A 72,089-nucleotide genomic window follows, 5' to 3' on the forward strand; every position below is an offset into this window, starting at 1 on the left:
GCACTTCTGACAATGCAGTCTTCTTTCCACCCCATCAAGATTTGTAAAAAAAATGCAGTTTCTGGGTACTTCTGAAGGGCAGCTGATATGCTACATGGACCCACCTGGTTTGGGGGGTTTACCCCTGCATCCCTAGTTATTTGCCATAGCTAAAAGGCTCATCAGATCTGTTATGGCTTTTAAATCTCTCCCATTAAAAGGTTTGGTCTTCCCAGGACTCCCACTAGGGGAGAACCTAGGAGGGTTTCCCACCCCCAAAATCCACTATCCCACTGGCCTTCCCAATGGTGCAGAATATAATTTTGTATTCTGCATTTTCAATCCCTTATTAAAGTGCTTTTATAGTTCTCATTTGGTCTTGAACATAACCATGAGTGATCATTAACATTAAGGAACAGTAGCAGTGAACTGTCTCTGACAGGTGCTGGTTCATGCAGGCACTACTTAGAACCAGCTGGATCCCCACTAGCACCAAGGATGGGGGCCAAACTGGGTGGCCTAAGTCCCCTAGCAACAACCCACATGCAGGGCTCTTACTGGCTTTGACAGTCTCCTCCTCCTCCTCCTCCTCCTCCTCCTCCTCCTCCTCCTCTTCCTCCATGCTCTCTGAACCAATGGTGATGTAAAACCCTTAGCTTTTCTTGGCTTTCAGGGCTGGAGCCTTCTCTGACTTCAGCTTCTGGCTGAGCTCTGTGGTTCTGTAGGACAAGAAGAAATGCCTATACCAACTGGATGGCATGACATTTCTGGAAGATGAGAGTTAAATCAGTGATGAGAACACTGTGTAGATGAAATTTTGTATTCAGCATTCTCACTGCTTTTGTAAAGTGCTTTTACAGTTCTCGGTTGGTCTTTAACAAGCTTGTGAGACATTTTTATTCTTCAATGATTGAACCCCTTAATGCCCCCCCCCCCCACTGCCAGACACCCACACATGTGATGTGACATGGCTTCCTGGAGGAAACAAGTCTCCAGTGAGCTGTTTCACACCAGACTAGTGATCTAGTTTATTCCATGAAGATTGCTCTGAGGTATCCCTATTAAAACCCTTCAGCCTAACCAGACTTACTGTTCCCAGTGCTCATAGATGTCCTAAACCGTGAAAGGCTGAGGAAGGATTTGTTTCTGCAAAGAAGAAACACAAAGAACCACAATTGTCACCTGACACTGTAAGGACTCTTCTTGGGGCAAACTATCCTCTCCTTGGCCTTAGAGCTGGCATAGATAGGTGGTTCAGAGAAGACTCCTTTGCTCTAGTACAAATGTCTGCTTGGTCTTGCCAATCTTCTAGAGATGGGAAGTGCAAGCAATTCTACTGGCAAACCCTTTTAACACAATGTGTCAGTTAGAGGCATCTTTGTGAGGCTGGAGCTAAAATATTCCCAGCTAGCATTTATCCAGCCTCCCTGGCACTAGCCAATCTTAGAGCTCACAAGGCATTTTTTCCACCCCTGATCTTTTAGAAGGACTTCGAAGGACTAAAGAGTCAATTCTCAAAGCACAAAGTGGAGCCCAGATACTCACTCATCCAGAGGCATGAATGGTGCCCACTGGTCTGTGGGGAAGAGGCTGAGCCCATGTGGTACTGGGCTCTGGTAGAAGGCAGGGAACCAGGTGGAAACAAAACCCTTGGAAGAGATGCCACATGTTGTCTGCTCTCTCGCCCCAGGGAGGCAATTCCCCTTCTGCCCTGGTGAGCCCCAAGAAGTGAGAGCACCTGCCTCTGGAGTGTCTGGCGTCCATGCAGAACAAAGGCACGTGGGCATAGACAAGGGCCACGGGCAGTGGTGGAGGCAGCTGGGAATGGGGGCAGATGAGGTACCGCGGCCCTACTGAACCCAGGCAGCAGACCAAGGCATGTTCGAGGTGCTCTGCAGCCCACCAGAGAGCCCTCCATCCTTACCAAGAACCTGCCCTGCCTCCAGGGTTTTCCTGTCCCAGGAATTGACTCCCTCTCTACAGGGAGTCATAAGGTTGTTAATTAAGATTTTGGCTCCACCCCACAGCCCTGTAGGCTTTGAATTAGAATGAATTCTCATTTTTGTTTTTCAATTTGTTTACAACAGCAACAATGGCTCAGATCCCAGTGATATTATCATCTGGCTAAGGATAACATAAGATACTGGAAACTACCACTGATGTATAAAACAATGTTAGCTGAAATGAACAGAATCTTTAAAAAATTAATATTAGGAGCTGAAGTATAGCTCATTGATACTTTACCTAGCATGCATACAGCCATGGGTCCAATCCCAAGCACAAAAATATGTAAAATGATAAATCATGCAATGTGAATGCGACCAGCATGACATTTGTTATAAAACTTAGCAAAGTCAGTAATAGGGTCTTTAAAACTAAAGACTGGTTTCAACATAAATTTCTGTAGCTTAACTATTTCAGATCCACTTTTCCCTTCTTGCTTTATTTCTAATATTAATAGATTTCTTAAGCAAGCAAATTCATTTCAAACATCAAAGATACACTTATATCTAAATTAATAAATTTTTAGATTAGATACTAATTTCACTGGTAAATGATACATCTTGCACAAGTTAAAAAAAAAGTGTATTCAACAAGTCTTTTTTAAAAAAGAACAGAAGAGTAGAAGGGGCATAGAACTAGTCAGCACTTCCAGACACAAAAGAGATGCAAAGTGCTGGAAGAGCTCAACTTGTTACAAGTTTGCAGGTTGCAAATGGTGTTTGTCTCATTTGGCCAGGACAAACCTCCCTGCTGTGATTGGTCGGGTCTCTCTGTTAATTACAATATAATTCTCTTAGCAAGGCTTTCAGTCATCTAAATAATAAATAAATTGCAAATGGAGGTTAATTTCACAATACCATGGGTGTACAAGAGCCAGAGAAGAATAATGTGTCCGCGGAAGACATGGAGCCACACTAAAAACCACTAAACCTCCTAGACGATTTCCACAGGGAATTATAAACAGCAATCCAGGACCTTTTTTGGCTGAATGTGATCTACCCCCAATTAAATGCCAGTCTTGGGAGTTGACAAAATGCCCACGAGATATATCAAAGTGCATAAATGCATTCTATTGTCATGTATGGCTAATTAAAACAAAAAGAAATTTAAATGTCCATGGGTATGCAGAAGACCAGCCTCCATGAAAAGATGCAACTGACTTCATCAAGCCTCAGCTGCAGCCAAACCCACAGTCACACAGTGTTTACCTTCTACCAGGCACTCCATGGAAAGTGCGGCTATCCAGCCTGGGTCCACCTCGAGCTGCCGCTAGCCTCCCCACCTCCCTGGCTCTGGCTCCAGAAGCTTCCTTGCTGCCCCTTCCACAGGGCGCCCTGCCACCGGCCAGAGCCTGACCAGGTCCTAAGGTCTCTCTCCACGTGTCTGCTGGTGGGTGGATCCAACAGCGCAGGCCTCAGCGGCAGCACTGCTTCCTGCAGCCAGGCTTCTGCCCGCCCAGAGACACCGCCCCCCAGGCCCCGCCCTTGAGCTCCTGCTCACCTCGCCCCTTCCGCCCCTTCCGCCCCTGCCCTCACTTGGCCCTGCCTTCCAGCTCCAGACCGGCAGGCTGCACCAGGGGTGGCAGCGCACGGGGAGGGTAGAGGATTTGGAGAGTGGCCGCCCCTGGCCCCGTTCCTTTTCCACCTGGAAACCAGCAGTGGGCAGGGTCCTGGGAGACTCACCTGGCTCAGGGGCACTGGAGGACCTGAGTCCTGCGATCCAAAGTCTCTTCGCAGACTCCTGCCGGCTGGAAAGATGCACAGGCCCTTCCCAAACCCAGCCAAGAATTAGCAGTGAGAAGAGCGTGGCACAAGACTGTGCCCCTCTCCGGAAAAGAAAAGCCATATTCAGTGTTTTAATTATTGAATACCAACATTTTCCCTGTCTTCCACATACTTTCTAAACGAATGCAGTCATGAACCTTAATCAGACGTCTCTACTTTTAATGTATTTCTTCTTTGGTCAAGAAAATTTTCAGGTTTAGAATACTTATAGATATTTACATAAATCCTAACAATATAAAAACTAAAAGTTCTCTTCAACATGCCTTTTTCAGAGTAATAAAAAATTAGGGAGAGAAGGGGAATTCTAGATGACTGACAACAAGCAAATTTTCCTTATAGTTTAAATCATTATTCATTATAACCTATATTAAGGGATAATCCTTGCTCTTTAAAAATTAACAACTTTTCACAGCTTGTGGCTAATCACTTAAAGCAATTATAGTTCTTAGCAGTTTCAAATAAAGTTCAGAATAAATTATAGAAATCATGTATTTCTTTGGAACTGGAAGACAGTGTAGAGAAAAGAGCAGGTAGTTCAGTAAAGGATCACTATGTTCCTTAAAAATGTCGATGTTTTATTCTGATTTACAAATCATCTGAGGATGGAAAAACCCAACATTCCTTTTTCACTTTTAACTTACAAAATTAAAAAAATAAAAGATTCAATTGTAGTATGTAATATAGATATGACACAATCATCCAAAATCATATTTTCAAGGTCATATAGATCTCTGACCTAGTGTTCATGATAGCAAATGAAAACTTTTAAAAGCTGTAATACCAAACAGGCATGATGGTGCATGTCTATAATGCCACCTCTGCAGGAAGCTGAGGCAAGAAGATAACAAGTTTGAGGCCATTCTAGGCAACTTAGCAAGGCCATCTCAAAATGTGTAGAAAAAAAAAAAGACTGGGGACTTAGCCCAGTAATATAGTACTCACCTAGCATATTCATGGCCCTAGTAACACACACACACACACACACACACACACACACACACACAAATATAATACTCAATTGTTATCAAAATAACCACAATGATAACATCATCACCATCACTATCATTTCTTGGTAGCCTGGCAGGAATTCTCTCAATTTTTACCCCTAATCATACGATGAGGACGTCAGTACTATCATCCCACTGTACAGAGGAAGAAACACCTGGCTAATTTTGAATAGAAAAAAAATTATACATCCATAATATACAGAAAATTCTTGAGAGAAAATATATTAACACAATGTTGAAAGGATTGCATGTTTAAAATATTGAGCCAAGGAAAATATAATACTAAAATCATCAACATTTGTTTGATTTTACATTTTTTAACTTTATATTAATGTTGAGCAATATTTATTTAGGAAATTCAATAAATATTTTAAAAGTAAATAAGGTTTATCATAGAAAATCACTTAGTATTTAGATAATAAATGCTCTCCTGAATATTTTTGAAGCTTTGGAACTAGGAGAGTCCACTTATATGAAAACAGCATTTTACATTTTGGGGGGGTACAAGGGTTTGAACTCAAGGGCACTCAACCACTGAGCTACATCCCTAGTCTTATTTTATAGTTTCTTTACAGACAGGATCTCACTGAGTTGCTTAGCACCTCACTTTTGCTAAAATTTCAAACTGTTAATTTAAAAATACCTATGAAAAATATGGCTAATTTGAAATGTTTGAATATATTGTTATTGATTTTTTAAATCAAAGTGTTAGGAAGAATTTTATAATACATGATGTGTATGAAAAGAAACTTGAGGAAAGGACACAGTATTTGGCACCAAATATGAGCAAAGTGCTTTGGAAAATCATGTGTGGGATGCAAAAATGAAAAATACATAGTTTATGTTACTCTGAAGTGTTTAAGTTCTTGTATCACACATGAAGCTTTACCCGAGAGAGACGGAAGCATGTGCATGTCAAATAATTTGTACATAATCTCAGTCATCAGTCATATGTGTTAGATATGATAATCTTTTATATTGTTCCCTTATAAAAGATGTCTATAAAATTGACAATCTTGAATCCATCTTCAATGGAGACAGTGAAAAACTCACCCTATCTTCAAATTATGTCCAATATACGGTAACGAACTAGATTTACCTTGTCGCTTAAAATGAGAGTGTGGAGAGATAGAGGAAACAATAATTTTCAAGTCAATGGGTAGCAGGAAACAAAAGATCAATTCCTGAGACATAGTACAGCAAAGAAGTAAGCCTTATGCTGCTGAGAGCCACAGCCGAGTCTGTATGGCTCCTGGGCATTTTGCCAACAGTATTGATTGACAGGTGAGGCATTAATATCTGCCTCTGCCGCTACTTTTGCGTTCTCGCGCTATTTTGGACTTCTTGCTATTTTGAGTTCTCACGGGGATTCCCCGGGAGTTCCCATTGGTTGGCGAAGTGCAGGAGGAGGGATTTTCCCGGGGGAGCTATTTCCAGCTGGGGGTTCCTGCAGGAGCCTGGCAGGATTCCCCAGGAGCGTGTGTGAGGTTTTTTCTTGCAGTAAAAAAATAAAGTTTGTTCCTGCTTCAGTGGCTCGTGATTTGTGCCCAGCCAGACTGCGGCATTATGCTCTACTCAACTTAGTTCATTCCGAGTTCCCAGGCCATCAATTTGGACAATGAACATTGAGGGACCAGGCTGACTCCTGGATTGAGGATCTGGGGCTTAGATGGCAGGGCAAGAAAATGACTAGAATTTGTAGCACATAGGTGAAGAAGTGTGGGGACTTATGCATAGAGACATGCTGGAACCATATTGGGGATCTCCCTCAATTTTGTATTTGATCAGTAGATATGTATAAATAATTTGGGAAAAGAAAAACATCAGAATGATGAGAGATCACAGTGTCCAGCACTCACACAGGTCTAGTCATTGTACCCTGATTCACGTATTACGGAGGAGAATGTCATGATTTATTGTAACTTAAATAGAGTGCACAAAGTTCTTTCACTCAGTGGTGAGAAATAAATCTCATTAATGTCAGCATTACCCCATTCTCAACTAAGAACACTGAAAAGGATAAATACCTTTCTGAGTAACTCATTTTCATCCTGGAATAAAGATCTCCACAGCTAATGATGGTGCTCAGTGCTCAGGAAGGACTTGCAGCCAGACTCTACCCCAAAGTAGATGGGGAGCCTGGGCTAAGGCCAGTGAGCAGAACCACCGGGACTGGGCCCTAGGGGGCTCACAGCAAGGATGAGCATTCCCTTGCCGTCTCCGGGGTGCAGGCTGGTGATCCTGTGTGTGTGTGTGTGTGTGTGTGTGTGTGTGTGTGTGTGTGTGTGTGGAGGGGGGGCACAGGTCCTGAGAAGAACTGAAGACCTCAGTGCAGCTGCCGGGGAAGGACAAGGCGTCTCAGCTCCATGCTCTGACCTCCAGCTGGCCTGAGCTCTACTCCATCCCAGACGAAGATCCGATCTGGGTCACAACTGTCCCTTTCACAGACCAGGTTACCCAGCCTCAGGAGGTATTTCATCCAACAGCAGCTGTGGTTCCTGTCCAGCCTTCCTGACCCTCAGGTAAGCCACAGCCCCACCATGCCACCCCCCCACCAACCCTCCAAACATGCCTGCTCACATGGCCCCGGGTGACTGGGAGAAAGGCTGGCTGGGGATGCTGTCACACAAATCCAGGTCAGCTGAATTTGCTAGAACAGGAGCAGGAAATCAGTGACCAGTAACAGCAACAGCACACAAAGGCAGACACACAGCAAGTTCATGGGGCCTTCATGGGCACTCCAGCCTCACATGGGGAAAATACAGCACAGCCTCACATTGTTCTTTGGGTTCCCAAATATGTTTTTTTCTTAATTTATTCACAAAAAGTTAAGTTTCAGAGTTTATAGGGGCTGTACATGGGCAGAAGTCTGGGAAGCTCTGTACACAGGGCTGGGTGAAAAGGGAGCCTCCAGATGGAAAGGTACATTTTAGTAAAAAAAAATAAAAATAAAAATGGGAACCACATCCACTCCACCCTGCTCCCCAAATAAAAATACAGAAAAAGAGATAGCTCAGGTCAATGGGGACCCTGGGACTTCAGGGTGTTTTAAGGGTTTCACAGATGGCAGGGCTTATGGGGGCTGTCCCAACACTGGGGTGGCCCCTACATTAGCTGGTAGAACAGCACATAGCCTTCACTGGATGCCACTTGACTTTCACTTATAGGGGAGACACAAGAGTCATCATAGACATGCCAACCAGTCTGGCTTCGGCACAGGGCTGTGTAGTGGCCAGAGTGGACACTGCCTGAGTGGTTGCACAGGGCATAAAGCTCGTAAACAGGGCTCACAGTTCTGTCACTGCTAAAGTCCTCGAGGCTCATCTGCTGCAGGGGGAAGTCGACATCCACTGAAATCTTCTTGATGGTGCCCTGGGAGGTGGAGAATCGGTTCAGATGGAGAACGAGGATGGAGGGGAATCTTTGTACTGTCAACTTTTTGGTAATCTGTGTTTTCTGGCCACATCGGTCACACACTGGGGTATTCTCCAACTCTATCTCTTCTTCCTTGGTGAAAAGGTGGAAACAATCCCACAGAGAGACCTTCTCCCCAGAAAACCCGTCCTGGGGGATGGGCAGGGACAGATCAAAAAAAACCTCAAAGGTCATGGAGCAAGACCCACAGGCCTGGCACATGCGACAACTTTTCAACTGGCCTGCAAACAGGTCCACCATCTGGCTACCCTCTCGTTCCAGGTAATGCTTCCACATGAGGTCGGCTCGATCCTCATCACTTAACTCCGGTCCTTTGAGCAGAGTCTCTCCTCTGAGAGACGGAGAGGGAGCTGGATCATTGGCCAAGATTGGTGGAGCCCGGCAACCTGGTCTGTGGAGTTCCAGGTGTAGTCGCTCCATGAGGAGTCTCAGGAACTCGTGGGCATCCTGCTGGTTGTTTCCAGAGAAAGAGGGAACGTATTTCTGGAAAACAGCTTGGAATTCAGTAGGATCCACAGCTTCACAGGAGTTAGGGTGCCAGAGGGCACCCATCACATCTGCAAAGGCTTCAGTAAGTTCCTGGTCCTGGCCCCTTCCAGGCACCTCTGGACGGAAGTTTCTTTGTAGACAGAAGTCTCGAAGAGGCCGAGTGCTGCTCAAGCACTGGAGCACAGCATTCAGGAAGCAGGTATTTCCTAGGTTTTGGAGGCCAACATGACCAGAGCCCAGAAGTAGTGTATGATGAGCAGATGTGGAATGGGCTAAGTTGGTCCAGAAGGGGATGGGCAGAATCACAGTTGGGGGTGGTGAGCCAGGCAGGGGAACCCCATGATCTGCCTGGAGGGGATGAGGCCCCCAGGTCTGTCCCCATCCAAGTTCCAGTTGCTTGAGCCATTCATCAGTGGGACCTGGCAGGGGAGGAAAATGTCATAACATAGAGTTTGGCCCAGGGGCTGGGTTCCAGTGCTCCTTGCTGCAGGCCCAGGGTGCAAATTGTAGCTGAGACCCTACGTGGGATTGGACATTGACAGGGGGTTTCAGGTCCTGCTCAGGCAGTGCTGAGAATCCAGGGGCCTTGTGGAAACCACAGGCTGGACCTGTCCCACCATGAGGTGGTGTGAAGGCCAAACAGGGCCAGGCTCTAGCTCAGGGTCACTCCCCCCTTACTTCACACAACCCCCTGCCAGCCAGACAGCAGCTATGGCTAGAGATGTTGCCCAGATAACTCCTTCTGCAAGGACCACTGCCATCTTTGTTGGTCTCAACCACTTCATTGTCTCTCACCAAATATGTTTTTCTTACTTTCTATGGTACCCACATGTCCAGGATCCAAAATAAAACACATGGTTTAACCACAGGTTTTCTCTTCCCAGGCTTATGATTTTATAAAATGAATCAAGAGACTGCATCTGAAGTGGAGCTGGTCACTGGTTCCACTCCCCACCCTCCTGGGCAGGCTGGCTAACCAACTCTGGAGGAAGGTGGCTCCACAGGCCCTGCAGCTGGGGCTCCACACACTGGGACTGAGTGGCTGCTGGCCAGACTCACGGCTCTTTCTGCTGGTGCTCTTGCTCCTGTCCCTCCCCTGGACCCATGTCAGTGGCCCTCGGCCTACAGAACCAGGAACTGCAGACCTGGGGCTTGGAGCCCTTCCTCCTGGCTCATGCAGTGGCCATATCTGACTGCAGTGCCCCAGTTCCTGTACTGGGGTTCTTCCACAAACCTAGGGGCAGGCATGTTCCCTATTTCACAGATAAGAAACACGACTGAGGTTCAGTGATTTACCCAATGTCCCAACCCCACGTCCAGGATCCATAGGGTACCTAATAAAGCCATAGATCCTGGGTATTGTCCAGATATGGGACAGGAAAGAGTGGATTTACCGTGCCAGCCCAGCTGGAGGCTCTACTCAACATAGGGTGGTGGGATCTCACTAGATCTTACAAGACCTTTGTGTGACGGAAGGGCTTCATGTGAGCAGCTACGAGAGCCAAACTGAGGCTCCCTGGGTTCCTGGGCTCATGGACGTTCTGGGAACCCACCTGTTCTCTGCATGGCCTGCAGTGTGAAGGGACCTGTGCTCCTGGGCAGGGAGTCATCTTCAGATGCAGCAGGATTCCGATGGCCCACATCCACTCCTGCTGGCTGAAGAGAAGACAGACCAGAAGAAACAAGGAGGAGGTGAAAATCTGTGTTCAAGTCAAGATAGCCACCACTGGGTTGGCCACACTGCACTGTGGAGCCTGCGGAGACCAGGCAGGAAGACAAGTGGGAATGGGAATAGGGGAATTGTCTAAGTCTCTTCCAGCTTCCTGGATCCAGCATCTGGGGAAAGTCTCCTGTAAAATGCTCCTAGTGGCTGGGTCCACCCAGCCCTGAGGCCCACTGGGCATGGACAGCTCTGGCTGCAGACTGCATGGGCTGTATGTGCCTCCAGCCTCACCAGGCCCTGCCAGCCTCCCAGAGCTGATCAGGGGAAGTATCCTGTGGGCACTCCTGTCCCTGAAAGGTGGACTTGGGGCCATGGTGCATGCCCAGAAGCCTTCAGCACAGGTCACAAACTGCAGTGGAGGTGAACAGCTCAGCTGCCGTCTCAGCCTGGGCCATACCAGCAGGCATGTCACAGTCCTCAGGCACCAATCTGCTTGTTGTCACCTTGGTACACATCTGGGCCTTCCACTGACTCATCCTCTGCTGCACCATTCCTATTCTTGTTGAGACTCTGTGAATGAGGCTGTTTCAGGGGGTAGCACCACCCAGGCTTTCCTGCTCTGACCACCAGATGAGTCAAGGTGCCCGTGCCTCAGTCCTTCCAGACTAGGGACTGTGCACTGACCAGGGCCCTGAGCTGAGGTATGAGCCCAGGCCGCATCCTCTGAGGGAGTTCCCAGCAGTGGGGAGTACTGACAGCTCTTGGGGTGTGGACTTACACCTGTCCAAACAGTCTACAGAGACATTCAAAGCCCACTCACCTGGTGAATGCTGGCTCCAAGGCTCCTGGACTCAGCAGAGGGTCCTGCTCTCTCCATGCCCCGTGGGGAGTGTTTGTGGGCCTCAGGGAAGGTAGCTGTGACAGAGGGAGTCAGACCCACGTGGCCCCAGCTGGTTCTGCATGGACCTGCCCCATGCCCTTCAGTCACTCTGGGTCTTACTAGTCCTCCAGAGGACACAGGCCCTGATCCTCCAGCACATGGTTCACCTCTGACACATCCTGCTGCAGAACAGAGAGTTTGGAAGTCCCTCCTAAACACAGGGATTGCCCCAGTTGCAATCTACAGAGACCCCTTGATTTCTGCCTTCTCTCATTCACTTCCCCTCTTACCCTACCATCCTGCTTAACCAGCTCGACCAGCACAGTGGGCAACAACAGGTTGAGGCCCGTGCATCCCCCACAAGCCACACTGAAACATGGGCACAGGTTTATATATGTGTGTTTTACCTTCCCTGCTGGAGGTGAATTCTGGGGGGGCAGGAGCTTGTTTTCAAAAACCTCTGCCTCAGTTCCAGGCCAGGGGCATGAGCACAGAGCTCCAAACCAGATGGCAGGACCCTGGGGTTGAGTCATCTCTGCCCCTGAGGATGCTGAGTATGTGTCCTAACCTCAGGCCTCATATGAAGGGGAGATGAAGCTCTGTCCTGCCCAACTCCCCTAAGCAGCAGGTTGGAAGAAAGAAGGCTGTGCAGGTTCACAGGTTCTCAGGCGGAGTGCCAATGGGGGGACCCGATACTGTTCCTGCCTCAAGAAGATGAGGAGCGCACAGACCTGGAAAACCCGTGGCCGGGGAAGGAAGGACCTCAAAGAGAAGTTCAGACTTCACCCTAGAGAGGTAAGTGTCTCAGAAATCACCCTGAGTTTCTCATGTTGTTGTATGAGTACTTCCAGGTTTGGCTGCAATCTGTGCTGAGGTAGATTTCCTTTTAAGTCTTTGGTTTGGTTTGTAAATGAATGAAATGCTATGATTTGAGCCACAAGGAAGCCTGTGACACACTGCACTGTGGTTAACCAGTCGGGCCAGGAACTTCTCCCAGAAACAGCTGGGGTGGCATGGAAGGCCTGCATCCCAAATATCAGTCACCCAAATGTCTTCCTAGGGCCTGGGTGCTGAGGGCCAGCAAACGGAGAGTACCCTGTCCTTCCTCCCACTCCCCTGACCCAGCTGGGGTTGACACTGACCTTGTGGAAGGAGGCTGCTGTCCACTGCAGGGAAGTCTCTGTGTCTGGGTCTGGTGGCAGCCAAAGACAAGGATCGATCCTTCTTCCTGACCCCAGGGTCCTGCGATGGACAGCTCTGCTGAGGTCTTTCTGCCTGGCTTGTGTTGTGGGATTGGCCTGGCGTAGCCATGACACGTTTGCCTGGAGCAGCTGCTGCCATGGTGCTGTGGCGTCCCTCCATCATGGATTTCTTCAGGATCTGGAAGGCTGAGAGTGGTGTGATTCTGAGTGCTGTGTGGCAGGACGAATCCTCCCTGTGCCTCTCAGGACCTGTGGGAATGCCTGTGGTGTGGCTGTTGGAGGTCAGGTGCTGGGAGAAACTGCCACTGAGACATCTGAAGTCCAGGCTTGGCCTCCGAGGCTTGGACTGGACACAGAGGTCTTGGCCATGACCACAGATCCTGCTAACACAGGGCCCACTGCCCTGGGCAAGCTTCTGGCTGGCCATGTCACTCCTCATCTGGAATGAAGTCCTCGAGTTTTGAGAGAAGCTGTCACTCCTGAAAGAGGAAGAAGGGAAGGGCAGAACTGACTCCAGAAAGGAATCAGGGGGTGTCAAAGCCCCACGCACCCCTTTGGACTGGAGGAAGCTGGCTGAGGCCTGGCAGCTCTGACGTCTACCTGGGACATGTATTGCTCATCTGTGACTCTCTCCACCTAGGATACCAGGGCAACCCGTGATTCAAAACATGTGGGATGTTCTCCTGAACTGCACCCCAGTGCCTCCACTGTGTGGACACTCAGCCAGTGTTTGCCTCACCACCCCATGAACCTTTGCTAAGCTGGGTCACCCTACTCTGCATCCCAGCAGGTGTTTCCATGCCCCTCACACTGCCTGTTTGCTGACGGAGGGTCACTCTTCACTGAACCCCAAAAGGATGTCCACATTCATCTCACACTGCCTATTTGCTCACTGTGGCTCTCTTCCCTGCAAACCAACAAGTCTAGACACACCCTTCACTCTGCTGGATTGCTCATTGTGGCTGTCTTCCCTGAATCCCAGCAGTTTTAGACACCCCCCCACACTGCTTGCTTGGCAACTGTGGCTCAGTGTTCCCTGCACCCCAGCAGGTCTAGATACAAACCTCACAATGACTGCTTGGTCACTGTGGCTGTCTTCCCTGCACCCCATGAGTTCTAGACCCACCCCTCACACTGCCTGCTTGCTCACTAACAGTCAGTCTTCTCTGCACCCCAGCAGGTCTATAAAGGCTCCTCACACTGCCTGCTTGCTCACTGTGGCTGTCTTCCCTGCACCTCAGCAAGTTTAGACATGACCCTCACACTGCCTACTTGGTCACTGAGGGTCAGTCTTCCCTGCACCTCAGCAGGTTTAGTTCAATGTGGCTGCCTTCCATGCACTACAACAGGTCTCGACACCCCAATCGCACTGCCTGCTTGGTCATGGTGGCTCAGTGTTCCCAGCACCACAGCAGGTCTAGACACACCCATCACACTGCCTACTTGCTCACTGTCACTGTCTTCCCTGCACCCCAGCAGGTTTAGACACATCCCTCACACTGCCTGCTTGCTCACTAAGGGTCAGTCTTCCTTGCAGCCCAGCAGGTCTAGGCACACCCTACACACTGCCTGCTTGCTCACAAAGGGACAGTCTTAGCTGCACCTCAGCAAGTCTAGACACATCCCACACACTGCCTGCTTGCTCACTGTGGCTCAGTGTTCCCTGCACCCCAGCAGGTCTAGACATATCCAGCACATTTCCTGCTTTGTCACTGTGGCTGTCTTCCCTGTACCCCAACAGGTTTAGAAACCCCTCACACTGCCTGTTTGCTCACTAAGTATCAGTCTTCCTGCACCCCATCAGGTCTAGACACACCTGGTTGCTCACTATGGCTGAATTCCCAGCACCCCAGCAGGTCTATATACACCCCTCACACTGCCATCCTGGCACCCCAGAAGGGTGTCCACACACCACTCACACTGCCAGATTGCTCACTGTGGATCAGTCTTTCCTGCACCATAGCAGGTTTCCCCTAGCCACTCACACTACCTGGATGCTCTGTTAGACCACATGGAGGAGACACACTGGAAGGCAAATATTGAGAGGTTGAAAGCAACCTGATACGGTGTCAGAGAGCATCCAGCAAGCACTGCCACCTCTAAGTGTTCACAGGATCCAGCTCACAGGCTAGAGTTCAGTACACTAGGAGATGTCTGAACCAAGCCCCGGATCTGGTTTCTATCATGAGTCACAGTCTATGAAGAGGCATTCGGAGGGGTAAATATCTCTCCATAAAATGTAAAAATCTATAGCAAAGTTTCCCATTTGGGAACTGTCTTCAGGTTAGAAAAGGTGTGGATCACTATTTTTTAAACTCAAGTGGTAAGGAAGAACACAGACGCAAGACTCTGTCAGGCTCCACATTCTCCAGTCCTTTTCCTGGGCAGCACCCTCTGGGAACCTCCCGGTTCCCCTACATAACATCTTCTGCTTCACAAAAGTTTCGTTTCAATATGGGTTTGGGGAACTGGACCATAACTTTCTGAGTTTCAGGTCTCTTTTTTCATCCTTTATGTTAGGATTCTTAATAGGATTTTGTTTGTGTGAAAGAAAGTCAATATTCACAATAGCACCTCTCAGCTATTGGAGGCCTCAAGGGTCTCGATGCACCTGAGATCTCAGAAACACACCAAGGTGCAGCTGTTTCTAGAGGGCCAGGGCCTCTCAGGCCTACCCACAGAACATCTGCCTAGTGGAAGTCCTCAGCTCTCAGGTCACATAGAGAAGTAGCCACCAGCTGTAAGAAGACAGGCAGGTGTGCAGGCCCGAGCTGTCTCCTGTCAACATGAGCCCTGATGGTTGGAAGCGCCACTTCTGTTCCCAGGCTTCCTGGCCTCCCTAGGCCTCTACCTTCCTTATGTCCCAGGCACAGACCAACATCTGTGGGGGCTTACGATGGTCAACCTTATGTTGTGTTTTTCACAGTTTATTTTTTAATATTGTTTTTAGTTGTAGGTGGACACATTACCATTATTTTTATTTACTTATTTTTGTGTGGTGCTGGGGATCAAATCCAGTCCCTCACCCATGCTAGGTGAGCATTCGACCACTTAGCCACAACTGCAGCCTTTCAAAGGTTATTTTTATAAAGAAGTTAAAGTTATTCATAAGGAGAAAGAATTAAGAACAAAATAATGTTGATTGCCCATCAGAATCAACGGGGGCCAGGAGGCTGTACCATGGAACTCTTTTCATGCCAAAAGAAAATCAGTTTTGAAATTTGGAGCCAATAGAGTCTCTCATAAAATGAAGATCCCAAAGCTGAAGCATGGCGGTCTTACTTGTAAACCCAGAGACTCAGGTGGCTTAGGCATGAGGATTGCAACCTCAATGCAGCCTCAGAAATATAGTGAGACTGTCTCAAAATTTATACAGAAGAGGTGTCCTATATGCATACATGATTATATGATCAATGTGATTATACATCATATACAGCCAGAAGAACGAGGTTCTTCTCCATATATATATTTCAAAATACATTCTACTCTAATGTATAAGAAGAACAAATCAAAAATGATAAAAGAGGGGCTGGGTGAACTCACTGGTAAGCACCTTTAGGTTCAATCGCCAGAACTGAAGAAATGAACATGACACGAAGTTACATGAGACAAATGGGCAACGTGTCACGGGGGCCTCATGTGGCTGCAGAAGGTGAGGGAGCCAAGAAAGGAAACCAGAGGAGGCCTCACTCAATGATTCATAAATTTTGCTTTTCATACATGTTTTCATCCATTAAGTCCCCTGGATTGTCAGTCTTGTGAATATTTCAATGAAATGAACACAGGTGCATTACAATCAGCCTCTAGCGGTATCTACCTTTTATATGTATTTTCCAAATACGTGGAATATATAAACGCTGCCACCATTATCCTCTTACTTTTACCAATAGAAGAGAACTCTAAGGATACAGCATTTATTTCAAAGTGACCATCAATGATGCATATTTTCTCACTTTTCATAGGTGTCCTGTGTGGAAAACAATGGCTTAAATGAATTGCAGGACCTAGAGGAGGTGGGCTCTCTCTGTCTTGTGACAGGAACACTCCTGGGGCCACCTTTCCTTCTGTCCCCTGCTTCTGCCTGAAGAGTACCCTGGTCATGCCCTTAAGGCAGATCTCCTGGAATCTCTCTCAGCTCTCTTTCTCCTGAGAACGTCTTTGTTTTTACATACCTGAAGGGTCCTCTCACAGGACAGACTTTGGAGGGTCTCTCCATCTTTCCATTAATCTCAGGAGTGTTTCCTTTCTCATGTGGAGTGCTGTTAAACAGGGCTTTAGGGTCAGCATCTGACAACTCCCATGTCTGGGCTGGAGTCTGGTTGGCCTCTGCCCCTTCCTTTAAGAACTGTTTTCATATCACTGCGTCTCTGTATGTTGAGAAAGTCTGGATTCTGTCCTGAATGCTCTGTCTGGCCTGCTGTGTGGACTCTGGGTTGTCATAATCCTTGGGAGAATGGACATTTTTCTTTCTGCAGGAGAGTGTCTGGTATCTGTCTCGCCTGGGTGTGTCAGTTAATCTTTGTCCCAGACTTTGCTGTGTGGCTTGGTAATGGACCCTGGGGGCTATTTTGCTCTTGAAGAGCAGAATCAGAGCAAAATCACAATCATGTCCAGAACCAGACTCTGCATGGTTATGCTAGAGCATAAGGAAGGCAGCACCGGGAGACAGCCCAGGGTAGCACAGACAGGAACACCCACATGGCAGGCAGGGGCCACCTCCTGCTGCTCCTACACATGCAGCTTGTTTGAGGTCACACTGCACTCTTCATGGGCCTCCCCTGGTGACACGTGGTTCACCACCTGAAGTCTCACCACAGGTTGTGACATTTCACTCAGAGAGGAGGTGACTATATTTAGTGACTATCATGCACGTAGGTGTGCCCCTTGCCACCTGCAATCTGCCCCCTGCCATCAGAGAAGATTCCTCACTAGGTTCTGGAAAAGGAGAATCACAGCCCAGCCTTACAGATTGGGATTCCTGGTGTCTCTACTGAACACACAGTTTTGAAAACTGAGATAACTTCCCAACCAACCATCTACTGGTGTGTTGTCTTAACTCTATAACCTAGAAGACTCTCTTTAATGTCTAGTTTGCTAGTGCATCTGATAATCCTGAAAGACTGAGTCCTCGGGCCCAGCAATGCTGCCCCAGCTGTGTGTAGGTCCAGGTCCTCTGCCACACTCCTTCGATGGCATGGACCATATGGCTATCATTCATCTATCATCTGTCCTGAGTTCCTGTCTTCCCAGAGCTGTAACAGTAACATAAAATCCATAATACCAGGCAGAAAGTTTCAATTTCTCTGAAAGATCATCAAAACTGGCTAGAGTAGGGGCCACACCAGTATTCCAAGCTACTGAAGGAGTTGGGAAGGAAGATCTCAAGTTCAAGGCCAGCCTGAGCAACTCTGTGACACCCTCTCTCCAAACTAAAATTTTAAAAAGGCTTGGGGTGTGGCTCAGCAGTAGAATGCTCGCATAGCATGCACAAGACCTTGAGTTTGTTCACTATTGTTTCAAGGAATCTGGCTAGGGTAACCCAGAGAGGAGGTGAATTCCAGCTGGAAAGATAACAGAGGTTTACAGAGGAAGCAGACACAGAGAGGACCCTGACGTCCCGCTCCAGCAGGGACACTGCATATCGGCCCTATGACCCATGAGCAGCGTCTCAGGAGTGAGCAGTGCAGTGCCAACATCGTGTTCGGCCTTCTGCACTAGGTGGGATCTGCAGCAAGCTCAACAGTGATGTCGGTCACTCCCAGGAAGGTGGGTCTCAGGACCCCCATCTTCCTGCATCAAAAGGAACATCCCACAAATCCTCAGGGGCATGACATGAACATTAGTTTCAAGGCATAAATAAGTACCTTGTATAGAAACGTGATTTTAAAACCTGGAACTCTCCCCTCCTTGGCAATTAGTGGGAGGGGATACAGCCTGAGAACAGCAGGAGACAGGGTTGATCTGTCATGGACTGCTTGATGGTCCTGGGAAAGCCTTGCATTCGCTATTCCCATTCTGAAGATGAAGTCAAGGAGTTGACAAAGTGAACATGATCACAGACAATGACAGAACCTGAATCTGGACCTCACCATGACTGGGCAGAAGCCCCAGGGACCCTCGACACAGGACCAGGGAGCTGCCTAGTGTAGGGGCCCTGACTTGCTGGCCCCCTCGTCCTGGACTTAGCCCCTCTCTCCATGAGTGCTGGAGGCTGAGCTGTGGACCATCAGAAGGAAGATGCAGGGATTTTCCGGGGGATCAGGTACCCTCAGATGGGGTCTAAGCTGAATTCAGTGGTGTGTGTGCGTGATCCAGTCACTCAAGGTTCTGGGACAGAGGACTTCAGATCCTAGGCCAGGCTTGGCAGCTAGTAAAACGAGGACAAATAGGAGGTGTAGCCCCTACTCTGGCAGCCAGCATCCCCAACCTGAGGCCATGCTGCAATGGAACCTGCCCTGCCCTAGACACTGCTGTCCATGAAATGTGACCAAGGCCCAGGGTTTGGTGGCTCAAGAAAGATTGTGTATGAAAACATTCCCACACATGACATGAAGTGAGCCACCTCCATCTGCCTTAATCTTTGTAACATAAGTTAAATATTTCTAAATCAACTGATAAGGAGCATGACTTGAGATCTGCTGGCTCTGGGAGCAAACCAGAACTAGGTTTGGCAGAGCCAAGCAGCTCCATGGCTTTTATTGCTCAAACAATGGGAATAAAAGGAAATATAAGTGTGTGCAGGCTACAGGCACAGTGCCTGTGAGAGGCAGCTGGGGCTGGAAAACAGAGGACTGTTCCTGGCGGGGAGTCCATGCAGGTGGAACAAGCCAAATGAGGCACAAAGTGCTTTAAGTGTGGCTGTCACCACTGAGGCTCAGGATTTCATTTTATTTTGTAGCATGTTATGTCATTTTATGTTATTTGTTGGTACCAGGGAGAGCACCCAGGGGTGCTTAAACATAGATCTACATTCCTCAGCCATTTGTTTATGTTTTATTTTGAGACATTATCTCACTAAGTTGATCGAGGCCTTGTTAAGTTGATAAGTCTGGCTTCAAACTCACCATCCTCCTACCTCAGCCTCCTAAGCCTCTGGGAAGACAGACATAAGCCATTCTGCCTGGACAGACTCTGGACTTTAAATTTCATTTAATTTAAACATTTTCAATCTAAGAAGCACTTGTGGATAGCAGTCGCTACAAGAAATGGCACAGCTCTAAGCAGAAGCATGGTAGGACTGGTTCCTACCAGCATAGGGAAAGACAGCCAGGTTTTGTTTTCAGTTCTGAAACTCCAGACCCTGATGTGTTTGTAATCCTTGACAAAAGGACATTTTCAGGGACCCAATCATCACTTGCTACTGCCAAGCAACTGTGAGGGTTAATTTAGATGACATTCTGTTGTGTGCTTACCTGAAGAGAGGTCTTCCCTCTGGGGTTTACAATGGCCAAGTAGGAGCACAGGAGCCCAGGGTTGGTGTGGTCACTGGACATGTTTGTTCCAGCTTCTTCAGGGGCACAGGGGCACCTGGCCTAATGTGGTCATAGGACCAAACATGTCATATCTTATAGCTCTAAGGCAGGAGCACAGGGGCCCCTGAACCAGTGTGGTCACAGGACCCTGCCTGTCACATCTTACAGATCTAAAGAAGGGACACAGGAGCCCTGGGTCCAGTGTGGTCACAGGACCATGCTTGATCAAACTCATAGCTCTAAAGCAGGCATGCAGGAACCCTTGGGCTGGTGTGGTCACGGGACCATGCTTGTCCTAAGTTACCCCTCGACAGCAAGGGCACAGGATCCCCTAAGGTGGTGTGTCACAGGACCATGCTTCTCCCATCCTACTGCTGTAAAGCAGGGGCACAGGAGCCCCTGGGCTGGTGTGATCATGGGATTATGCTTGTCCCATGTTACAGCTATGAAGCAGGGGAACAGGAGCCCCTGGGTTGGTGTAGTCATGAGATCATGCTTGTCCCATGTTACTGCTATAAAGCAGGGGAACAGGAGCCCCTGGGCTGGTGTGATCATGGGATCATGCTGGTCCCATCTTACAGCTATAAAGCAGGGGAACAGGAGCCCCTGGGCTGGTGTGATCATGGGATCATGCTGGTCCCATCTTACAGCTATAAAGCAGGGGAACAGGAGCCCCTGGGTTGGTGTAGTCATGAGATCATGCTTGTCCCATGTTACAGCTATAAAGCAGGGGAACAGGAGCCCCTGGGTTGGTGTAGTCATGAGATCATGCTTGTCCCATGTTACAGCTATAAAGCAGGCATGCAGGAACCCTTGGGCTGGTGTGGTCACGGGACCATGCTTGTCCTAAGTTACCCCTCGACAGCAAGGGCACAGGATCCACTAAGGTGGTGTGTCACAGGACCATGCTTCTCCCATCCTACTGCTATAAAGCAGGGGCGAAGGTGCCCCTAGGATGGTGTGGTCACAGTAGCATGCTGGTCCCATGTTACAGCCCTCAGGCAGGGACACAGGAGCCCCTGACACTCATCCCTACCTTGCACTCTGTGGGCCATGGCTCATGCACTGGTCCAGGTGGAGGTACTGGTGGAGGAACTCCTGTGGGGCTCTGGAGGACCATCTGGGCCATCCGTCCTCCCCCACAGAGGAGCTGCGTGTGATCAGCGTGGGCTTCCTGCAGTGTGCCAGGGTGGAGCGTCTATTTTCTTGGAGGTGCTGCTGACATGAGCGGTTCAGCTGAGCTGTGGATGGAATGGAGCGCTGACTGGCGGAGGAATCATTTGTCAGGGAGTCTGTGGATAAAAAGTAAGGACAGGTGGGGCCAAGCACAGTGGCACATGCCTGTAATCCCAGTGTCTTTGCAGTCTGAGACAGGAGGAGCACGTTTCAAAGCCAGCCTCAGAAACCTATAGGTGCTAAGCAGTTCAGTGAGACCCTGTCTATAAATAAAATACAAAATAGGACTGGGGATATGAGTCAGTGGTAGAGTACCCCTGGGTTCAATCCCCAGTACCAAAAAAAAATAAATAAATAAGGAGAGGTGAGAAGATGGCCATGTCCTAAAGTGTGTCCTCAGAAGGACAGATATTAAGTATCACGGTGACGCCCAGACTCACCTCACATATTCCTGCCCTCCCTGCAAGCATGATGATTCTTTGGTCATGTATCTCTTTCTGCTCTGAAGTAGCCCCAAGGTGTGTGGTCAGCCTTGGGCAGGGAGGACTCCCGTATTGATACCAGCTATGCTTAATCAGCCTCCTCCACCAGGTCACAGAACGTGCCCTGCTGTGTATGTCACCTAGGTCCCTCCCGCCTATCCCTGCAACGCCCCAGGGACAGAAGAGCACTCTCCAAAACAATCCCAGAAACAAACCCCACGTGTGATACAGAATCTTCATATTTGTTATGGTAACTGTTTCTCCTCTGTGAGCATCATCCCCAGACTCTTTACAAAGGGAAGCACTGTCAGGAAATTGTTTCCTCTACCTGAAGTCAAACTGTGTCCCTCCCGGACTCATCTTGATCCTGCAGGCTTTATCTTGGGTGTTTTTTTTGTGGGTTATATGAGGAACTGGAAAGTGGCAAAGGAAATAAAAACACAGGGTTGGCTCGAAGGGTTAAAAAGAGGTGGCTGAGTGAGGAGGAGCATCTTCTTGTCTGAGCACTCAAGAGGCTAAGGTGGAAGGAGGATGAAGTCCAGAAGCTCAGGCCAGCCTAGGTGAAACCTGAAGAGACCACCTCAAAACAGAATGGACAAATTGTTTTAATTTTTTTTAGATGTTGATGGACCTTTACTCTATTCATTTATTTATGTGAAGTGCTAAGAATTGAACCCAGGGCCTCACACATGCTAGGCCAGTGCTCTACCACTAAGCTACAACTCCAGCCTCAAGACAAAATTTTTGTAAAGAAAAAAAGATCCCAAACTCCACAAAAATCTTTTCAGTGAAACAAGTGTCGTGGTGGGTCCTGATGGCCTCCCTGAAGGAATGAATGATACCAGGGTGTGTCTGCTGGGACCTTGCAGAAGTGTCTCACGGGATTGAGAGATGCAGGATCTCTTCCTCCACAGAACCATCTTTCAGGAATACCAACTAGAGACTCTAAAGACCCCATGATGCATGCCTGAAGCACTGGGTGAGAGCAGAGAGCATTTGATCCAATTGACAGAAAGAGTCAGAACCTCTGTCAAAGACTTGCTCCTATTATCGGGGAGGTGATGTGAATTTCAGCAGGTTCACCTCAGAATGCTGAGCCAAATGGGTCAGTGAGGAGGGAGCCAGGGTCAGGGCAGGACCTGGTGGAAGGTTTCAGGGGGAGCTTCCAGTACAAAGGGGCTGATGCCCTCAGGAATGGTTCTGGCAGAAGTCAGGTTCACAACTTATATCCTACCTGGCTGAGGCAGAATCCCACTGTCACCCAGAGATACGTCCTGGAGTCAGTCCTGGCTAGCTCTAGAACCTGTGAGTTATGACCTGTGAGCTGGACTTATATCATGTCTCTGGTTTCAGGGAGAAGCTCCAGGCAGAGCTGCCGTCACATCCTTCTGTGACCGTGGAGGGATGGTGTGAGTGTGGGCTTCTCCTCACCAACCACAGGGGTGGATCCAGAGAAAAGATGTTGGAAGGCTCTCGACAGGCCCAGCCGGGCAAGGGGGCTCCTCAAGTGAGTCTGAGGCAATGGAAGTGGGGTGCCTATGAACACACAGCCCAGGCCAGTAGAAAGATCGTCAGCTCTGCAAAGGTTCAGAGTCAGACAGTGAGTAAGTACAGCTTCCTCAATAGAAAACCAGAAACTCGTGTCAGAAACATTAATCAAACGGGCTCTCCCATGAACCGAGGTCAGATGCTGACTCCTTGCTCCTTCACAACTCCCAGCTGGGAAACATGAGGGGTGACACGGTGGAAGGATTTGTAGCCACTGGGCACTTTTTAAGAAAGCTGCTGGGCTGGGCATATAGCTCAGTTGGTAGATGACTTGCCTCACATCCACCAGGCTCTAGGTTCAATCTCCAGCATCACAAAAAAAGCTGCTCAAGGTCAACACACTAGACTCTCCTCTGAGAAGGAGGACATATCACCTGCTCTCTTCAGGAAACACCTCAGAGTTCTGAAGTCCTCACATGCCACTCATGTCCTCCATGGAGTATCTGAACCTGCAGCTAGCTAACAGAACATCCCCTCGTGAGCAGGAATCCAAGGGCCCAAGGGAACACGCTCTGTAGAAGACCATGATACTGACCAACTACTCAATCGTTCCATTACCAATCTTCCTGATGGTGCAAAACCTCACCTCACTGAGCCCTTGGTACCCAAGCCAGGGTCCCTGCCCTGGCAATGAACTCACCAACACTGTGTGGCTTGACACCTGTCCCTACACCAACATGTCCCCAAATCAACTGACTTTGGAGTCAGCTGAGCAGATCTGCAGCAGCATCAGATACAACATGGTGGAAGACATGCATGGAGAACCAAGGAGCTTCCCACCACACAGGTCACACAAGGCAATTTAAAACTGACTGAAAAGCTGAGCTACTCTTCATGAAGTGATAGAGGAAATGGACTCCTGATGCATCCCAAGGAAGATGAGAGCACTTGACCCCAGGCCCACTGCCCACCCACGTTCTAAGGCCTGGTATAATATGAAAACACAGTTCCCTCCTTTCAAAACTCACAGGACCTCAGAACTACAGCAAGAAGGACTGGCATGACTGCAGCCCTTGTACCTCTTCACTACCTAACTCTGCATTTTTGCAGAGTTGAAGATCTTCCTGCTCAGGGCATAGTCCACCCAGTTGGTTCCATGTCCTGAAAAGGTTGGTGTTCAGTAACCTGAAGAAATTCTTTAAAAAAATTATATGTAATTCACATGCCATAAATACCAACATTTCAAAATGTAAAATTCTTGTTATTTTTAGTATATTCCTACAGTATATTCTCTAAATAAAATACAAAATAGGGCTGGGCATATGGCTCAGAGGCCCATTGGACCCGAGTTCATTTTCTGGGAACATAAGGGCCATCTCAGCCTCCAGAGAAGGCCAGTTTCTCTGTACCTTTGCTCTGCACCAGCCGCTGGAAGCCGCAGACCTGGCAGATGCTCTGCACCCACTTACGCAGGTCCTCATTTGTCTGTGCCACAAGGTAAAAGGTGCGATCCCTGGTCTGAATGTCGAACACAAAGCCACCTGGCAGCCCCTTCTCCTGAAAGGTCACGTAGGCATGCACCTGCTCACAGAGGTCCAGGTTGATGACCCGCAAGGGCTTCTTGGACCGGTCGTGCTTGTAGTATTCCAGGACAGCTGGGTCACTGCCTTCCTGGCTGTTCCTGAGGACGAACCAGCGTCTCCTCCAGGCCTGAATCCCACCAGGAAGGAGTAAAAACAAGTAAGAAATTCACTCATTATTTCAAAGGTTTTTGTCCTAAAATTGATTTTGAACAAGGTCTCCCTCAGTTGCTCAGGCTGTCCTGGGGTTGGTATTCCTCCTGCCTTCTGAACTACTGGGATTCCAGTTGTGGTCACCACCCACCATGCCAAGGGCTTCCACATTTTCCTGGGTCTCTAAGTTAAGACGAGGGAGTGTGGAACCTGCAGTCTGCTCATGGCACCAAACCTCTCCTCTCCTAGAAAAACAACACAGGCTTGACATGATGGAATGGTCCTCTCCAGCTGTTGCTCAATTTCTCTAGTCCTCTTCACAGGAAAAACATTTTCTACACTACCAGTCCTTTGAAGGACAATGAACTTTGCATCACAAAGATGAATACCAAAGGAAACTGGCAAACATTTTTCAATTTCAAAAAGATAAGAGCTCTCATATTCCCCATCCATTGGCAATACTCTTCAGAATAAAGAGGTAAGGGAGACATTTCCCAGTGAGGGCAAACAGATGACTTGCCACCAGCAAACCTGCCCCATGGAAGGGTCAGAAAAAGTCTCTGTCCAGAAAGGACTGATGAGAGGAGGGACTCGTAGGAAGAAAGCACCCAACAAACAGAAGTGAATGTTGACATAACAGCCACTCCTCTCCACAGGTCTTATGACTCTGGTTTAATGATTAAGGCAAAAGCCACCACACCATTTGATGTAGGAAAAACTTAGGACCAGGAAACATGGAGCAAAGAAATCCCTATGGAAATCACATCAAGACTTTTTGGACAAAAACAACATCACTGCCAACTTTGTATTGATAAGGCACAAGAATGACAGCAGCTAAAATAGTTTAAAAACAAGAATAAGCTGAGGAGTTGGTCCACCAGACTTCCAGACTCATCCCATCTCCACAGTCATAAACACCAACCAGAGGTAGAGAGACAGGGTCAATAGACTGAAAAAGAGCACCAGGAGAGCCAGAGAAATGTGCCAGACAACTCTGCACAAAGCCAAGAGAGCCATTCAGTGAAGGAAAGGCAGCTTGGTCCACAGTGGGTATCAGGGGCAACAGACATCATCCACTAGCCGAAAGGAAATGAGCTAAGTCACAATCCTAAGTCACAAATATTAAAGTGGGCCACGGACCTGAGAGAAAACACAACACAGAGGCACAGGGTGTTGGTCAGCTCCTTGTCACTGTGACCAAGATACCTGAGGAGGGCAACTCTGAGGAGCAAGGGTTCATTTTGACTCATGGTGTCAGGGTGTGGTCAGCCAACTCCACTGCAGAAACCTCCTGGTGAATGAGCATGAAAGAGGAAAGGTGCTCAGCTCTTGGCCTCCAGAAAGCAGGCAGAGAGAGAGAGAGAGACAGTAAGGGACATTACAGTCCTCCAGGCCCCACCCTGGGACCCACTTTCTACAGACAACCTGACGTGCTTCTCCTTTTCAACACCTCCCATGACTTCCACTCCAGTCATTAATTTATGTTTTATTGTTGGTATTGGAGATGGAAACCAAGGAAGGCCTCACACATGCTGTGCTGGTGTTCTACCATGAGCTATAAACCAGCCTGCTCCATTCAAGGTATAAATCTATTAGGAGGGTTAACCCACTGGTGGAAGTCAGGGCCCTTGTAATCCAGACTTTTCATCTCTTAACACCTCAGCACTGCCACCTGAGCTTTGGGGGACATTCTAGACCCAAACCATGACATTTATGAAAACAAAACTAAAGTAAATGGGGAAATCTTTAGAATCTATGGTTAAGCAAAACATTCCCAGATTTGACAATGAAATGAAACCTAGAAAAGGGAAGATGAATACATTAACAAACTTCTGTTCAGTGAAAGTCCTGATTCAGTGGATAAAAATATAAGTTACAGACTGAATGAACATGCCCGTCATTCCAAAAATGTGGGAGGCTGAGATAGGAGGATGGCCTAAGGCTCAATTCAAGGCCAGCCTCCACAACTTCCTGAAACCCCAACTTAAAAATTAAAAAAATATATATACTGGGGATGTAAATCATTTGTAAATTGCCCTAGGGTTCAATTCTCAATACCCCCCACTAAAAGAAAAAAAGAAAAAAAAATATAAACTCCACTTTGAACAAAGTACTTCTGTTTTGAATATATAAGATATTCTCAAAACTCAACATAAAACAAAAACAAACAATCCTTAAAGAAAAAGGCAAGACTTGAGGGCATTATGCTCAAAGAGAATACAGTCACAAGGAATGTGTTCAATGTACTTGGCCATAGGATTCCTGAACTAAGATGAGTGGGTCAATGGTCAAGCCATGAGATGGGTCCATCCATGGACCAGGATACCACTTAACAAAGAGAAAATACACTGCTGACACACAGCAGCTTGGACAAGTCACCAGAGTCTCATGCTGAAACATCTGAAAGGAAACAGGATAAAACTAGAAGGCCCTGCTCACAGGATGAAAAAATACTGAAATAACAAAGTTGAATGGTCCAAGCACAGGACCAACAGCAGCTGTGAACCACTGGAGGTGACCACCAGGGCATGGGCAAGAGGGCTGGACCCTGCTCCCTGCTGAAACCTCAGCCTGATCTTCCATGGTAACTCTGGCACCCCGCCCTGGAAATCCACACTTCGCCTCCAAAACCCTCCAGGGAGACTGGCCCCACCTACTGTCCGCCCATTCCCCAGCACCCAGTACCCGCCTGCACTCACACAGAGTCGCAGCTTCTTCTCTGGGGGCGATTTCTTCAGCCAGCCAGAGTGCACCAATTGGCTGCTGTCCATGCTGGCCGCGGTGGTAGACCTGAGCACAGAGCCAGTTGCAGAGGCTGGGAGAGGAGGCTTGGGCATGCTGTGTGCTCACTAGCCACGGAAGTCCTCAGCACCTCGACCCCCTGGCCAGCTGCCTTATGCACGTCTAGAGACCTCCAGGCCTGCCACGGAAATGACCCCTTCCCTCCGAGGAGGAGGGGGCGATGCTGAAGGCCCCCTGAGCCTCCAGGGGTGGGGTGGAGTGACTCTGCATTTTCTAAGCCATCTGAATGTTAACCTAGAGTACCCGGTACAACATGAGCACCATGTAACAGCTTAGACAGCTGCAGAGTACCCGGTGCAACATGAGCACCATGTAACAGCTTAGACAGCTGCATGGTCTGGCTGGGGCGGAGGTGTGTGATGAAGTCAGGTGCACCCAATCCATCTTTCCCTAGAGGCTGGTCTTCTGCATACCCGTGGACACTTTTGCAACATTTTTGCAACCATCAAGACTGGCGGTTAGTGGGGGATAGGTCACATTAATTCAGAAGCTCCTCTGGGTCTAATTTCCTTAAACAAAAAGTCCTGGATTGTTGATTACAATTCCATGTGGAAACAGAGAGTCTTGGAGGGATAGTGTGGCTCCATGTCTTCTGTGTTCACATTCTCCTTCTCTGGCCCTCCCACGCGCAATGCTACTGTGAAATGAACCTCCATTTGCCATCTATTTTAGTATTCAGAGGATTGAAATGAAGCCAAGAGAATTCTTTTTTAACAGAGTAGGGAGGTCTGAACTGACCCAATGAGACAAACACCATTTGCAACCTGCAAAGCTGACTTTGTAACCAGTTGAGTTTTTGTTTTTGAACCTTGCATCTCTTTTCTGATTGTAAATGCCTCCTGATCCTCTGGCCCTATTCTTCTGCTTTTGTGCTGCTGGATTGTGAATTGTTCTTTTTTTTTTTTTTTTTAAAGAGAGAGTGAGAGAGGGGAGAGAGAGAGAAAGAGAGAATTTTTAATATTTATTTATTTTTTTTAGTTCTCGGCGGACACAACATTTTTGTTGGTATGTGGTGCTGAGGATCGAACCCGGGCCGCACGCATGCCAGGCGAGCGCGCTACCGCTGAGCCACATCTCCAGCCCCGTGAATTGTTCTTAAAACAAAAATCTTGTTCAATAAATTGCCTTGCTTCACTTGGTGAAGTTTCTTCATTTAAAAATCACTTTTGGATGTTTATTATTTTATTTTTTGCCAAACTTTCCCATCTCTCCTCCCTTCTCTCTGCAGCTTGTGATAACTACTAGTCTACTCTGAACTTGTGTTATTCTTCCTTCTTAGATATTTTTAGAATTTTACTCGTCTAAATGAACTTTGGAGTTTTACACAAAGTGCTCACTTTTTAAAGAAATTGTGTTGGGATTTTAAAAGAACATGTATGAAGCTGTACAAATTAATTTGGAAAAATACAAAAATATGTATTCCTTATTACTCAGCCATAAAGAAAAATGAAATTGTGGCATTTGCTGGAATGGATGTGTTATGGGGAGTTACTCCAGGAAGCACACTAAGTATGAATTTCAAATCAAAAGAGAGTTTTATTTACCTGGCCAGGGACTGTCACCCACCACAGAGACTCAACCTCTGTGGGAGGACAGCAGCTTTCTGGTCCAACCATGAAGAATATAAGCACAAAACCTACAACTTAGTAACTTGCTGATCGTCATGTAAGCTAGCCAATCACAGAAATTAAAACATTAATATGAGGGACCTGTGGGCTCTAGGCAGGCCTGGAAATTTTCAGTCAGCAAGCAAGTGATAAACAGAAGCACTAATAAGTATCTGAATAAGAAATAAACATATAGAAATAAATGTTTTTATGTATGTTTTTTATGTATCACAACCAGTTAGGAAAAAAATGCATAGGTAAAAACATTGTCTTCATAACAGCTACAGCAAATTTATAATACATTAAAAAATTTTATTGATCTATAAAAAAATTATAAATCTTTTTGCTGAGATGTTTAATAGACCACAAGTCCTCATAGGAGGGAGGGCACAGGTCTGGAGAGGAATGCCGTAAATATTTGGTTTTTGCTTAATTGTAACAGGGCCTATGTTGCCCAGGCTGGCCTTGAACTCCTGGGCTCAACTGATCCTTTTACCTCAGCCTCCCAAGCAGCTGGAACAACAGGCATGCATTACCATGCCTGGTTAATAAACCTTTCATGGCCATGATTCTGTTGTATATTTTCTTTATAGATAACTTCTTAATTTTTATAAGTTAAAAAATACTAGAAAGGGCAAGCAACATAGACCTTCTCTTCATTCCCCAATCCCAACTTAAGCCTCTGGAGATGGGGCTGCCCAGGGGACTCCGCTGCACAGCCAGATTTGGCAGTGACTCAGAAGCCACTTCTTGCAGAACAGAGACCTCCAAATTTCTTAGCATTTCAGCCAAGGAACAGATTTCAAATAAACACTTAAGACTTTTTTTAATGATTCAAACTATTGAAGAAGCTGTACTTACACAATTTCAGCATTGTCTTCACAGAATAGTTATGTGCAATACTGTCTGAATTATTTTCCTCTATAGTGAAGCTGCATAAAAGATTCTAGAGCAACCCAGCTGCTTAAAAGTGAAACAGAGATAGTTCCATTACAAATAAAAATTGTGCATGATATAGTCATTTAAAATATACCTATATAATTATTATGCTTAATGTAAAACAAAACACATACAAATAATTGTTTCTAATGGCACTACTACAGGCAAGGCAAAAGCTCTTTCTTGAAAAGTGACAAAAAATCTTTATTTTTATGTAAAAAGCACAAATATACAATTGATGGTGAGCATATGTTGGTATGAAAATTTCAACAAAGAAGCCCAAAAATTTAAGAAAAAAAAAAGTGTTTCAGTGAGGATTTGGTGGTTGAGACATAATGAACAAATCTGTGAAGAAATTCTATTTATGATCTTTAAATATCAACATCAGTATAAGACCAGAATTACATGAAAGTTTCTGTAAATAGATAGATTTTGCAATAATTAGTATTTGCCAATTTTGCACAAAGAAGTAAAATACTGAGATTGGATAATAAGTTCAATATCAGGCTGGGGGTAGGTATGCAGCTCAGTGATAGAGTGCATGCATGAGGCTGAGGATAGCATGCATGGGTTCAATATTACAAAACAAAACCAGTACCAAAAAAGTACAATGCTTTTCTTCAGATTAAGGCAAATGACATCCCACTTTACCAGATTATTTCAATGTGAACTGGTCTCTTCCCTGGATCCTTATCATGCCTGTATGTACATCATCTTTTGTTTCATAAAGTTTAGGAAAAGGTGGTTGACCGATTTCATCATCTTATTCTCCTGTCTAAATAAACCTAGATCAAAATACCAAATACAAAAAGAAAGTCCCCAAGAGCTCAAAACAAGTTATTTTGATAACAATTGTGGTTATAAACATGCAGAATTACAAGCTGGAGAAGGATCTACTTTTTCCTTAAGTACCTATAAATCCCCAATGTCTGGAAATTCCTGCTGTCACATTGTTCTTTCTATTCAGGAGACCCCTCCTATTGCAACTGAAGTTTACTTGGTATCACTCCTCCTTCAGTAGAAGAAGAGTACTCAGAGTTATTTATTAAACTGACAATCTCTTACTCTGAGAAGGAAACTAGAAACATTATCACAAAAGGCTGAGACTGACTTGTTGCTCATGTTTTCTAGTAAATGTGACATGTGGCCCCAGAGTCAGTGAAGACTACCCAGTCACCACCCAGTTACCAGCTCATTATGATCTCTCTCCACCTTAAGCCACTCTGATAAGCAGGAGAATAAGGAACACACACTTGAGCACACAATCTGATCTCTGCATCCTGAGGCCGGACCAGCAACCTACCCTTCTGGGGAGATAAGTGTTCCTCTCTACTTCCTGTTACTGTCTTTCTTGCAGCCACCCTTCCCTAAAGGACTTGCTCCATCACAGGAGCAAACAGAGGGAATGCAACAGCTGGTGAAGGCTCCAGGAGATGCAAAGCAAAGTGCCCGAACCCATATGCCCTTTGCAGAAAGGAAGGTGGAGAAGAGAGAGGCTGCCCTGCACCACCACTTTGGCTCCTGGGAATATACCACACAAACCTACAAAAGAAAAGGAAGATTTGGTTTTTATGTTTGATATCAAGAATCTCTAGTCACATAATTGGACCAAAAGTTCTCTCTGGAAACCATCTCAGCCTACATTCTACCTTACAGAAGAGGAGAGATGTCACCATCTGGACCTGCTAAGATAAACACAGTCTCCCAGTTAAAGAATTTCAGGAGGAATACAGGTCTCCCAGGTTCTGTTCCACTGTTTTTCTTACTACAGTAGTCCCCGCATCCACAGTTTCAGTGCTCACTGGTTAAATAAAACTTGAACATATTAATAGGAAATTCCAGAAATAAACAATTCACAAGTTTTAAGTCATGCTGCACTCTGACTAGTGTGATGAAATCTCACCATCTCCTTCCGTCAAGCCCAGATCACGAAGTATTCCTTTGCATAGCATACCCATGCTGCATGGGCCACCTACCCATTAATCACTCAGTAACCATATCCACTACAGAATTGGTATTGCAGATGCTTGTGTTCAAGTAACCATTAATGGCCCCAAAGTGCAAACTATTAAAGTGGATTATTATTATTATTATTATTATTTTACTTGTTATTATTACTCGTTTACTGTGACTAATCTATAAATTAAACTATCATAAATATTAATGTACATGGAAAAACCCAGCCTATATACAGAGGTTTTCACTTGGGGTCTTAGAACATATCACCCACAGGTTAGGGGGAGTACTATAAAATCATTCTGATTCCTTAACTAAGGAAAATTTTTAGAAAGTAAAAATTTAAAAATGCATTGCTTTAACTTCTGAAATCAGAAAGCTTACAAGTGATTGTCAGTCATGCCATGTGTGAGACTGATATAAAACTGCAACCACATATTTATCCTCTCCATTCACTTGCATGGCTTTTTCCACCCTCTACGTTTATTAGCTTCCTGTCACAAGTGGATTTTGGCTCCATGAAGATGTGTATTTTTATTTGTTTTGCTTAATTCCATATTTCCAGGACCCATCACAGTGCCTGGCACATGATAAGTCTTCAAAAACTACTTATTGGGTGGCTGAATGAATAAATACTTGCAGCTTCTCTTAAGGGGAACCACTTCCACTTAAATGACATTCCTAGACTTCCTGACTGAAACCCAGGATCATCATACTCAACAGATAATCCAAAGCCTAGAAAATCGTGTGTGTGTGTGTGTGTGTGTGTGTGTGTGTTTATTTTTCTCATCCACCTTTGTCCCTCACTGGAGCCTACTAGTTTGGCCATGCTGGTTGTGGCATCACACAGTGGACTATGGGCACTGATATTGCAAGAATTCAAAGAGAGGCAGGCCATAACATGGTGTAAGCAAAATACAGAAGCATGCATTGGGCCTAAGACTAAAGCAACCAAAAGGAAGGTGTCAGCACTAGACTGAAAACTCCAAGCCCTCTGCTGAAGTGTCTACACCTGCTGAGGATTTAAAATAATTTTCTCATTCCAATACCCAAGACTATGACACTAATGCCTGGATTTGGATGCTGTGCCATTTCCAGATTCCCCACATTGATCTTACACAACCACTCTTTGTATGGCTATCTTCCACCTTGTGCTGAAAATCTTAACACCAGTGATAATTATAAACAACTGGCATTACCCATAAGCCTTCATCAGCTTAGGTGACAAAGTATTCTACATTGTGAGTAGTGTTCCAAGACACAGTGATTAAAGCTCATGTAGAACATAACTGCCCCTCTTCCAGTATGCATGGCTTTATTTCTGTATCTAGACACATGCTGTTATAAAAGTCTTTCATTGCAGTATTTCGTTTTCAGTAGTCAAATTTTAAAAGGAGAACCATAAGATTATAAACCTTACAATCATGATAACTACTAATATAAGTGATCAAACAAATTCTTAACAAGTAATTTTGTCTTAAATTGTTAGACCAAAGGTAAATACCAAATTGTATAACCAGCAATAAGTAAGTCATTTTCAATGATGTGCAGAGATGCCTTTTATCCCCATATGCTGAGGGCCATTACCAAGTAGGTATTGACGCATCGTAATCCTTGCCAGTGTACCCCATGTTAAATGGACTTGCCTTGGAAATTTGCTGCGACCTTGCTTGTGTGTTTGAGAAAGATGACCCTGCTCAAGGTGATCGAGGGTGGATCCAGGTTTGAGGAAGTATCCTGCAGGTTTGAGGAAGTATCCCGGTCCTTGGGCTTAGGGTGTTCCCGGTTTAAGGCGTTTCCCGGTTTAAGAATATGGGTTTTAGGGAAGTTGAGGTTGAAGATTATTGCTGCTGGGATTAGGGTGTTCCTGTTGCTTGTTCCCGTTGAGTTCTCGTGAGATTCAAATGGGATTTTGGAAAAAGCCTCGTGGAGTAGGTGAAGTGTGCGGCAGAACGAGACTGCCCCTGAACGTGTGTGGAGGCTGGTGTGAGATCCGGAATAAAGAATTGCTGTTTGAACCTACAGAGCTGTGTGGTGGCTCGTGATTCTGTGCCAAGCCGAGTCATTGGCACTTGGCTTCGGCACCCATATTTTGAAAATATCCATAATTATATTTACAAGCAGGGGTCACAGCTATATTTTAACATTTTTTAAAAAGGAAAAATAAGTAGAATACATGTATATTATACTCATATTAAAAAAGAAGTAATGATAAAAACCAAAATAAATATAAACTACTACCTATAATGGAACAGAGAATAAATTTAAAGAAACAGAATCAAAGTCAAGCCTGTTGGAATATATCATGTTATATGTTATTGTTATTAGAAACCCAGAATCTCATTGTTAGAGACAAAATGAAAATATAAAAAATTAAATTTGAATTAACATTCTAAGAATTCATCACTTTTCAAATGCATTTCCTTGTTCTGCCTAATGAAAGGGCTTAGAAGCAATGTTGTCCTAAATTTTGAGATCCTAAATGCCAAGAAGCAAGAACACAGGTATTTGTAGTCATATTATATCTACTTTTCCAATTATTTAAATAATTTTATAATAAAAAATGTAAAAAAGGACATTGGTGGGCTGGGGAGGTGGCTCAAGTGGTAGCGCTCTCCCCTGGCATGCACAGGGTGCTGGGTTCGATCCTCAGCACCACATAAAAATAAAATGAAGATTTTATGTCCACCGAAATCTAAAAATAAATATTAAAAAAATTCTCCCAATTATCTCTCTCTTTCTCTCTCTAAAAAAAAAAAAAAAAAAAAAGAACATTGGTCATTCTGATTCTAGTAATGATATCTGCAGGTAACAATTGTAAACCCTGGGGCGGGGGTAATAGTCTGAAGTCACTGAAGTGGTGCTCAAAGCAGACAGGTCCTAAAAGACATTTGGTTCCTCAAAGAAGGAAACCTCAGGAAAATCCAGGTTTCCGTAGCTTTTCCCAGAGGACCTCCCACTGCCCCACTCCTTCTCTTAATGTTGGAGTGGTGGAAAGGCTCTTTTTTCTCTTTATCCCCATCTCCTGCTGGCTCACAATTGCCTCAGAGTCCATGCATAAGCTTTTCCTCTACTAGGATATTAGTTTCTGTCAGCCCACCTCCAACGTGTAATGAACATATAGCCCTATGTGATCCCCTATCTTAAATAGGGTCTTCTGAGTGAGACATTTCCTGACTTCCCAAACTTTATCGGGTTCTGTTAAGATAAAGAAAGCTTATTACAGAAATAAGGAAAACGATTGTAACACACGCTTCCCTTACTACTGTTTACTTCCTCCTATTGTCTGGTGATAAAGGGATATACCCGTTAATTTTAGGAGGGGAATATCTAACAAAATGGTCAATAAAATGTTTAATTAAATTTAGTTACATTAAGATAAGGTGGTTTCATTATCCTATGATTTGAATTTTTCCCACCTACTTTTGATAAAATGGAATAGACTTTCTGCTATACAAGAGTATAGAATATATGGATTGCATTTGCCTTGAAATGTGGTTACTGCTTGCTACATTGAAGTGTGATGCTTAACATTATGTGTCAACTTGGCTTGAATAAGTCCCAAAATTTTGGTGAAATTCCCATACAGAGGTTGCTATGAAGATTTCTTTAGATGCGACTGATATTTAAATAGACTTTCAGTAAGACAAAATACCTGTCATAATTTGATCCAATCATCTGAAGGCTTTATGAGAAAAGACTGAGTTCTTCTAAAGAAGCATGATTCTGCTGCCAGACTTCCTTTAGACTGAAACTACATCATCATCTCTTCTGTAGCCCACAGGATTTCTCTGCAGATTTTAGAATTATCAGTTTCAGCATATGCCTAAAACTAAAGCTGTATCCCCACTCCTCCCCCTCCCCTTCCTCCTCCTCCTCCTCCTTTTTTTTCTTCTTCTTCTTCTTCTTCTTCTTCTTCTTCTTCTTCTTCTTCTTCTTCTCTCTTTCTCTCCTTCTCTCTCTCTCTCTCTCTCTCTCTCTCTCTCTCTCTCTCTCTCTCTCACACACACACACACACACACACACACACTCATAAGCAAACAATCTATTGATTCTGTTTTTCTAATGAACCTTGACTAATACAGAGAGAATAGAGGGAAGTAAGAAAACTAATTTACCAAGTTCAAGAATCACTCTTTCTACTAGTTATTTTAATTCCCCAAGAAACCCTTGAAAGTAAGTTTAATTATTATTATAATTTAAGAGGAGAAAAACTGAGTCCCAGAGAAGATAAGAGGTACTTTCCTGTGTAATGGGAAGCCATGCAAAGAACCTAGCATGACAGTGTTCATGCCTTCTGCCATTTTAGATTACCTGTCCGTGAGAGGCACTGGCCAGGGAAACTTGTATTAGCCAGAGACAGCACTATGCTCCAAAAATGAGAGATACTCTTTGGATTAGAGAAGGGCAAAAATAAACCTCAGAGTTTTTGTTAGTAAGATGTGACTCAGCTCAGATCCATCACGGCTAGAGTAAAATCATTGAAATAGCTCAAGTATTGGTAGTCTGAATTTCAAATATAGTGGATGATGTTAATAAACTAAGGGAACTCCTTTAGACTTCAGGAGGACCCTAAAATTATGAGTAATGTTTTTTTTTCATTAATGTACTTATTTCACGAACTGTCCTTGGCCTTCAACCTTCATTGTTTTAGAATGATACTTGAGAATACATTTACTGGTTTTCAGATCCCACATTTGGTCAGATCAAATGTTTCCCAAACTTGATAAGCTTTTATGCAGACACTTTATTTTAGGTTTTAGATTTCCTGGACTCTCTTCCATAAAGGTTCTGATTGAGTAGCTTGAGATGGAGCCTCAGCTTTTGCACTTTTAAATATTATTTATTTTTACACAGGAACATTGGAGTTTTCCTTCTAAATTGTGTGTGTGTATCTAAATAAAAACTGAATTTTCAGAAACTTGGTATGATGGCCCTTGTTTCAATGCTTTTTGTTTGTTTGATTTTAGTACCAGAAATTGGACCCAGGGGTGCTTATCCAATGAGCCACCTCCTTGGCTTTTTTATATTATTATTATTTTATTTTGAGATAGGATCTTGCAAAGTTGCTTAAGGCCTCACTAAATTTCTGAGGCTGGCTTTTAACTTGTGATGCTCCTACCTCAGCCTCTGGGGAACTACTAGAATTTATAGGCATGTGACTCCATGCTTGGCTCATGATGACATTTTAAGTACATGTAAGCAATGCTGTATCCCTGAAATGATGCATATTTTCCATTACTAATTGTATTGTTTAAGTAAAAGCACTTCATTGGTTTGAAGGGGCCATAGTGGTGAATGGCATGAGCCAGAGCTTTCCTGGTATGCTAGCAAATAATAGCACATTTATTTAATTTTATCTACCAGTGTAAGTTCATACTTTGCAGGTTCAAATTATAGATCCTTCATTTCCTAGCCAACTGCTTTTATCATTGCAAGTCTCCTGTTTGATCAAATTCCTACCTTTTCACTATCATATGCAGAGTAAGCCCATTCATTCTTATTTTAGGCAAAATGTCCCACCCCTCCTTGTTTGAACTCTACTCCATTAATAATGGGCGGGTTAGCCTAAGTTCATCTCAGCTGTTTTCACTGATAATGATTGTCCCAAATGTTCTATAGCTTGTGTCACTCATATGAGGAATTAATATACTACACTACCTAGCTACTTAGTTATCTTGGGTGTTCTGACAGTCTAACCTGTAAACTTGTGTGGGTGAGGGGCCATAGCCTACAATTTTTCCTGTTCCTGGGATCAAAGCCAGAGTCCTTATTCATACCAAGCAATGTGTATCATCAGTTAAAGCTAACAAGAGTTAAAAACAAGAATTGTGTATTTTAAATTTAAAAGTTTGGGAGAACTGATGCCTTCCACAAAAGTTTTCCATACCATTTCTTCACCAGTGAAATTTTTATACTTTTCCTGTGCTATTAATCTTTCACTTTTCCAAGAATATAGACATCATTAGAGATTGCTGTGTCATGGATTCTCAAGGGTGATCCCTCTGATTAACCTGTATGAGAATCAAATAGAGTGCTTACAAAGTGCACAGTTAAATACTGTTTTCCCTTATTTTAAATTTTTTTCCATCTATATAATTTTGTTCCTTTTGTTATTTTGCCACACTGCTGGTCCATTCTTTTATCAACTTTATAACCCTTCCTGTTTTCTAAAGCTATAATTAGTTTCAGGTAGAGCAGTTTTAGGGTGCTGGTTAGGAATATAGCCTGTAGATATATGCTGATTTAAAATGTTGGCTGTTTTTCACTTCCATGATAACAAAGCTAATTATCTTTTTTTTTCCCCTTAACTTTTTTTATTGGTCGTTCATAACATTACATAGTTCTTAATACATCATATTACACGGTTTGATTCAAGTGGATTATGAACTCCCGCTTTTACCCCGTATCCAAATTGCTGTATCACATCAGTTACCCTTCAAAGCTAATTATCTAAAAGTACTTCTGTGTTTCAGTGTCCCTTTGTAGAAAATGTGGATAATAGTTCATCTCATAGTGCTGTTATATATATCCATGTAAAATATATAAATATTTGTAAATTCTTCAGTGTTTGTATGAGCACTTAATAAATGTTAGCCGCTGTTGTGATTTCTCTCACTTTAACTTCCATAAAGTTTTACAACAGAGTGATTTGTAATCATATACCTCTATCAGATTCCAAATTCCTTGATGGGAGGGCTTGCCTTATTTTTTAAATTTTCAATTCATTAAATTTCAGTAAATACTGTATCAAGTAATAGGAAGATGGCAAAATCCTATAACCAATGTAGCCAAACTAGCAGGTTCTGGCGAGGGGCAAAGAGGGATAAGAAAAAAAGACTCACATACAGACAGATGTTTTTTTTTTTTTTTTTATAGTCCCTTTTTTTAATATTTATTTTCTAGTTCTCGGCGGACACAACATCTTTGTTGGTATGTGGTGCTGAGGCTCGAACCCGGGCCGCACGCATGCCAGGCAAGCGCGCTACCGCTGAGCCACATCCCCAGCCCCAGACAGATGTTTTTGAAGGTGAAGCTGGAGTTGGTGCAGTGCTGTTCTCTGAAGAAGATGATCCAATGAGTTATGCCACTATTCTTCATTTATATATGCCTCATTTTCAGGTTAAAGCCTCTAGAAGCATTATTCTTTGTACTCAGATGTTTATAGGACTAGCAACATCATGCACTATTCCACAATCCACAGTTGCAGTGTGGAACATTAGGAGCTTTGTGTAACTCTCAAAGTTTATTGTCTGAACTTACTGTTAGGTGGGCAGGTTCAGGAGAGGCGGAACTGGTGGAACACTGTGGTATTCTAGCAAGAGATTTCCTCCATTCCCAGGAGTTGTGTGTCTGATTTGAGGCTGATAAAACTCTAGCACAGAGTCTCCTCATGGAGGGCATTACAACAGCAGGTAGGCATTCTGCACCTCTGCAAAGAAACATTCTTGTCTACCAGGTGTGCCCCAGCCATGAGGTCATGTAAGACACTAGTCCCAGACAGTGTTCTCCCATTCTCTGTGACCACTCTTCACAGCAAAGTTCACAGAAAGACTGTTTTTCTGAGACTGTTTACTTCATATTAGTTATAACATCAGGTAATTTAATACTCTATTATATTTCAGGAATTCTAATGAATCATTGATTGACCAGCACCATTTTACCAGTTTGAATGAGTTTTCAGAAATGGACAGTGTACTTTTGGATCCAACATGTGACAGATGGGTGTAACTCCATGCTAATTACCTTTTCAAGCCAACACTTGTTTGATTGTGTAAGATGTTTTTAGGTTCAATGTTGAATTTTATTGCTAGAAAATAAAATAAAAGTTAATGTATTTTTTTTCAAGCTTGAGTCACAATGAGTGGTAATTTAGGGAAAGAAAAAGACTCTAAAGAGAAAGATCTGAATGTGCCATCAGTCAAAGAAAGAGAAAAGACGTCAAAGGCCTCTGGAGATTTGGGGACAGAAAGCCATGAAAAAGAACCTAAAACCAAAGGGAAAGATGCCAAAGATGGAAAAAGGGTCTCCAGTGCTGCCCAACCAGGGGTGGCTTTTTTAGTTGACAATACGATCAAGCGGCCAAGTCCTGCAGTTGGGACTGGGAAAAAATCCAGTAATGCAGAAGTAATTAAAGAGCTCAACAAATGCCTGGAAGAGAATGCAGTGCGTTTGGACTTATCCAAGAGGTCTATGCACACATTGCCATCATCAATCCAACACTTGACTCAATTAACCGAACTGTATTTATACAGCAACAAACTGCAGTCCCTCCCAGCAGAGGTGGGCTGTCTAGTAAATCTCATGATACTGGCTCTAAGTGAAAATTCATTTACCAGTTTGCCTGACTCTCTTGATAACATGAAGAAGCTGCAGTTGCTTGATTTACGGCATAATAAACTGAAAGAAATTCCTTCAGTGGTGTATAGGTTAGATTCTCTCACCACTCTCTACCTTCGCTTTAATCGCATAACTACTGTGGAAAAGGACATAAAAAACCTGTCAAAACTCAGAACGCTTAGCATTCGGGAGAACAAAATCAAACAACTACCTGCTGAAATTGGTAAGAACATTTGGGTTATTACTATTGATTTTACTATTTGTTATGATTAATAATTCTGTTGAGTGCTTTTCCATATCAGAAAATTCCTAATATTTGTTTCTAAGCAATTAGACCTTTATTACAAACACAGTCAACTCTGATTTTGATTGGAAAAAATTTGAATTTGAAAGATGTTTGCTTAATTGTTAAGTTGTCATCTGTTTTCAAAGCCCATTATATTTATACTAGATATATTAAGGCTCTGCGTGCCCATTCCTAACTTTCCTTTTTTATCTGAAGGCTTTAAATTCACATCACTTTCTACTTAGTGTATTTCTAAAGATCTTCATATTATACGTTTGTGAAACTGAAGTGCCATAGGAAAATAGAAAAACTTTTTTTTAAAATTTTGGTAGTACCTACATTTTTATTTAAAACTCTAATATTACTATACTAGAGTGAATCTCATCATCATGTATGTCCACAAGACATTAATTGAAAAAAAAAAACAACTAACGTACTTAAATAGCAGAAAGATCAATAAAGGAAAGGGAAGAGATCTGAGGGGGGTGGATAAAGGCCATTATTTTATACTGAATTTGAGCAAATCATACTCTATGCATTTATAATTGCATCAAAACAGATCCTAATGTATCACTAATATGATGCAATTAAAAAATAGAAAAAAAATCGAACATAGTAGCTGTGCAGGGTGCCACATACCTATAATCCCAGCTACTTGGGTGGCTGTGGCATGGAAGGTGGCTTGAGCCCAAGATTTCCAGATATGCCTGGGCAACATATTGTATCAAAAATGAAATCAAAACACCAAACAAAAAAAATCCAGGGCAGAAAAGTAGAAGAAGAGAGAACTGTCGTAAACCAACACTTAGCATTTCTATACCACTCATTCTTGTCTTTTATAGTAAACTGAATAGTAAGAAAATAAAGGAAATGTTTTAAGAGAATGGTAGTAGGAAAAAAGTAATGAATATATATGTGTAATGTCAGTAAAAAAAGAAATGAATTATCTTTATTTTTAATTATGGGAAAACTTCTGAACTATTTTGAATATAGAAATTTATTGGCATCAATTTTGTGAAATTAAAGTTACAGTTTTGTGGGTTTTTGTAAGAGTTTTAAAAAATCAAAATACAAAGTATATTTTTATTTTTAAAGGGAAGCTTTTATTTTGTAAAAGGTTTATTCAAAATACACAAAGATGAATTAAATATATTCTTGATTCAGTATAGATCTTGTTAGTGATAAAGAAAATTTTCTGATTTTAGGCTCTGAAGCTTTTCAGGGAGATGATGTCCTGTGTTTTAAAATGCAGTTAAACTTTTAGATAACATGTTTTGTTAGATTTAAGACTAGACACTTAAATATTAATTTGAACTTCAGATTACTCAAGACTATCTGTTATAGACTTTCTCAAGTAATACATGGTATGTATGAAGTAAGTATAGTTTGCTCAAGAGGTATTAAAATATTCCCAGGAATTTCTATGTGGAAATGATTTATTATATATGGTCCCATAGAATTGAGATTGTAGAATGCTGTTAGTATCATATTGTCAAAATTTGACCTGCATTTATGGCTTATTGTTGGATACAAGTATAGACTTGGAAAAACAAACACTGAATATTTTGTTATTGTACTGAGGAATTGAACTCAGGGACACATGACCAGTGAGATACACCCACCCCACATTTTGAATTTAATTTAGACACAGGTTCTCACTGAATTGCATTATGCCACACCCTTGCTGATGCTGGCTTTGAACTCATTGTTCTCTGGTCTCAGCCTCCTTGATACTGGTATTACAGGCATGTGCCATCATGCTCAGCCAACTGCTGAATTTTTGTATGGAAATGTGAGATATTATTGCTTTTCTTTGTTATTGTTGTTTTGTGTTTGTGATATACTCGGTCCTAAAAAAATTGACTTAAATTCACAAGTCAGTCTGTAAGGGTTTCTTTCTATAGCATTGCTATCAAATTACCTAGACATTAATATACTATTGTTGAATGAGGAATTATTTAACAGGATTTTAAATTTAACTTCAGTTTGTTCTTGAGAGTATACATGCAGCAATTTTACTGAAAATTGAACATACTTTAAAATTTTAAAAAAATATTTCTTTTTTAAATGTGGATGGACACAACACAATACCTTTATTTTTATGTGGTGCTGAGGATAGAACCTGGACCTAGCCCGTGCTAGGCGAGAGCTCTACTGCTGAGCCACAATCCCAGCCCCTGAACCTAACTTTTTAAATTGGCATATTTTATGTCATTAAATGATTCATATTTGCAGCTACCTAACTTTTGTCTTTTATTCCTAAATTTCTAATTCTAAGAAAAATCATGGAATTGAAACAACTTAAGGTATTATGTCTTTGAAAAGATGATGACAGATCTTAAGTTTTATTCTGAAGTGAAGAGTAGAAGTATCCAAAATTTCCTTAATTATCTTTATTCTTTCAGTTAATATAATGCTTTTTACTAAGCACCAAACAGACACAGTGAAGATGAGGAAGTACTTATGCTCTAAGGATTGTTATGTCTTAGGATTATTCTGTTCATTTATTATTATGTAATGTTTTTTTTTATATTCCAGATGATTTTCCTTGCTTTGAAGTTTGCTTTGTCTGAAATTATAGCCATACCAGCTTTGTCTTCATTGTCTATTGTTTTAAATTTCTATTAAATTGAGAAGTTATTTTTATTTATTAAAAAATGTATTTATGTAACATCAGATTATATGCCTGTATTAAGCATGTATAATAAGCATGTATATTTTGAGGTGTAAGGCATGTCTCCATCTGAACTCAACATGTATTTGATATAATTGTGCTAAATTTGTCAGCTTTTTAAATCTGGACTATGTCATCCAGCATTTGTGGTTAAATTTGCTACTTGAATATATGACATGGAGCTCTGGATGTAGCTAGTGGTAAAATATGTTCTTAGTAGGTGTGAGACCCTGAGTTCAATCATTAGGACAAAAGAAGAAAACCCCACATGACACAGATTAGTAAAGTAATCTTTTACAAGCAATATTTTCATGTTATTAGATGTCATTTTGAAATAATAGATTCAAATTTTGAGTTCAATTTTAATATTTTTCAGAAAGAATGTAAATATGTTGGTGAAAACCAGGTTTTTAACTTACAATTCAAGTATATTCTTTGATTTTTCCATTTTCAAAAAAAAGTTGTCTATGTAATAATATTATATTTCTAGTTATGTTTCAAAATCATAAAAATTACTCCCTTGCATCCTAGTATCACCTGAGATATTATTTAACAATGCTTATTAAATCACTAAGTTGGTCAATTTACAGGTGAATTATGTAACCTCATTATGCTGGATGTAGCTCATAATCAACTTGAACACCTTCCAAAGGAGATTGGAAACTGCATACAAATAACCAACCTTGACTTGCAACACAATGAACTGCTAGACCTCCCAGATACTATAGGTATGAAAGGAGAAAGAAGAGATTGATGATTATTTATAGCAACCTAGATATTTAAAGGGTTATTTTTGATCAATTTTGGTAACACAAATTAAAGAAATTATCAAAGTACTATATAAGTAATCAGAATTTTAAGACAGTGTTTGAAAATTTTTCCTATTTCAGGAAAATAAAATTAAATTTTAGGAAATTAACCTAGTTGGTTTAAAAGAATGTTAAGTTTCATGTATATACTCTATTATTTATAGCTTATTATAAAATGATGGATTTTTGGTATTGTTATTTCAGCATATTACATGGAGGAGGTCCATTTTTGCTAAAGTAGGCAATATGAAAAAATAAAGCCTTTGCTGTTTAGTTTTCTGAACATGGCCAGTATAGTTTAAATGTTGCTCATTTGTAGTGTTGAGGGAGTAGTAAGAAAAGACATGTGTTAAAGACTTCATACATCACACTGCAAAAAGTTTGAGCTTACCAAGATAATGTTCTATATTTATGTAGATTTTTTTCCCAAAGCCCAAACATTTCTACAAACACAAAAGGTAATTTTAAAAACATAATGCTTTTTAGTTATTAGTGCAATATAAGAATACTATAGTGCTTATTTGGCAAAATATTCATATAATTTCATTAAAAATATTTCAGAAATGCTATTGTATTTTTTGAGATGTAGGTTTGTCTTATCTTTCTCTAGAAAGATTTTTGATTGCCTGTGGCAGGTACCTAATGGAATCACTATAATCAATCCATATTCATAGCTGGATATTTTTGTGGTCCATTAGGTAATACAAAGTTTGTTACAGATTATTTAGAGGACTGTTTTATCTCTAATTCACCTATATTATTGGTTGTAGTCATGATTGATCCCACTCTGCTCAGGCCCTAGATTTGACTCTTGCCAGAATGACAGTCTTGGAGCTGCAGGTTAGGAAAGTGCTCTCAAACTCTTCAGCCTTTTGTTTATTTATGGTCTATTATTTAGTTCTTTTTTTTTTATTTTGGAAGATGGTTTTTAGAGTTTTTTAAGGGTATGGTTTGAATTAACTCCCAAGGAAATTGTTAAAGAATTTTAAAATCCAGTTATTTGGCTCAACTCTATACAGAAAAGCTTACTGAGACTTAGTTATAGTTACTGTCCATTGAACACATGCTTTCCTGAATTCTTGTCATGGGTCTTTATATCATATTCTTATTTGAAGTGGTAATGGGTTAAAAGTATTTTCTAAATGTTTTTTTTCTCTGAAAGGCAAAATCATCTGTAACACACAATGAATTGTTCTTATAGCCATAGTGAATATTTTATATAAATTTTCTATATGAGATTTATATTCATGGTTCAATATAGTAGGAAACAAGAAAAATTATTTCCTAATTTTTCTTTCTTTAAAATCTATTGAAGGGGCTGGAGTTTGGGCTTAGTAGTAGAATGCTCATCTAGCATGTGTGAGGCACTGGGTTTGATCCTCAGCACCACACAAAACTAAATAAATAAAATAAAGGTATTGTGTCCAACTACAACTTAAAATTAAAAAAATCAACTGAAATGGCAATGATGAACAAAGAGAAATGATCCTGGAAGAAAAAAGCATAGAAAATATGTATTGTATATAAAGCATAATCAGACTAACTAAAAAAGGAAACATGAATAAAATATAAGTCTTCCCAAATCAAACTCAATAGAAAATGCTATATACTATAGTGAACACAAACACCAAAAATAGTGATCTATAGGATAATGTATAATTTCCTTCCATATCTAGAACAAAAAGAAGGGAATGTATGTAAATCCTGTGAAAAATTATATTATGAGAAATAAAGCTAGAAGTACTAGATAGAGCTGTAACCCCAATCTCTTTTTTATTTTGAGGTGGGGTTTGAATAAATCAATGAGGCTCACCAAGAACTTGTGAATTTCTTGTCTCAGCCTCTGGAGTCAGTTGGGTTACAAGCATTCTATTCTGTACCTGCCCATGACTGCCATGAGATCAAGTCTCAGTGTAGTTTTGTATTGCATTCCCTAGTTTTAAAAGGTGTTCAACATTTTTTTTCATGCACTTTGTTAGCCATTTGTACTTCTTTTTTTTTTTTAAATATCTGACCAGAACAACTTTATTTTTTTTTAAGAGAGAGTGAGAGAGGAGAAAGAGAGAGAGAGAGAGAGAGAGAGAGAGAGAGAGAGAGAGAGAGAGAGAGAATTTTTAATATTTATTTTTTAGTTCTCGGCGGACACAACATCTTTGTTGGTATGTGGTGCTGAGGATCGAACCCGGGCCGCACGCATGCCAGGCGAGCGCGCTACCGCTTGAGCCACATCCCCAGCCCCCCATTTGTACTTCTTCTTTGGAGAAGTATCTATTTACCTACTTATTAGTGGGGTTATTTGGGGTTATTTTGTTAAGTTTTTGGAGTTCTTATCTATTAACACTATTTCAGGAGAAGAGCAGTGATTCTCTCTCAGGTGTGTTCTTTCTCTCATTACATTCCTAATTGTTGCCTTTGCTGATCAGAAGCCTTTTAATTTGATGTTGTCCCATTTATTAACTCTTTGCACTATTTCCTAAGGCTGTTGGGTTCTATTGAGAAAGTTATTGACTATTCTAAAAGCTGGAGTGTTGACCCTGTATTTTCTTCCAGGAGTTGCAGTTTCTGGTCTAATTCTTAGGATTTTGATTCATTTTGAGTTGCTTTTTGGCAGGATGAGACATAAGAGTCTAGTTTCATTCTTCCCACCACCAAGTGTTAAAAAGGTTATTTTTTTCTTTACTATATGTTTTAGCACCTTATTGAAGTATCAGATGACTGTGGGTTTGTCTCTGTGTCTTCTATTCTGTACCATTGATGTATGTTTCTTTTTATGCCACTACTATGTAGTTTTATTTATTTATTTATTGTTGGTTGTTCAAAACATTACATAGTTCTTGACATATCATATTTCACACTTTGATTCAAGTGGGTTATGAACTCCCATTTTTACCCCGTATACAGATTGCAGAATCACATCAGTTACACTTCCATTGATTTACATATTGCCATACTAGTGTCTGTTGTATTCTGTTGCCTTTCCTATCCTCTACTATCCCCCCTCCCCTCCCCTCCCCTCTTCTCTCTCTACCCCCTCTACTGTAATTCATTTCTCCCCCTTGAATTATTTTTCCCTTTCCCCTCACTTCCTCTTGTATGTAATTTTGTATAACCATGCGGGTCTCCTTCCATTTCCATGCAATTTCCCTTCTCTCTCGCTTTCCCTCCCACCTCTCATCCCTGTTTAATGTTAATCTTCTTCTCATGCTCTTCGTCCCTACTCTGTTCTTAGTTACTCTCCTTATATCAAAGAAGACATTTGGCATTTGTTTTTTAGGGATTGGCTGGCTTCACTTAGCATAATCTGCTCTAATGCCATCCATTTCCCTCCAAATTCTATGATTTTGTCATTTTTTAATGCAGAGTAATACTCCATTGTGTATAAATGCCACATTTTTTTTTATCCATTCATCTATTGAAGGGCATCTAGGTTGGTTCCACAGTCTTGCTATTGTGAATTGTGCTGCTGTGGTAGTTTATAATTTATTAGAAAACAAGGACATCTTCCTCCCTCCCCCAATTTTATTTTTTTTAGAATGCCTGAAATGTAGTAAATACCACAAATTATAAATACTGTGGATTGTCAGTTGTGACCTTCCTTAAGTGATTGTTTACAACAGGTGGTTTCATAGACATTTGCAACTTTTCAGTATCAGATTAACTATATAATATTCATGAAAAATTTAATGTCTTTAAATTTTTTATCATTTAGTTATAGTCAATTTTTAGTTTAATTTTGACATTAAAAATTATTTCCAATAACTCTACTGGGTTTGAAAGATTTAGAGTGGTAAATTAAATATTTTATGTAATTTAATCAAATGTTACCTATCCTAATACTTACTATTTGGAAAATTATCATTGCTTATAAATTTTTAAGTCACACAGTTGTCATATATATGTCTGATATAAAAATGAAATACATATATATATATAAAATTCCATATCATGTTTTATCAAACTGTCAATTATTTCTCTGTAGGTTCTAATATTATCAAACAATCTTCTAAAGAAGCTTCCCCAAGGTCTTGGAAACCTTAAGAAGTTAAGAGAGTTGGATATAGAGGAGAACAAATTAGAATCCTTGCCAAATGAAATTGGTTATCTTCAAGATTTACAGGTAAATCACGTCAGGGGCTTTATAAGTATATGATTGGAGTTTTTGGAATTCATCTTTCTAACTCTTCACGATTTTTTAATTCTTGGACCAGGTAGATTTTTTCTATTATAGGATTAGGGCTGAGTTTTAAGTTCACATAATCTCCTTTTATATTTCTAGCAAATGATAATTTTTGAAAGAAGATCCTGTAACTTACTAAGTCTCATCTGATTTAATTTCCCTGTTATTTTATTTTTGTGGAAGTATTATTTTAAATTTATATAGTTGTAGGAAATGTGTATATAACTTTTTAATTGTTATTTTTTTTTTTTTTTAGAATTTAGTCTTGACAAACAACCAGTTGACCATTCTCCCCAAAAGCATTGGTTACCTTACCAATCTCACACATCTAAGCCTTGGAGATAACCTGCTTAATCATCTTCCTAAGGAAATTGGTAAGACCCTATGTATTATTAACTCTACTAGTAATTACCTGTTGTAATTTCACACAGTATTTCAGATAAATCTGTTTTTGTAAGCTGAGGTTATATTAGCCTTGTGAGTTTTATTATGGAGTACAGATACTTAATGTTAGTGGGTGCTTTGATTGTTTCCCCATGGAGTATTGTGATTAATATTGTATTTTTGAATATAGTATGGTATATTTATATTTCCAATAAGGTGTGTTTTATGAAATCTTAATTTAAAAGAATTATTTTCTGTTTTTGCTAAATTTGAAAAATCATACAGACTTGAAACAAATTATTATTGTTAGGATTTAGGCTCAATAATAATATTTGATTAATATTAATATTTGGGTGCATTTTAGAATTTTGCCAAATCTTTTTATATCCATTATCTCATATAATTATGACCACCTTTAATTTTATAAGTAAAGGTTGTAATACTATTTTACACAGATTTAGTTAAGGTCACATAGTAAATAACTGTGAGTTCTTAAGTTAATAATTCTATGTATACTGTTCTTCCATCTATAATATGCTTAAAACAATATTGGATTAATAATTAAGAATATTTTGGGGGAGCTGGGATTGTGGCTCAGTGACAGAGCACTTGCCTAGCATGTGTCAGGCACTGGGTTTGATCCTCAGAACCACATATAAATATATAAAAAACAAAGGTTCAACAACAAAAAAACAATGGTTTTGGAGATTGTTAGCAATTTAAAATCTGAATCTCTCACTTTTTAGTTTTATGTCTTTGAATAATCTACACAAACTCTTGCTGGAAAACTGGAACTTCTTATGTGTAAAATAAGCATAATCATGTAAGGAAACTTTTTGTAAGACTACATGAATTTATTTTCGTTTACCTACCAAATATGTGGTAACTTTCTTCATGAAAGATCTATATCAAACACACACACACACACACACACACACACACACCAACACACATATGAATGCCAAACTGTCTCAAAAAGATCTCTAGAGTTGGAGCATTTTCTAAAAACCAAGCATAAAAGAAGAGGTTCTGAATAAATTGTTATGGAGTGTGACCTGGTCATCAGGGTTTTAGAAAATCTCCCCAGATAAGTTGTATATGTAGTGAAGTTTGAGATTGATGGTTCTGAGTGTTTTAACATGGAGAGAAGAGTGGGAAATATGTATTATATATTAATTCCCACTTGCACCTTTGTATAGTAACTAATGGGTTTTTTTTGAATTATTGATTTTAAAAAATAAAACAGGTACACTGGAAAACCTTGAAGAACTGTATTTGAATGACAACCCTAACCTACATAGCCTTCCTTTTGAGCTGGCTCTCTGCAGCAAGCTTACAATCATGAGTATTGAGAACTGTCCACTCAGTCACCTTCCACCTCAGATTGTTGCTAGGGGACCTTCTTTTATCATTCAGTTATTAAAAACGCGGGGTACATATAATGCCATGGTCTGATAAAGCTCTGCTGGTCCCACACACTGTTCAAATCATTTGCCATTAATGTGTCATATCTATATCTGTATATATTTATGTAGATATTGATACACATGGCAGATTTATAAAGATTCCATTATGTGTTTCTGCAAATAGAGGAATTATAGCCATTTAGATCTTTATAAGTCTTTTGTAGAAAAGACTTGTAATTTTTCTTTGCTGAAATTGATTGATATTTTTCTGTTTTGTATTCTGATGTGTCAGTTTGCTTAAAAAATTGCCAAAAAATTATGAAGTTATTAAATTTAAGTAACAGAATAGTTATATATGATTCTCTTAGGAAAAATAATGGGTAAACTATTTTTTGTGAATTATTAATACATTTTCCTATGACTAATTGTTATATCAGGTAGAATTTTTCTTTAACTTCTTTTGCAATTTGAGATTTAATTTTTTATATATTGTTTACAGTGCTGAAATAGCAATAGGACTCATGTGCATGTATACAAACTCTATTGAAGAAATTATGTTTAGTCTCTGATGCTTAGTAAATGAGAGGGTCAGAGAATTGTAAAACTGTTGATCTCATGTTGCTCATTGTTAATCTGTAGCAGTAAAACAGAAATAGTGATATCAAATAGCCCTCCTTTGTGTGAAGTTAGTACTTTTTAAATCCCAGATTTTTATTTCATGCATGAAGAAGGGGGAGATATTAAATAATTTATGGACTTCAAGGATTCTCATGAAAACATTAGATGATAGAAAGTGCCAGAGGTGGGGCTGGGGATGTGGCGCAAGCTGTAGCTCACTCGCCTGGTGTGCGTGGGGCACTGGGTTCAATCCTCAGCACCACATAAAAATAAATAATAAAGATGTTGTGTCCACCGAAAACTAAAAAATAAATATTAAATCTCTCTCTCTCTCTCTCTCTCTCTCTCTCTCTCTCTCTCTTTCTCTCTCTCTTTCTCTCTCTCTCAAAAAAAAAGAAAAGAAAGTTCCAGAGGTAAAAAATGCACCAGGTGTTAATTTGTTACATATAATAAAAGGTGCTCTAAAATTAATATTGCACATTTTTTATTTATCTTATAGAATGTATCATTTAAAAAAGTAAATTCTTCTGTGTCCATTAATCTTGTTCTTCTGTGACAATTTTTGTTCTGATCTTTTGTTTTACATCTAAGTTATTTCTAAGCCATTAGACCTTTCTCAGCAAAGTCATGATGTATGGTTACTCTTATATTAGATGAAACAATTTATCGTAATTCAAAGGAAATGGAATTAATTCCTAATATCTACCAATATTAAATATAATGAATAACACTTGAGCAAAGGTCTCCTTCTGCCTGCACCACAAGAAAGATAGCATACTAAATATATTAAATAAACCTTTATCGTGATTTAATTTTATTGACTTGGTTAGCTTCACAAATCATTCAGACAGTTGGAAAAAGAATGACAATCTAATTTGTGAGAATTTGAATATGTTAGAGTATTTATATTAAAGTGGGTACCATGAATGTATATTAGAAAATATGAGAATGTTTTATAAAGTAGATATCAGTACTGTTATTAAATAAAATGCCTTCTGGTAACACTAATTCTCAGGAAACATTTCTGGGTTTATTCTTAACTTTGAAAATAACATTAAAAAAGGGTCATTTTAGCTTTAATTTTATAAATTGGAATTGGTTTTATGACCTTAAATATTTCCTTTTTGTATACACTTGGTAAATATTCCACTGACATTTATACATTGTAGATATAAACTGCCTTGAGTGTAAATACTTATCAGTGATCAAGACTTTAGTTAGATAGTAGTTTACTTCAGACTGGGACCATTCTCAAGTTTGGTGGGAAAAAGTATCCACAGTTTCAGTAGTTGGGACTGAGCAGTCATGTGACAGGTTCTGTAGTTTTTGCATTGTATACGAACATGATATATTGGGGAAAATGTTCATTCTTAGATTTGTATATTATGATAGTATGTAAGTAGATATTAGTAAAATTCCTTGTTCTAACAAAATCAGTGTGTAACATCAAATTTCTGACTGAGGGAAGGAGTGAGTCTTGAGAACCAAGCCAACACCACACACACACACACACACACACACACACACACAGTCTTACACAATGGTGCTGTTTTCACACGAGTAGAGACTCAGTCTTTGTGCAAATTAAAAACTCTGGTAGCTGTTTTAATAAGCCTATCTGCAAATTCAGCGTAAGGTTTATTAGCTCCCTGTATTACCTTAGATAATTGACCTTGTAAATCTCCATGTCCTTGTAAACTCTTCCATGCCCTAACTGCATCTGCAGAAATTTGTGCATATGTAGCAGGATCATATTCAATTTGTTGCCGTTGACCCTCATAAGGCCCTTTTCCTAACAACATATTTAGATTTCTTTGAGGGTAACCAGCTGCTGCATTTCGCCTAGCTGTCCCCGTGCAAAATTCCTCATTGGTAACCTTCCATAACAAATATTGTCCTCCATTTAGCAGAGATTTACACATGCTAGCCCAATCTGCTGGCGCCATGTCCAAGTTGGTAATGGATTCGACTATGTTTACAGTGAAGGGTGCTTGAGGACCATAGGTTGTTACAGCCTCCTTTAACTGCTTCACTGTTTTGAAATCTAAAGCACGGTGAATTTGCTGCCCTCCTGCCTGCTCAAGTACAGGGCATGCTAATCTTTCAGGTCCTGTCTCAGGATCCCATCTATCAACTATGGGGGTTGAGGGCCACTCAGCTGTCTCTATAGGTGGAGCTGTTGGTTGAATTATGCCCTCTGGTGATAGAACGGTGTTAGTAGCAGCCTCCTGTTGTAGCTTTTTCCCTCCTGATGGCCCTTCTTCCTTTAAATTTTTTTCTTCTGTCTGACTAGCTTGAGAGACCTTCTCTTTTGCTGGATCTAACATGTTTTCTACCATAGTTTGAACCTCTAACAATTTACTTAACACTCTTTCAGTTTGTTTTTTACTAATTTCTAATCTACTATAAAGATAATGCAACCCAACAAAATAACACAGAACAAAACTGAAACAGAATGAAACAAAAATGGAACAAAAAATCGTTGTATGAATTTTCCTATTTTCTTGACATGTGCATTTGTGGTCTATTTCTATCTCTTCCTCAGGGTCGAAAAACTTCAAACCTTGAGCCAACCATTTTTCCCAGTTTGCCTGAGGAAGTTCTAGGGATAGGCAGCTTGAAACAAAAACAAAACAAAACAAGAACACATTGTTTTTTGAAATGGCCACCCATTCTCTCACCTTCCCTCAGGGGCGAGCAATTTCACTTACCTCCAAGCTTCAGGCGTTCCCCTTACGGGCCACTGAATGCCACAGTCTGGCTGGACACAAACTTTATTTCTGAACTCCACCAGCACGCTCCACACACGCTCCCTGGCAATTCTCCCGAACATCCAGGAACCAGCAACCGGAAATATCCCACCTCTGGAACTTCCCCACCCAATGGGAACTCTCTGGGAATCCCCGTGAGAGCTCAACTGGAACTCAACAGGAACTCTGTGAGAACTCGCTGGCGTTACCTCTCAACCAGTACTTCTGGCAAAAATACCATGTGTCATCCCGACTCAGCTGTGGCCCTCAAAAGTGTTGCTTATTTACTTGTTTTGTCTTTATTGTTATTATGAGGACCTTAAGTTCCATGACCTGCAGAATAGTGTTTGGCCTAGAACTACTCACTTCTTGGATGAGCACCTAAACATGAGTTGAATGCTTGCTTGAGAAAGTGAGCAAAAGACATCAAAGTGGTGCCTTGATTTCAGGGAAGGTGGATGATTTATTGAAGAGCAGAACTTACCTATGAAAACAAATATATCCACTAGCCATAACGATGTGCCAACAATTATGGCTCCAGGTGTGCTGGTCAGAACCTGCCGGGAGAAGGGACAGGTGAGAATGGGTTTCACCACAAATCCTCCAAACACTGAAGGTCACATAGATTTGAACTTGAAAACAAAAAACATAGCACTGAGAATGTCATTCTTAACCCTCTTTCAAAACTTTCTACATGAAATTGTATAGCCTGGGCAGGGGGCACAATTGCTATTTTAACAACTACTGAATCTTCTGGTAATTTGATGATGTAAATGCAGCAATTTTGCATGATTTTGTTTCCTTAAAAGAAAAAAGAACAAAATCCCATATCCCTGTAGGGACTAGAAGGCAGAGGTGAAGCAGGCAATGGGGAGGCCAGGACACTTGATTTTCTTAGCCACCTGTTCTTAAATCCCATTTTTTTTAAATAAACACCCCAGTCAGGTTGTATTTTGATGATTGCAACTACACATTCACGAGGTGACAAGACTGCTCTAAGCTTATATGTTTATTTCTAGACACATGGCCTGAGGAAGGCTCCTAATCCAGAGTTCTCCTCCTGATTGTTCTGCAATTGGGGGTTCAGAGCCTCACCTGCAGTCACCTGATTCTGTGTGTACCAGTCTTCCTGCATTATTTCATGTGGCAAAGTCAATTTAAGAGTTAATAATAACTTCCCAATATACAAATAAAAGTATGTCACCTTAAATTTTTGGCAGTGAGCTGGCATTTTATCATTTAGTCATTTCACATCATTACACTGCAATATGGAATGTAATGACATGACACACATAAATGACACACACGTGGTCTCTCTTGTATGAAAAGAAATAAAGTAATAGAAAACAATTATATCTTAAAGGTTGCCCGTTGTACTTCCACAACTTGAGGTTAGAACGCTGATCAAATGCAAGGTGTAGAAAAGGATATTTTCCCCTACAGATGTCCTGTGTGGGACCCAGTATGGTAAGTGGATTGTCTCCATCCACAAGAGGACATTCCTGATGTCATGAATGTCCTCTCTTTCCAGGGATCCATGAGATTGAGGAGGAAGATTGTGGCAGACAACTTCTTCTTTTTTTTTAAACATAATTTTCTGCTGTCATGTTAAAAATATCAAGCCCCTGCCTAATTATTGCCTAATTATTCAAGTTCCACATTTGGTACTAATGGAAGTTCTGTGCAATGACCCTCACTCACCAATTCTAGTCTTGGGAAAGCATCTCCCTACTGAAAACCAGGTCTTTTTTCCTGTAAAATCTTAAATGCATTTTGGATTCAGCAGGCTGACAATAGAGCTGACAGCTCTTTAGCATGACCTTGTTTTGTTCTCAGAATTTATCCCCTGAATGAAAAAAAGAAATTAATAATTAGTATGAAAAAATAATATCATTTACTTGTTTGAGAATAAACAAACAAATCAAAAGCAAAATTATCAGAAAATTGTAAAGGACAAAAATATAAAAGCTAAATACCACAGGTAGAAATATACTTCATGTAAACTTGATTAATTTCTAATTCCCAACTGGTCAAATGTTGACAATTTCATCTGGTTCAATATAATTTGAAATAAATTATAGAAATAGCATCTGGTGAATTTTTTTCCATTGTAGGGTGCCTTGCTCAATTTTCCAATGGCAGTACCATTCAAAGGGGCTGTGGATAGTGCCTCAGTTTTTGCCTGATAAATAGGAAGAGCAAGAAAGAGAGACAGAGAAAAGCATGGGCAGAGATGCCAAACCTCTTGCCTGGGGAAGGAATCAGCTCCTATATCTCAACCAAGTGTGTGGTCAGGTAAGCTGGGATCAAAGTCAATGCATAAATGAGTTTCCAAGAGTCCATTCTTTGGATCTGAGTAAGGCAACAACCAGAACAGTGAGCACTAAAAGCTTAACACAGACAATCCAATAATTGAACTTCACAGAATTGATTTTACAGCTGCTATTGTGTTGCTTTGTCATGTCTCCAATGACCCCTAAGCAAGGAAATAATATTCCAAATATTCAACAGGAGTCACCCAGGTAATAATCAGGTTACTAAGTCATACCCTGCACACATGGTGAGAGAGCATGGGGTCCTTTAATAAACATGAGTTTCATTAGTCCTTCCAGAATGAGCTCTCTTGCAGACCAGGGCAATGAGCCGGGGATTTTAGAATGAACAGGCCTACATAATAATGGATGCAAAAACATCTAGGCAGCACAATCTTGCAATCAGTTACTCAGATCTTTTGGTATCTGTTACCTGAGAAGTCATCAAGTTGGGTGTCCACCAGGGTAGTCTTGTCAATCTCAAGAAAAGAGAAAGCATGAACAATCAAATAGTCAGAATGTCACCGTGTGTCTCTGCTTTCAGAAGGAGTTCCCAGTGATACCTTAGAGCCAAAAGCCAGGGTCCTACAGACTGAAATTTCAGTGTCAGGAGGTTAAAAAATCCCCAATGCAGAAGTGACCTCCCTCAGTCTATTTGCATCTAAGCAGCCCAAAGAAGTCAGGAGGTCTGAATGCAAGGACCCTTCACATCCACCTGCCTTGGCCCCCACCCTCAGCATGAGTGACACTGCCTGAGTCCTCTTCAGCTGCTAACAGAATGAGAGAGTCTGCCACCACAACAGGTCCAGCCCATAAGACAGACTCACTGAAAGAATGACTCCTGTAGCCTTTCCTCTCCCCCACCTCAAATTTCCTGAGCACGTGGGTCTCTTCTAGAAACCAGTCAAGTCAATTATTTTTGACTAGAGGGAGAGGCAACAAAACCTCTGCTGTGAGTAGGGGCAGTGTTCAGATGGATTGCACCAGTGATGGTGTGCCCCACCTCTAAATATTCAAAATATTTGGAAAGGTGAGATGGACACAAGCCTCATCTGACAAGAGAAAAGGTTGGGAGCAACATGCTATGGCTGTTTTCAGCTGTCTGCAGAGCACCAATTCACAGGAGTTTGAGCTTCCAAAAGACCTAAAATACTGATGGTTCTGGTCTCCTGAACAATAAATCAAAACTTATTAGGACTAAAATGTTTTGTGTATGTGGCTTTCAAAATTGTCATTTGGAGATTCTTTGAAAGTGTATCCATACCTGGGCCCATTGCATGCCAATCTCCAGCATGGGGGCCCAGACCTCTGTGTTTTGTGGCACAGGGCAGATTGAGAAGCTCTGCTCTTGTAATGTAATTCCACCAGTTCAGGTTCATTATCACTTCCTTCTTTGCTCAGAGCCCTTGCCCCATTGGTCTCTTTTTGGTTCCTGGAATATTTCAGGCTCATCTCAAAATCATGGCATTTGCTCTTCCTGGTTCTATGCTTCCAGAGTCTTTTTTCTGACTGCAATTGGCTCATTAGCCAATATGTTCCAGTTTTGTTTCTTTTATTTTAGCAAGAGAATTGCATAGAGATAATATGCTGTAAGCGGAGGTTCAGTCATTACCATGTATGCATTATACAGTAATAGGAAATGTTCTGCCCCTCTTAGCTTGATGACAACTTGTGCAAGAGCCCTAGACTTCTTCAGGTAGTAGCCACCTCCTTGATTTATAATCCAATGGTGGTGGAAGAGATTAGCTGTGTAATTTAAATAACTAGCTTTCACTAATGAACTGGGGCCAGGGAGAAAGCACTTTACATTGAAAAGGCTCCATTTCACATACTGTGAGTCCCACATACTTTGTCTCTTAATGTTTACATTATATATATGGGAAATGGTTTTCTGCCAGAAAACTGAGTGATCAAAGAGTCTTCGAAGATACAGTTTCTTCTACAAGTGGCTACAAATCAGACTGCCACTCTCTGGTTAACAAGAATAGGGTTACCAGAGATAGCCAGAAAAAATACAGGATGCCAGATAAAACTGGATATCAGAAAAACAGCAAATAATGCAATATTTGTGGCATAGTTATAGTAAATACTTTTGTTTCTTATCAAACATTTAAATATAACTGGGCATCTGGAATCCTAAGCTAAGAGGAAGGTGGAAAAGTGGCATTCTTAACCCAGGGAGGGTCTTTGTGTACACTCTGAAAAGCTTGGCGTAACCTTGCAGTAAAATGTCTGGCCTCTCTGATTCTCACTGGAGCAGTTTAACTCAGAAGATTGCTACAGGCTTCACTGAGTTTGGAAATAAATTGTTGGTCACTTTTTTCCCACATGGATATGCAAGTTTTAAATGATGTTTTCTTCATATTAACCCCAAAACATTTTTCTACTGTTATATTTTTTATAAAGAAAATATTCAGTGGTTCAAACCTGAGAATTCTTAGAACCACCTACCATCACCACAACAAATACCAAATCTCTCCCTGGATCTCCACAGATGTGGTTTTACAAACACAGACCATGAATATACCCACGTCACTGAAGACAGCTGCACAGGCAAGTACTTGCAGATGCGAATCCAGAGTAGCACCATTGGAAATAACCAAAAGGCTGCAAGACAACCCTGAGGGCCATGGTAGAGACAGTCTAGTGGATGAATAGATAATGAAGTTGCTGTCTATACCTGGGATGGAGTTTCTTCCCCCACAAAAAAGAAGAAAATACTGATACACGCTATAATGTGCATGAACTTGAAAACTGCTGAGGGAAAGAAGCAAGACACAAAAAGTAAAAAGTTGTGTGGTTTTCTTTGCACAAGACATATCCAAATAAGTCCATCTATAGAAATTTGGAATAGATGAGTGGTGGTCAGGAGGCTGGCTTGGAGGAGTAGGTGGGGAAGTGACTACTAAAGAGAACAGCTTCTCTTTGGGTGAGGAATTTTCTGGAAGTAGACAAAGGTGGTAATGGCATAGCAGTGTCAGTGTATAAATGTCACTGAACTCTTCACTTAAAAATGGCTTATTTTATATTCTATGAATGTCAACTCTATAAAAATTAACCAGTCTATCAATTGTTGATTTTTATTTGACCATTGGATCCATTAGTCTATCTTGATCTGGTTTTGAACTCTGTACCAGCTGCATACACACAGTTGACAGCTGCTTGTCAACTGACAGCATCTCAAGGTAAGATACTACCTCAAGCAGTATGGGTGGAGCATCTGGAAGTCCTGGGGAGCAATGCAATTAGAACATAGCCCCAGTCCCTGTCTCCGAGGGACAGCTCCTTGCAGACTGTTCACAGCTAGTGCTTATTTGTATTAAATTCTCTCTCCCTTCTTTCTCAATTAGGCTGGAAGAGTGCATTTAATTATATTGAAAACCACTTGTATCAGCCCCTGCCTGCAAAACAAATAGGGTTACCAGATACAGCCAGCAAAAATACACGACGTATTTTTGGCCTAGGAGGTGATGAGTCCTGAAGGGTTCACAAGGTACTTCAATGGAGTGGCTCGATGTGCACTTGTGACAGACCACAAGGACCCTCAGTGGCAGTGTGACACAGGAAATTCCTTAAATCTTGGGGACCAGTTTTCTTATCTCTAATACAAGGATATGGGTTGAAAGTCCCTTATTTCAAATGCTTGGGACCAGTTGTTTCTGATTTCCAGTATTTTAGAATTTTGGATCTTTTGTAATCTGTTACCTGAGAAGTAATCAACCTGCGGTGTGTTGGGAATTAAATCTGAGTCTAAACAAGAAATTTATTTAAGTTTTCCATGTACCTCCTCTGCACAGCTGGAAGGTAAGCATTTACATACTTAAAATAATTTTTTGCATGAGACAAAGTTTTATAGTATTAGATTCTCTACTGTGGCAGTATCAATGCTCAATGCTCAAAAGTTTTGAAGTTTGGAGCCTTTTGAATTTCAGATATTTGGATTAAGGCTCCTTAGTTTGTGATTACACTTACCTCCAAGGGTCACTAGGGGATTGAGTCGGTTCTTTTAAAGCATCGAGAACAGTATTAAAGATTGGCAAAACTGAGCGCTAGTGGCATTGAAGAACCACTGGGTCTTTTCCATGTTTCTCTCTGTTGGGAATGTACACACCAGAGTGTCTGTACCATGGAAATTTGTGTAGCAGCTTTTTGTTATTTTTGTTTTGTTTTGTTTTTTGGTTCTGGGGATTGAACTGAGGGGTTCTCTTACCATTGATCTATATTCCCAGCCCTATTTATTCATTTATTTTTTATATTTTGAGACAGGTTTTCACTAAGGACCTTGTGGTCCTCCTGCCTCGTGGTCCTCCTAAATCACTGGAATTACAGGTGTGTACCACTGCACCCTGCTTAGCAGTTCCTTAGAGTTAAAATCTGTCTACCTTACCAGTTAGTACTTTCATTCTCAAATCTTTAACTCTAAGAAATAAAAATCTGTGTTTATAAAAAGACTTCTATAAGAGTGTTCACAATAGCTTTATTCCTACTAGAAGAAAATCAATGGAAAGAACCTAAGTGCCTGTCACCACTAGCATGGATACACTGTTCACAGAATGGAATAATACTCAGCCATAAAGAATGAATCACCAATACACACAGAGATTTCTCAAACTCTATGCTTCATGCAACAGTGCAGTCCCTGAAGAACACAAGCTGCATGAGTTCATTTTTATGAACTTCAAGACAGGTAAACTAATCAATGGAGATAGAAATCAGATTCCCAGGTGACTCTGGCAGGCAGAACATGAGGAAACATTCTAGGGTGGTGGCTGCGTCCAATAGTGCTTGGAACAGTTTTCCTGTAAAATTCCAGAGAGCAAATGTTTTAGAATTTGAGGGCAGCATTGGTTTTTCTTCAATATTCTTTATGGCTTCATTTAAAATAACCCTGTAAGAAAAGCCTCCTTCTCCCACAGACTACACAGAAGTACTCCCCGGCTGGATGTAGCACAGTTAGCAGTCACCAGCTTCTGCTCTGCTCCACCATCCTGGACACACACACCTTTGTCAGAACTCATTGAACAATATTCTTAGGACCCATGACTTTTACATGATATTTTTTAGTAAAATGTGAGATAGTTCATGGTAGTTGATTTAGTTCTAAATAAACATTAGCTAGATAATGTTATTTTGATTTGACATGAATAATATACCTATTTATTTTTAATTATAACAAAGAAATTATCATTCTTCCACATTGTAAAACAAATTCAATCAATACGTTTTCAGTTTCCATTATAATTACCTCATTTCCCTCCCACTATCTACATGATATTTTCAGTCCTTTTCCACAAGAGAAATCTGATTTATTAGGGCAGTATCTCCAACTCGGGAACACTCCTGTCTAAAGAAAACATTCTTAGACCTCTAGGAAGCCATGAGCCATAGTCAGAGGAAATGCTCATCTTCAGTGGGTCAAGCTTACCTGAGGGCTGTGTAAGAACCTGGCCCCTTTACACAAGCCCTCATGCCTTTGGTTAGTGAGCCTGAGACCTTTCTTGGGAATTGGAATTCCTGCTTATGTTAACACTGATGGGAGAATGTTCTTGGAGGAAAATGCACTTAAGATCAAGCCAGACAACAATCAGAAACAATTTCAAAGGCTAAGACACTGCTTTGAGTAAACGTCCATACCTACCTCTTCTGATGTTCACACCAGCCTCACTTTCCACTTAATCCCAAGAGCCCTGTCTAGGAAACCCGCATTTCACAACTGCACAGCAAAGCAGGGTGAGGCAGTACCAGGAGAAGGGTCCATATGGAGGGGAGAAGTTCTCATCTCTCTACAGCTATGGGAGCCCTCCCTGAGATGGAGATAGGAAATAAAATGCATTCTGATGATTAAAGCACAGAAGCCACTGGAGCAAGCCTATACACACCCAGGTTTCCTTAAAATTTCCATCTGAATCTTGAAGTGGAGTGACTGGGGTGAGTAGACTTTTCACAGCTAGGGATTATTTGCATTAAATTATCTCTCCCTCCTTTCTCAATTGGGATGGAAGAGTGCATTTAATTATATTGGAAAACACTTCTATCAGTTTGTATGCTTACTGTTGCCACATACTATCTGGAAAGCAGGGACGTAACAGAGAGGGACTAGCTACTGTTCTTGGTAGGGGGGCTACAATCCTACTGGCACCTCCACCCCATTGTGGTAACAGGCATGATACCTTGCTTGAGCTAAATGCTGATTCTGACCCTGACTCAACCATCACCTGGGGAACAGATACTGGGTTTTGTGCACATTTAACAATCTGACTACTGAAGCTAGTTGAGTAACCTAGCCAAGATCCCACCACAAACAGAAAGCAGCTGTATTAGAATGCAGCTCCACCCAGTCTTCTTTACTGTGTTCCCAAACACAGTTGAAAATATCAGGAATGGTAAGCAAAGCAGGACACCCAGGTTAACCTCCAATATGAATGAGGACCAGAATGGAAAAATTACAAATGAAATAAGACTTTAGCTGAAACTCAAAACCAGGAGCAATTTCTGAGTATAAAATGATGGGAGAGGATGGCACTTCATAAGGAAATCTCAAGTTATCTGGGATGGATTCCTGGAATTGTCAATTCAAAACAATTTGACTTGGGGGGGGGGGCGCTGGGGTTGTGGCTCAGTGGTAGAATGCTCACCTAGCATGTGTGAGGCCCTGGGTTCCATCCTGAGCACCACATAAAAATAAATAAATAAAGGTATTGTGTCCAACTACAACTTAAAAAAAAACACATTGATTTCTCACAAGAAGACTTCATTCCAAATAAAACAGCTTCAATATATTTGCTCTCAATCATTTTCTTTTCACAGATACCCTGATCTGTTAAAATTGATTGGAACATGATGAATATTTCAAAAAATCTCTCCTCCCAACAAAGGGAACAACGATCAGTTATAGAATTTGGGCCACTACTCCTATTAGTGGTACTGTGTAGCAAGCTAGAAATTTGCCTAGTAAATAGAGTTAGGTACCATGACTCAAGCCACTGTATATTTTATTTTTAAATTTATTTATTCTAATTTGTTATATATGACAGCAGAATGCATTTCAACTCATAGTAAACATATAGAGCACGATTATTTATGTCTCTAGTTGTACACAAAGTAGAATCACACCATTCGTGTCTACACACATGTACTTGAGGAAATGATGTCCATCTCATTCCATCATCTTTCCTAACCTCCTGCCTCCTCTCTTCTCCTCTCTCCCCATGTGCTATCTAAAATTTCTCCATTCCTCCCACACTCCTCTCTCAATCTCCATTATGGATCAATATCCTCATATCATAGAAAACATTTCATCTTTGGCTTTTTGGGATTGACTTACTTCATTTAGCATTATATTCTCCAACTCCATCCATTTACTTGCAAATGTCATTATATTATTCTCTTTAAATGCTGAGTAATATTCTATTGTGTGTACGTGTGTGTGTATATATATATATATAATATATATATATATTATATATATATATATATATAATACCCTGCATTATTATAGTATGCTATTTTTAAGTCCTTTGGGTATAAACTGAGGAGTGGGATAGCTGGGTCAAATGGTGGTTTCATTCCAAGTTTTCCAAGGAACCTCCACACTGCTTTCCATATTGGTTGCACCAATTTGCAGTCCCACCAGCAATGTATGAGTTTATCTTTCTCCCCACATCCTGGCCCACACTTATTGTTGCTTGTCTTCTTAATAGCAGTAATTCTGACTGGAGATAGCAGCCATTCTGACAGTAGATGAATGGATAATGAAACTGTGTATATATACACAATGGAATATTACTCAGTATTAAAATAGAATAACATCATGTAATTTGTAGGTAAAAGAATGGAGTTGAAGAATATAATGCTAAATGAAGTAAGACAATCCCAAAAAATCAAATGTCAAATGTTTTCTATGTTATGAGGATGCTGATCCATAATTGGGATTGGGAGAGAAGCATGGGAGGAATGGAGGAACTTTAGATAGGGTAATGGGAAAGGAGTGGGGAGAGGGGACAGAGGGTTATGAAAGACAGTGGAATGAGATGGATATCATTGTCCAAAGTGCATGTAAGAAGACATGAATTGTGTGACTCTACTTTGTGTACAACCAGAGACATAAAAATTGTGCTCTATATGTGTACTATGAATTAAAATTTATTCTACTATCATTCATAAAAATTATAGTAAATGAATAAATTTTTTAAAAAAGGATATGTGAAAAGTAATTAACTAAATAGTAGACATGTTGAATATAAGATAAACTGATCTCCAATATTTTTAAATCTGGACATTACCAGAGGTAGAAAATAACTGATAATCAAATGACAGAAGTTTTAAAACTAAATAAAATGCCTTCCCTGTTCAATCAATAAATGTGTTAGAATAAAAAATAATTCTACAAAATCTGTTTATTGATCATTCTTTCCATTTGTTTTTATAAGTGGTGATGCTCTCATTCAAGTAATTCAATAATTCAGAGGTAAGATGATTAGATCATGAGAGTTGGAACTTCATTGTGGATCAATGCATTTGATGAATGAAGAATTTAAAAGGACTCCTGGGTTGGGTGCAACTATAGGCAAGTAGGGTGTGGCTAGAAGAGGTGGGTCACTGAACACTTGGGGAATATATCTTGTGCCCCTGGCTCCTAGCTCTCCTGCCCTCTGCTTCCTGGCTGCTATAATCTTAGCAGTATTCCTTCATCACACCCTTCTGCCATAATATTCTACCTCACCTCTGGCCCAGAGCAATGGAATCAACCAACCAGGACTGAACCAATCAATCTGTGAGCCAAATAAACCTTGCCTCCTATAAGTTGTTCTCACCAGGTGTTTTGATCACAGTGATGAAAAGCTATCACAGTGTGCCTTGAACCACCAGATGGCTGTGGCTACTTTCACGCCCAGGCACAACTTGAAATGTATATAGACATGGCTCAGGATCCCTGATTCTGGGCAAGTGAAGAGCAAAGTTATCTTCAGTTAAAAACCATGGCACTCCAATCAGGTAGACCTCACTTTAATTTATACATTCTCTACTAAACTGTAAAGTTGGGATGAACATCAGCCACCTCACAGAGCTTCGGGAAATGTTTACTGGATAAGCAGTGTAAACCATGAGCATTTGTTTGCATATGGTAATGACCCTGAACCCTCCCCATCCTTGTTATTATGGTTTACTGATCATGGCCAAGGCATATAATTCCATACTCCAAATATTAATTTTAAAACAGTTTAGAAAAGGCAATATTTCTCCAGATGCTCTGTTGAGGAAAGCATTTATTTCTTTACAAGTGGGCTCAGGGTCCCTGGATTCTCTTAACCTCACACTACAGATAACTTGGGTGTTCCAGAAAGCTTCTGATATCCCACCACTTTTTAAATTTTTTTTAAGGACAGCTCATTTTCCCTCATCTTCAAGTCAGTTTTCAAATGAAGCAGAAGAATGTCATGCATACCAATTATCTCATTGTGAAACTGATATTCACTTATGACATCCATGTTTTTGACACAAATAGCCATTAAGTGCTGAATTTTCAGTACAAAGGTTACACTGATGGCAAACTGCCAGATACCAAATGCTAAATGCTAAAGAGGTTTTAGCCTAAGAGAATTACACACGCATCTTTAGTGGAGGGAAAACCATTTCTGGTCAATTAAAAAAAAAAAAAAAAGCCTGTCCTCAGTGTTGGCCATTGACACTACATAATCTTTAACCTGTGTGTTAGAATCAGTGATCTCATGGAAGACATGAAAGGGGTACAGCAAAGAATTATTTACTTTCTTCTATGGCTCATATATTCCATTCAGACTTGGTTTGTTTTCAAATTGATAAAAATGTGAATAAAAGAGTATCAATGGGTCTTTAGCTTCTGAACAACCTTTTCTCTTCTTTCTGAACTTGCAGCTAAATTTCCCTTAACAACAAATGGGAACATAGGCAGGTAAACAGAATTTTCACTTGAACAGTTAGGCATATGGAGATCCTAATATGTACACCAAAGCACTGCATTCTTTTGTTAAGGTGGAAGAATATTAGACTTTTTCCTAGAAAGGGCAAAATAGTAACTACTTTAGATATTTGGGCTGTGTGGAGGCTCTGTTGCAACTACTCAGCTTGGTGGCCATAGCATACAGGAGCCACAAATAACAGTAGGCATCACTGAGTTCCAATAAAACTTTATTTACAAAAAGAGACAGCTGACTGTACTTGGTTCAAAGGCCCTAGCTTTCTAAATCCCATTTGAGGTAATATCCCAAGTAACGGCTTATTCTCAGCATTACTTATCTGGGTTGCATGCACCAGTCCTTTCAGGGCATCTATGACCCTTCTTCTTCAAACATCCACAAGGAAATGATAAATACACAAAGGCCTTTTCATTTTCCTGTCTTGATAGAATGATTGAGAAAGTTACTCACTTTAACAAAATTATTCCTATGTTTTTGCAGGCAAAATAAGCCTAGTATGGAGCAGCACATTTAATTTTTCTCTCTCAAAAGTAAAAAGCAGTCCTATTAAGAAATCCCATCACTCAACACCAATAGAAAGATCCTTCAAGTCTTTACTACTGTCGTAATTATTGACAAAGAACCCTTGAAGAGGGGCTTGGATTGTGGCTCAGTGGTAGAGTGCTCGCCCACCATGCAGGAGGCATTGGGTTTGATCCTCAGCACCACATAAATGTGTGTGTGTGTGTGTGTGTGTGTGTGTGTATATATATATATATATATATATATATATATATATATATATATATATAGTTTTTTAAAGAACCTTTGAAGAGTGGTCCTTGAGAAGTGGAAAATGCACCCAAGGAACTAATGAAATCAGTTGGTGTTGGGTGGATATCTCTAACTGGAAAGCAGGGAAGAGAGGACATAGCTGGCTGCAGCCTGCACCCAGCTCACAAGCAAAGTCAGAGGGATGATTCCAGGGGGTTCTTGGGAATGAGGGGCCTTGGCAGCACAAGGGGATTGACTTTTTTAATTATAATATTATAACTCCTCTGAGGACATTCATCTCTCTGAGTGAGAAGAGCAGGGTTTTCCAATGACTTGATGATGCCCTTAGTTACAAGGCCACACTTAGACTGTCAGATCAAAGGTGTTGCATTTCAAGAGCAATGCCCATTTATCCTTTAATACCCCTGTTCATCCTAACATATCAACTGATTTTCAAAATCCAGATTTTATGAAACTACTAGTTTGATTTGAGATAGCAAAGAGTAGTTTAGAACACAGGCTGCAATTCAGAGATGTTTCTTCATCTTAGTTCTACACTCACCCATCTCTGTCTGTGTGATATTGAGTGTTTTACCCAAACTCTCAGACTCCTAGCTTCCTAGCAGAATGGGGATGACTAGGCTGATTGTGCAGGGCTGTTGTAGGGGTAGATAATACACTGACACAGAGTAGGCACTCAGTAAGAATTAGCTCTTCTCCTATGTGGGGACAAATGCATGGAGTACTGCATACATGGCATACATTAAGGGAGTCTGAGTGGCAAACCACTCCCTTTGCTAGGCATGTAAGCAGCAAACCGCTTACACCTTAGGCAAAGCCCTTGGCATGAGGCTGCATGTTACAGTTCCTGCCCTTGCTCCATGGCCTGCTACTCAATTGGTCACTGCAAGTACAGTTGGCCAAAAATTGTATTGGTGTCTGCCTATAATCTGCTTAGCTATTGCCTAAGTATATATACATGGTAACTGGGCAATACAGTCAGACCTGCTTCCTGCTTGGTTTCCAGAGGTAACTTTTTAAAAATATATATTTAGTTTTTATTTATTTTTATGTGGTGCTGAACATTGAGCCCAAGGCTTCACATGTGTGAGGCAACCGCTCTACCACTTAGCCACAACCCCAGTCTCTCCAGAGGTCTTGATCAGTGACTCCAAAGCCATGCTCTCCTCTACTTTGTTCCAAAGACCTCCTCACTGGACAAGAGAGAGCCCACGTAGCTGGTGCCTAAACAGGGACCTGAGGTAAGTCTAAAGACAGGGTGGTCCCTCAAAGAGCAATGAGGAAGGTGAAAAGGGGAACCTACCAAGTTTCACCAAAGACACAGCTGCAAGTGTTGTGCACTCTCTTAGATACTAGAGGTTTAACCCTGAATAAAAGAGAAGCCCAGACGTTCTGGAATGTTGTGATTGATATCAGTCCATGGATAAGTGTTGCTGATTTTTTTTTATTCTAGAATATAGGACAACATAATAGAAAATGTGTGGCAAGCTAAAGTGAGACTTTACCACCATATGTTTTTTCCCATGTGACATGCATTCAGCAAAGTTTAGGGGGTCCTAAAACATACCCTTATCATATAATGATGACCCTGAGGGAAGACAAGGCTGTGAAAGACAGACAAGGGAAAAAAGGCATGGATGACAATCTATCTATCTCGAAGCCAGTAACCGCAGCAGGTGCAGGAGGGAGAGAGACAGAAAAAGTACCACTAGCCATCATGGCGCAGGAAGAGGTGACCACAAATGGTGCAAGTGTACCTTCTACTGAGAGGCAAAGATTATATCCTTCCTTTGCCTATCAGGAAGTCAATGGCAACTGCCTTCTTATGAGGCAACACCAAAGTCAGCAAGGGACTATGACAGCTTAGAAATGACCAGACCGCCAGACATCCCCAAGACATGGTCTCCCAGGAACCCATTCAAGGAGGCCATAGATCCTTTTGAAGATCTATGTAAGATAAGAGATGGAAAGTGGGGTAAGGAAGTACAAGCCTTTCCAGTCAAAATGCCCCATCACCACCACAGTGCCCTGCCACTTGATATCCACATGCATTGGGTATCCTGAAGAAGTTAAATAAAGTATGAAACAGGATGTGCCCAGGGAGCCAATTGCAGAGCAAATGCTTGAATCACTCAATCTGGAACTTAATTGCCCTCAAGATTGGAAAGACCTAGCCAAAGTGGCTCTTGAGCCTGCAACATTTTGAAGTGGAAGACATTCTCCTATGATAAATGGGAACATCAGGGGGATCATAACCACACCACAAATGTTAATGTCTATTACAGATAAACCCAGTAGAAGTTCCACTGACTTTACAACAGAGCTTTATCCAACAAAGTTGGCCTCAAACTTGAGATCCTCCTGCTTCTCAAATCACACAGTGCATTTCTGGGGATCTCCACATTCCCTAGAATCTACACACCCTGTATCATCGCACCTCTTCATCACCCTGTATCATCCCCACCCTGAGAAACCCTCATAGCAACATGTCTCACTCTAGTTTCCCTTCTCTCTGCCACCCTCCTGGCACCTACGTCCCCCACAACCACTCTCCCTCCTTAGACATCCTGGATTCCCCTCTAATGTGGATTTTCTTATATTGGGCCTTTCTACTATGTATCAGAGATTCTTGCAGAACAAAATAGGCAGATATCTAATCAGACCTTTAACCAGCCTCGCCCCAGGGATTTCCAGCTACCTGCCCCCTTGGAGGACACCTGTCCCTTATGTGAAGGCCTCAACAATGGCTGACGGAACTTCGCCATCGTGGATATGGAGCTACAAAATGGAAACACAACGGGAACATAACTAGCCTGTTACCCAGGTTTCTAGGCCCACTCACTCTCCTGTGCCTCCTCCTGACTGCTGGTCTGTTCTCAGCCAGCACCTCTCACTGGACCTCTGGCCAAAAGCTAATGTGGTGTCTCCTCTTCCTTCTGCTCCTTGCCTTTGGGTTATCTTTGGTGTTCTTAGGCTCATCATGTGGCGCACCTGGTTCATAGAGCTCGTGGAGGCCCTCCAACAGGACAGCTGGCTGAATGCTCCTTTTTGCAAGGACAAGGATTGGACAGAAACTAGTCATGACCCAGGGCTTCCAGGAACATTCATCGACTTCAGCCCCAAGGAAATTCACATCTTCAGCGCCCTGGCCTTTACAGCCATGCTTCTCTTGTCCCTGCATCCTGCCATCCCTCCCTTCCTTCACACTTGTTGTTTCTCTCCAGCAGGAAGGAGCCAGAGGATTTTGTCACCCTGCTCCCAACACAAAAACAAAAAAGGAGAAACATTGGGTGTGAGGAAGACTCACTGCTGAAGTTCAGGTTCTCTCTCTTTTCGGGAGAACACAGAATCCCTTACTCTCCTGCTCTTCTCAGAAGGGTGCCAAGCCAAATAGCACTAAATTCAAAAATTTTTTTGACTAATTCCCACAGGACACAGTGTCTGCTCGCTGTTCCTGAATCACCCTGCCAATCAGCACCTGCCACATCACCTCTGCAACTCTTCTTAGGCCCAAGCTTGCAAGCTCACACCCTCTCTGTCCTCTTCCTCCTCTCTCTGCCCTCCTCCCCTCTTCGTCTCTCCCTTCTTCCTCTTCTTTCTCTGCTCTCTTTCTCTTTCTCTCTGCTCTCTTCCTCTCTCTCTCTGCCTTTCTCCTCTTCTCCTCTCAGGTAACTCTGAGCATGGAAGCAGGAAACACCACAGATTGAAATTGAATAAACATAAGACATAAGATTAAAGTTTTATGAGCCTTAGATAGTTTGTAAAATTTTTTTTTTTTACTTTACAGTACTAGGGATTGAAACCAGAGGCAGGCTACCACTGAGCTACATCCCTCAGCCCCTGCCTTTTGGGGGCAGGGAGTGTCAAGATCCTGCTAATTTGCTGATGGGGGCATCCAACTTGCAATTCTCCTGCTTCAGCCTCTGGAGTAGCTGGAATCACAGGTATGCACCTCAGTGCTCACTTAATTCATCTTGTGCTTCATACAGTCCTCTGATAGAACAGAAATCTCCATTTCACCAAGAAACTGCATGCCTTTGAATTTTCTTCCCAAATCTGGGACCTTTGACTCTCCAAATAGTGTGAGAGAAGGTAATAATACTTGGAAGGTTTTTTTAACCTTCATGTGAAGAAAATGCAACCAATGCTTAATAGTTTCTCTCCTTCCTGAATCAGAGAATCTGCATGTTCTTCTTTCTATTGGTTTTTGTTGTTGTTACTGGGGGTTAAAACTACAAATGTATGAAGGCTAATTCTGCAGCTGTAACAGATTTTTTCCTTCATTATCTCCTTGTAGCACTATGGGGATATACATTATTATACAAATAGAGTCCTGAAGCTCAGAGAGATTAGCTAAACTCTGAGAAAACTGAATACAATGATGTAAAGCAGGTGAAAATGAGGTTTGGGGTGGGGTTGTGTAATCCCAGAGGTTTGGGAGGCTGAGGCAAGAGGATCAGGAGTTGAAAGCTAACCACAATAACTCAGTGAGGCCCTAAGCAACTCAGCAAGACTCTGTCTCTAAATAAATTATTAAAAAGGGGCTGGGGATGTGGTAGAGTGGTTGAGTGGCCTGAATTCAATCCCCAGTACCAAAAAATAAACATAAGGTTTTAATTGGGCAACTTCATGGCAGCCAGCAGTGTAGAAGTTAAATTAACATAAAAAAACCTAAATGGACATGGTGGAACACAGCTGTAATCCCAGCTGCTCTAGAAGTTGAGACAGGGGAATCATGAGTTCAAAGCCTTAGCAATAGTGAGGCACAAAGCAACTCAGTGAGACACTGTCTCTAAAATATAAATTAGGAATGGGGATGGAACTCAGTGATCTAGTGCCCCTGAGTTCAATCCCTAGTGGAAGGAGGAGGAGGAGGAGGAGGAGGAGGAGGAGGAGGAGGAGGAGGAGGAATAATCCAGTTTTCTAACTTGATTCCAGGATATATAGTTCCTCTGTAACCAAAAATATAGAAAGCAGAAGGAACACATTGATGGGCAGTTAAATTCACGGAGGCTTGTTTATGGGCTGGTAGCAGATGGGTCTTATGTTGTGTGCTGAGGACAACCTGTCAGTGGAAGCAGTCATTTGTGTGCTTTGGAGTACATGGGGGGAATATCTGGGGTCTCAGAAGTGTTGAAGGACATTGGAACTGAGAATGTAGAGCAAACCAAAATTGGGTGGAGCCTCCAGCTGCTTCCAAAGCCATTTGCTTTGTTCCAGGATCCTACCCGCCCCTAGCCACAGCCCCCTCTGCTGATGCCTTCTTTACCCCATGACTCTGGCAGGTCTGTTTCCAAAGTCCAGATCTCAAGCCTCATTTTGGAACACTCTGCATGAGATCTCAACTTATCCACCATGTGATAGGTGGCATGTATACCAGCTCTCAGGTCCCCACCAAGGACATCATGAGAAAAGGGAAATTGTGGAGAGTCAGATTAGAAGAGCCCCTGCTAAATAAGATGCTAAAGAGGATGATGGTTTTAGAAGGCCAAGCAGACACATATG

At 41.7% G+C, this 72,089-nt stretch overlaps 2 protein-coding genes across 2 annotated transcripts; one reads left to right on the plus strand and one right to left on the minus strand.

Annotated features, from left to right (window-relative positions):
* Positions 1-7,831: 7,831 nt before the first annotated feature.
* LOC144252933 (ubiquitin carboxyl-terminal hydrolase 21-like) lies at positions 7,832-27,565 on the minus strand. The gene is given in 5 exon segments (XM_077794957.1): positions 7,832-9,117; positions 10,252-10,354; positions 11,182-11,276; positions 24,471-24,771; positions 27,452-27,565. Coding segments are annotated over 5 exon segments (1,899 nt in total).
* A 12,393-nt stretch (positions 27,566-39,958) lies between these two features.
* Positions 39,959-44,152, plus strand: LOC144252934 (uncharacterized). The gene is made up of 2 exons (XM_077794958.1): positions 39,959-40,661; positions 43,989-44,152. Exons 1-2 carry the CDS (start codon positions 39,959-39,961, stop codon positions 44,150-44,152), a joined length of 867 nt encoding a protein of 288 aa, XP_077651084.1.
* Positions 44,153-72,089: the final 27,937 nt, after the last annotated feature.

Source organism: Urocitellus parryii, unplaced genomic scaffold (genome assembly GCF_045843805.1).
Source record: "Urocitellus parryii isolate mUroPar1 unplaced genomic scaffold, mUroPar1.hap1 Scaffold_674, whole genome shotgun sequence".
Taxonomy (NCBI): domain Eukaryota; kingdom Metazoa; phylum Chordata; class Mammalia; order Rodentia; family Sciuridae; genus Urocitellus; species Urocitellus parryii.

What these genes read in the sequence shown, in the direction of transcription:
- LOC144252934 (XM_077794958.1), top strand. Translation starts at nt 39,959, where the DNA reads ATGAGTGGTAATTTAGGGAAAGAAAAAGACTCTAAAGAGAAAGATCTG. An exon ending in ACAACTACCTGCTGAAATTG is followed by an intron (nt 40,662 to 43,988) that starts GTAAGAACATTT and finishes GTCAATTTACAG; the next exon opens with GTGAATTATGTAACCTCATT.